Genomic DNA, 62322 nt, shown 5'->3' with positions numbered 1-62322 from the left:
CAGGTGGTACAGCAAAACAGCCCCCTCGGCACCTGTGTAAATAGTTAACTTTGAGAGGTGAGGAATCGTGGGGATGTAGATTTTGGTTTTATTTTATTTTTTTAAATCCCAACCTTTCCGTATTTCCCCTCGTCCATTCAGTCAGGGCGGGGGAACAGGGACTGCTCTTTTTTGTGCCAGTTGTTTTTTTTTTTCCCCCTCAGCACTTTATTTTTACAGCAACAGAGAAACCTCAGCTCAGGTTGGAGAGCGTGGAGCTGCCTCCTCACACTGGCCTTGTGGGGAGGGCAGGCAGAGCCCGAGGTACGGAGCATCCCGGGGCCCCCCAGCTCTCCCACGGTGGGATCCCCAGACGGGGTCATCGGCTCCTGCCGTGCTCCGGCTCTGTTTCCAGCTGCTTCAGGGGCTGGAGCTGGGCCCTGGGCACGGCACCCCCCTGGCCTGGGAGGGTTTGCTGAACCCTGGCCCACGCTTTCAGTAGTGACACTTCTTTTCCCCCATCTGGCGCACACGCCGAACGCGTGGCTTTTGGAAGCGTTAGAGAACCGAGGCGTGGGGAGAGCAAATAGCTCTGCCGTGACGAGGGTCTGAGCTGGTCCCCTCCGGCTGGGAGCCCGCTCCCTCTGTGGGATGGGGTGTCCCCAGGGATCACCGTGTGCTGCCCGCATGCCCCAAGAGTACATCGCCTTGTTTACAGTGCCCGAGCTGGCCCCGGCACGCCCCGGCTGCATCTGCCGGCCGATACTGAATGTCAAATCACACGCAAACCCCCTATGATTTTATTTTATTTTATTTTTTTTAACCCTTTCTCTCCTGGTCCCACTCCGTCTGCATCCTCTGCCTCTGCCCCAGCTCCTGTCCCCTGGTAGGATGCAGCTCTCTGGCACTTCTCTCCGTGCTCCTGTTGCTTCTTGCGTTGTGGCTGGTGCGTGCCTGGGGGGACGGTCCTTGCAAAGCTGCTGCTTTCTTTCCTCTCAGTGAGCCCAGCTTCCTTTCCTCGAGAGTTTCCTTGCCTTTCTGCTGGTTTTCTTTTTTTTTTAAGACAAGAGAGCAAATGCATCCTCCGTGGGATGTCTTTTCCTAGTGGTGCGAAACGGTTTTGGCGGAGTCACCCCTCTGCTGTCCCACGTCTGGGCCAAACTCCTCCCGGCTAACGCAGCATCTCCCGAACACCGGCAGCGCGGTGGCTTCCTGCCTTCATCCCCACAGCCCGCCGCAGCCGTGTCTCCCTGGGGGTGGGCAAAGGCTGCTGGCGGTGGTGGGAAAGGAGTGTGAATATAGCACTGGCGGGCTGCGTTCCCATCTTCGATGGAGGATGAGTGAGGCTTGGGGTTAGTTTTGGTGTTTGACCCGCTTCTGGGAGGAGAAGGCTGCGCAGAGCAGTGTCCCTGCAGCCTGCCGCCCCTGTGTGTGGTGTTTCGGTGTCTTGCCCTGTGTCCCCTTTGCTGGCTCTGCTTTGGGTGCCCATGCTGGTACGTGGACCCACGGCCAGGTGCGGGGTAGGTCTGTGCCACGTCGCTGCTCCTTTCCAGCCCCTCACCTGCTTGCTGTGTCTCTCGGGGCTCACCTCGTCTCCTCCAAATCTGTGGTGGTGAAGGTTTTGGCATGCTCTGGCATTGCTTGGTCATGAGCAGAGCAAAGCTTTGACTCAAATCCTCCATCTGGAGGAGACTGTGAAGATAGAGAGCAAACACCCAGGTCTGGGAGGGGGCTCCAGGGTGTGCTGCAGGTGGGAAAAGTGCAATATTCACATCCATCGCTGTGTACTGACTCCAGTGTGGCCCTTGGGGTTTGTGTCTGAGTGCAGAAATTGTCACCCTTGGCAGAGGAGGGCATGCTGTGAGGAGCAGGGGACATCTGATGCTTGCCCCCAGCTCTGTCAGTGCCCTGTGAAAAGGCTGGCCACATTTTGGGGGACAGCTGTGTGCCAGGGCATGTCCCCAGCCCGGCACTGGGCATCAGTGGGTTTGCTGGCAGGGCTCCTAGCACACAAACTCACTTTGCAATCAGTGATGAAGACCTCATTTCCAAAGAGACTGGGATATCACAGCAGCATTAAATGTTTTTTTGCAGTTCTTCACTTTTATTGGGGTGAGCAGGGGGTAGGTGTGCCAATGGGGCATGTGGCGTGAGGGGCTCTACCGAGCCAGGAGGACGTGACATAGGACCTAATGGACATGAAAACTTGACACTTGTGTATTGTAGGCTGCTCTGTAACCGAGGAAATTGTGTAAATATAGAAATGGTTAATGTACATGTGTCGTGCCTATGGATATTGTCAGCGTACAGCGTGTGTAGCTGCCCAGTGGGAGAGCTGGTGCTGCACCTGAATCATGTATCTTACTTTAATCAATAAATATGATCTATTTTTTACGTGAAAAGCCTCTGGGGTGTGAGGTGGGGGTTTCTCTTCCACGAGGCATGTTTATAACTACCTGGCAGGGCCGGGGCCAGGCAGGGGGTCTCCAAGGGGGACTCCGCTGTGCGGGGCTTGATGGGGCAGTGGTGCAGCATTAATGCCAGTGAATGTGCTACAACTTTTGGGACTCATCTGTTTGGTTTTTTTTTTTTTCTTCTCTTTTTTTTTCTTTTTGCAAATACCACCCAAGTCCAAGGGCCTGGGGAGGAGGGGGCGTCCATAGGAGAGCAGGAGACTGTGAGCCCAGCAAGCAGCTAGGGTCAGACCCTGTGCTTTTCCCACCCCCACAGCAGCAGACAAGAGTTACCCTTCTGCTGAGGGATTCAAATAAAAGTGTTTCATCTTTGCTGCTCTGAAGATTATGATTTTTCTTCTGAATGCATTTGTGTAAGTTGTGGGCAGAGCCTTTAAGGACTTGCTGGCCTTGGCTCTTCTCTCTGCCCCACCAAAGCTGTGCCTTGGTTTCTTGGCTGTGTCCTGGGACCCAGCAGCCTGGTTTATGCCAAAAGTGGGTCTCTAGCTGAAAAAAGAGCCTGGTGTGTGCTGATGGCAGCAGCGTGGTGGATGCCAAGCTGCTGCTGATCTGCCCGAGAGATCAAAGCAGCAAAAGCCAGCCCACGCTTGGAGACAGACGGGCGCCATGCCAGCATCGCTGCAGCTTGGCTTATCCTCATGCTGCTGAATAATTCATGCCGTTGTGGTGTGTCATTAGCCAGGCTTTTTGGGAAATCAGGGCTAAAAGAAGTTAATCTGCTGAAGCTGTGGCAGAAAAGTCCCCTTAAAGTATGCAGACTGATGGGGAGTGTGGTCCCCGAAGGGGGATCCAAGGCCACCTGGACCCCAGAGCAGGAGGAGTGGCTGAGCACAGGCAGCTCCTGGTGGTTGGGGTATTTCTGATGGGGGACAGTCAGCATGGCTAGATCCACCACCATCCTTTCTTCCAAGGGCTGGGTGCTGCAGGGCTGTACTCCTCCCGTGAAGTGGATTTGCTGAGGCTGTCCCTTCCCAGGTGTCACTTAGCAAAACATCATCTCTGTGGCCCTTTGCCTTCCCCTGTGCTGCAGCTGCCAGCCAAGGTGACCCCAGGGAGTTAGAAGTTAAAGAGTCTAAAGGAAAATATCATCACTGTTATTTGCGCTGCTTCTGGTGCTGGGAAGAATAAGCTGGGTTCACCTTACGGGAAAAAACGGTGCATGTTGCTGAGAAAATGTGGCACTCTTGGAGCAAGGCTGGGAGGCTGGCAGGGTGACAGCCTGGCCGCCCCACAGAGACCTGCCCAGACCCTGAGCCAGCAGCAGCAGTGGGTGCCTGCTGTGATATCACTTGTGTCAGAGAGCTAAGGCACAAACTGGGCTTTATGAGCACAAAACAGGGGCAGAGCAGGTGAACCCCATCTTTTCCTTTGGCCACAAGAAAATGCTGCTCCCCCAGCAAGCCTGTGGATGGCAACGTACTCTTCACAACATCCTGGCAGCGCACAGAGGGACGAGCCTGTTCTGGGGACATGTCTACGTTTAGTTTTGTTAAAAATAGCCACAGGGAACTGCAAAGCTCGCAAGCCCATCCTGGCAGAGGAAAGCTGAGATGGGGACCTGCACAAGTGCAGCCAAGTGCTCCCTCCCCAGTCTTTAATTTGGGATTAACTGCAGCTGGGGTGGGAGGTCTGGCCGTGCTGGGTGATGCTGGTCCTGCAGCCGGCAGTTCAGGCAGGAGGGAGGTTTGTCCTGTGGTTGCCTTCTCAGCCTCTTTGTGTGATGAGCCCCCTTCAAGCCAGCAGGTAGGCTGATGTGGTACCCCTGAGGTACCACAAAATTGTCAAAGTGCGCGACAGCTTTGAGAGGTAAAACCTGCAGCGCTTTGGGGGCGGTGGGGGTGGCTGGTGGGCGCTGGAGGGGAGTGGTGAGTAGCCCTGATGCCCAGGGGATACTCAGGCAGGGGAGTGGGGCTGCGGGCAGGGTGTGCTGGGGCTGGCTGCTGTGTCCCACAGAGCGTCTGCTGGGCGTTTTGGGGACCTCCCTGCAGACATGCTTGGGTCAGGTGTGTTTTCCAGGTTAACCAGGTGATAGTAATCTGCTTAAGGGCTGTGGCTTTAGTTTGAGAAATGAGATGAATTTCTGTTTTGCCAAGTGTGTTTGGTCGGGGATGGGAATCAAGGCAGGGCTTGGAATTGGGTCCTTCCAACCCCTTTGCTCCTGAGCTAACAGATACAGGAGGCTCATGCCTTCCCGAAGTGAGGTGGGTTACTGTGGGTCTGCCTCCTTCCTCTGGCCCTTGTAGGATCCTCAAAGATGTGTTGATTTTGCTGTCTTGGTATTTCTCTGAAGGCTCAAGAGGCTGCGGGTGCTAGTGTCCAAAAGCTGTTATTCCCTGGGCTGCCCTTGGCTGGTGCTAGGCAGAGATGTCCTATTTACAAGGGAATCCCTGAGTTACCAAATAAAGTCATAATAGTAAAAAAATCCAAACTCTTTTAATACTTTCCAAAAATCAACAACAAAAAAGTTACATCAAACAACCAATCAAAGAAAATCTCTCACAAAGGAACGATACATTTCCAAGCACAAGGACACACAGGCAAACCCACGCTCAATGGCCTTGGTGTACCACCTCGAGTAGGAGATGCCACACGGTGCTGGCCAGTCTTTCTGGGATACACCAGGGAGCCCCAGCTGGGTGGCAGGACCATGTACCGCTGTGTTCAGCCCAGGACCAGGACAGCCACGGGGATATGTCTGCGCTCACGTCCCCAGGGTAGGGTATCCCTTACTCCCATGAGTGCAGCCTGACTGGGCAGGGTCTTGCTTTGTTGCTGCTGGTTTGAGTCTGTGGGTGGTTTCTGGTGTGATGGAGCTTGTTGCTTGGTTTTTGTACAGAAATGGACTTTTTTTTTTTTTTCCTTGGACTTCTGTTGGCCAAGTTAGGGACGTACTGATGGGACCAGCTGCATTCCCTCATCTCTCTCCTTGCATCAGAGAGCAGACATGGAAGAGGGTTTGTACCAGCTGATCCATTTCACTGGGCAAACTCTTGGCTTGATGCAAGCCCTCGGAGCCAGAGCTGGGGGCAGGGAGCCTCTGCTATCCCACCTGGGGCACTCCCAGGCTGTGCATCGCTAGTCCTTTCACACCTTCTCCACCATGACTGCTGCCATGCCTGCACAGTGCTTGCCTTCCTCCTCCTCATCATCCCTGTGACCAGGGAGCCTGGGGTGGGAGGAGGTGGCATGCTGCGGTCCTGCGAGATGTCGGAGGAAGTCCCCTTGGCAAGGAGGCAGGTTAGTCATTGGCATCCCAGGAGCATCCTCCATGTCCTGGCAGTGCCTGGAGCATTTCCCCTCCGTTTGCAGCAGGAGCACCGTGGAGGGCGGCGGGGGGAAAGATCCAGCCAAATTACAACCCGGCTGTGCAGGAGGAGATGCTGCAAGCTGCGGGGGGGACACATAAGCCTCCCTTCCGTGGCACGTGCCAGCCCCCTGCACACTGTTCTGCGTGGAGATGTGCTTCTCTTCCCATCTCGAGAACAAGCCCCCAGTTAAAACATCACCTCCTCGCAGCTCCCGTAGTCACTCTCCACCATGTCAGAGCCCTCGTAGTTGGGGGGTGGAAGGGGCTGGGCCCGGATGCTGGGCTGGTGGCCCACCTCGCAGTCCGCGTAGGAGGGCTGGGCCACGCTCAGGCGCATGCTCACCCGCTTGTAGCCGGGGTCGGGCTGGTACGGGACACCCTCGCCCTGCACTAGCTGGGCTGGGTAGTAGCTGATGGCCGTGTATTCGTTCTGGCACTGGGAGGCTCCCACGTCCACGGGGCCAAGTGGCAAGAAGTCCTCCAGGTTCTGGTTGCTGTAGCGGGGGGGGATGGGGGCCCGCTTGTTGCTCTGGTCCAGCGGGAAGGGAAAGCCCCCGTAAAGAGCAACCGGCTCCGCTTCTGCTGGTGGAGGGGGTGGTGGCGGGAGAGGAGGGTGGGAGGAGGATGCAGGGGGGCCTTGAATGATCTCGTAGTGGGAATATTCCTGGACATCTGATGACAGGTACCGGGGAGGCCAGTAGGTTGTTTCTGCTGGGTAGACTGGAATAAAACAGAGATGTGTTAGCTGCATAGCTGCAGTTCAAGCTGTTGTTTTCCCTCTCTTGCCCTCCCTTCTGTAGTCTGTGAGCGTGCAGGAGATGGGGCAGACCAGGGAAGAGAGGAGATGTGGGGACAGGGGAGTTATAGTTGCTACTTTGGGAATTGAGGGGACCTGAGGGCACCCCTGGCTGTGCCAAAGCAGTGTTCCCACTAGCCTTCAGACATCCACTCCTCCAGCACCCAAAACACACACTTTATTGTGCCATTTGGATGCAAGAATCTTGCACGATGAAGGGATGGAGGCAGAGCAAGTGACCCACTGGATCTGTCCCTTTCCCTGTAGTTACTCTTATGAGCGCTCTCTTCTAACACTGTATGTGGGTGAGAAAGCAGTAACCAGCTCTCTGGAGCCATGCAAGGTGTTTCCCTGAGGGTGTGATCCGCCTGCCTAGGAGCGTTGATGCAAACACCTCCACTAAAACTCACACTGACTTTTAGGATCTTGATTTTTCCCCCCTAGCTCCATTATTCTCTTTTATAGGGTCTTATGACCCAGGGTGCGTGGGAATCCAGGCTATGCACTAATTGTTTCCCTGCTGATGGTGTACCAGACTGAGCAGGTTAAAGGTGAAAACTGGGATGTACTGGTGAGCAAGGAGGGAAGACCCAATCAAGGATCTATAGCAGGGCTTGGTCAGTATTTGCCTGTACTTTGCTTAGCTTTAACCCACACTGTTGGTTCCTCATGTTTGCAAACCTTTGGTCCACTTCACAAGGGGAAGAGGGACGTGTTAGAGCAAGAAACAGCTGCGGCTACTGACCCATCTCCTCCCTGGCCCATGTGCACTTGATGAAGGACTCGTTGTCGGAGTTGGAGGGGGGTGCAGCGGGGGGCAGGTTGGGTGCCACACTGCACACGATGGTGCCCCGGTGCTTTGGGGCGTTGGCCGAGTTGAAGGTGACGAATTCAGGGGTGCCGGTGGGTTTGCGCTGCTCCGGCGTAGCCCGGTCGAGGTTGTTGTGTGCCGTGTCGCTGAGGATGTTGAGCTCGATGGGTGGCACAGCTTGGGTGCCCACACCCACGCTCTTGGAGAACTCGCTCTTGGAGAGCAGGTCGGGGTCCTCCCGGGCCACGGGCTTGTGTGCCTTGGCCCGGTGACGGTAGCGCTTGCGGATAAGCACGAAGGCCACGGCCAGGATGGCCACCCCCAGCACGCCGGCTACGATCTCCGCGATCTCCTCGGGGCCCACCGCCCACTGCGTGGGCACAATGGCAGGGGTGATGATGGGCTGCGTGCAGTAGTGCCCCTGGTAATCCGATGGGCAGATGCAGCGGATGGAGCCCTGGTTGCTCACGCAGCGCCCGGCGTTTCGGCATGGGTTGTCTTGGCACTCCTCGGCCAGCTTCTCACACCTGTGGGGAAGAAAGGATGGGGACAACCACTGTCAGCCTGGGGATGCAGCTAAAACTGCATCATTCTCTTCAGGGCTCTGACTTACACCAGCCAAGGACGCTCCATCCTGGTCTGCTCTCCCTCCCTTGCTAGACTCATGCTACCTGCCTCTTCTGGCAGAGGACCATGATCCTTGAGCACACAATGATGCTTTTCAGGAGACGAAGTTTTACAGGATGGTCCTATTTTTCAGTCATATGCAACAAATTAAAATGGGGGGCTTCCTGCCTCAGAGGAATATTTAGAGTTTCTAGAGCTAACACTGCATAGAGAAATGCTCCCATCCTGTTAAGTTAGGGAGCCCAGGGTCACTCTGAGATGTGTTAACCTCTTGTGGAGTCTCATATGCTCTCCAGGCTCTGTGGGGTCTTGGAGTGATTTGTGGATGTCTGCAGGTTGCAGCAAACATTTAGGAAAAATCTAGCCTGAGAAGTGGTGAATGGGCATCCTTGTTGGAGAAGTTTTTGGCATTTTATGGAGCATCTGCAGAATGGAGGACAAATTTCTGATTCTTTATCCTGCTCCACCCCACACAACCTAAACATTGCCCAACAGTAGAGGGAGACCTTTTCTTCCAACGGTAATGATCTCCCCATGCTAGGGTGTTAACTACAAAAATCAAGCGCTATCACTACTAGAAGCAGTTGCTGTCTGGAAAAACCTGCTGTTGGTTTCAGAAAGTGCAGTTACTTAGAAAAGACTTAAGTAAAAAGTAAAATCACTGAACAGAATTAGTTCTGTTTTAGCTCAAACCAGGACAGGGGAATATGCAATGTTTTGTTGGCTTTGCTTTTTTTTTTTTTTTTTTCTTGTTACTGAATAAACTCTCTGAGGTTTGGGCTCCTCTTGTTTCTTAGTCAGTGTTTTAGGATGTGTGAGCTGGTGTGTGCAGCATGCACCCCCCGGCTCTGGCTGGCTGATTAGTGATTTCAGATATTGCACTGCCACCTAATGCTCAGCTGCATACTTTTACTCCAAGAGCTGCACAAATAATTTCTGCCTTTGCATTGATGGTCAAAGGACCAATGTTCATGCTGGCTAAACGGCAAAGGCAGAAGGATGAACTGGACGTGATGCTGTTTGAGCCTGCGCTGGGCACCTCTCATCAGGCTGGGCCAGAGGCAGGGCAGGGGGCTTGGAGGGGATGCGTGACTGCGATGGGTAATGCTGAGCTGCAGAGAAGCCTCTGGGCCTGGGTTAATTCTCAGGCAAGTATGCACTGACATTTCATGTATGGGAAATGTACCCAAGCTGTAACGCTGGTGGTGAGAACTTCAAAGTGATACAAACCACAGGGTTCAGGGCCAAAGCTGAACACTCTGGCACCTCATGACAATGGGGATCCACATGCTATCTGACAGGAGAGGGGGAATAGCACCCTGCACCTGCTTTTCAGCATGGCCCACTTATCCTGAGCTGAGCTTTGAATTAGATGAATCATGGCTGCGACCTGGGACAGAAATTCCCCTTGGGTGAGCCCTGCAGAGCTGGTCCTGGACAGAAACAGCCCGTTTAGCACCCAGGGTGGGTGTCCCAGCTACTGAAAGAGAGGGCAGCTCACAACCATGCTAGCCAGCCTGCCCGCAGCCAAAGGGCATCCTCCTGCCACCCAGCGCAGTGCCTGCCCACACCCTGCTGCCAGGGTGTCCCCATCACAGCCAAGCTCAGCTCACAGCGTGGGGATTGTCCCCTTGCAAGGAGGGACGTTGAACCCGCACCAAGCGTAGCATCTGCAGGCACTCAAAGCATCTGTGAGGACAGGAGATTTTTCTTTTTTTCCCCTCCTGCTCAGAGGAGACGGGCACAGAGGGACAATGACCACACGATGGCAGAGCTGTTTATGTCCTGATCTGCTCAGGTCTGCCTCCGGACGCTTCCCTGCTGCAGTGGTTATGTACATGGCGATTTGCAATTAATCCCGGGGTGTCTGGATCTGCTGAGCTCCAGAAACGTGCAGTGCTTGTTGGTAGAGATCATGTTTTTAGCCCACCATGGGAGATCACCTGTCCTGAAGCCTTCCCGGACCTTACCTTTCACCCATGTACCAGTCAGGGCAGTGGCAGGAGTAGCCAGTGGCGGAGAGGGTGCAGGTTCCTCCGTGCAGGCAGGGCTTGGACTCGCAGGGACTGTCCCCTAGCTCACAGCGCTCACCAGAAAACAGCCCGGGACAGATGCAGGTGTAACCTGGAGAGGGTGAGAGAGTGCCATACAGAGACTGGGTCCGTATGGAAGAACTAGCAAGAACAGGGAGGAGCAGTGCCTGGTGCTGGTGGCACCCACAAAGGGCTCAATCTGGCTGCCTAAGCATAGGTACTTGCTGCTGCAGCAGGTGCTGTGGAGCACCCAAGCCATCCACAGAGGGCTGGTGGGTACGTTACAGGACCTGGAGCAGTGGCTGAAGGCTGGGTGGTCACTCTGGGGCAGTGCAATGGCACTAGAGAGCTATCTAAGCAACAACTCAAGCCTGTCCTCTCCTGACACAGACCCTCTCCTGCCGGGGATGCATGCAGGGCACGGCTTTATTGCGTGGAGAAGCTGGGGGACAAATTCAGGTCAAAGGAAGGGGAGCCTGGCTGGCTGATTCATAGTTTCTGACTCTGCTAGGTGCAATCCTCTGTAACTTATTGTTCTCTGAAGCCTTTGGTCCTGCGAGTTCTTGTGGTATGAAGTGCCTGTCTCAACACGTCAGGTTTCTCTTGCCTATAGGAGGTGTCTTCTCGCAGCCAGAGTGAAACACAGCATAGCTGGGGACTCGGAGGGGGCTGCTGCTCTTTGTGTTTTTGGCTGCTGTTTAGTGCAGCCCTAAGCATGGGAATGTTCCTGGCTGTGCTGAGCTGCTGCTAGTCACACAGCTGGTGGTGCCATGCAGGAAGTTCAGAGTTTCCACCTTGCAGCGTGCTTGAGAAGTCTTTACTCTGCATCCACAAGCTAAACATCCCTGTTTTAGAGCACAGGGTGAACCAATGTAGACCTGTTTCCACATGTGTGTTAGTGGTTGTACGACAGGGACGTGCCGACGCTTGCGCAGCAGGTGCTGGACACTGCCTGTAGGGCTGCGTGTGCCCAAACACACGTGTTCCTGGATGCGGGGGTTCTCCTGTGTTTGCACCTGTGGTCCTGAGCGCTGTGGTTGATGTGGTGGCTGCTCTGGCTTTGACCCTTTCCGCACAGATGCGTTCTCATGCAGCCACGTGGCTTACCCAGGCTGTCTTGCACAGGCGTGTCTTTGCCTGTCCATGTAATCCCACGCCTGAGATCCCCAGGCAGAGCTTTGCATAAACTCGTGCTGCATACCCATGGTCTCCAGGACTGAGCCCAAAATGCTCAAGGAAGCCAAGCACCCAGGATAACCTCACCAATTAAATATCCCTTGAGCAACTCCTTCCGTGCAGCAGTGTCCTGCGTGTTTCTGCCCACGGCAGTGTCCCATAGGCTCTTTCCTGGGCAGCTGGACTGTTTACAGGAGAAGTTGATCACCTTGGAAGGAAACTATGGGAAGGGCACTGGGTGATTATTAGTGAGGGAGTGATTTTCCTCCTCCCCCCTCCCAACATACTCTCTCTACAAAGGAAGCAGGTGATGCCTTGACTTTGAACAGAGATGGGTTTTTGCCTCAGGGGCTCTCAGCCCCTTCCAGCCCAGGTCTCAAGGGTAAGGCTGAGGTGCAAATGCCAGCCAGGCTAACTGTTTGGTACAGATGCACCTCATGTCAAACAAGTTTACCTGAACCAGGCAGCTGCTGAGTTGACAGGGCTGAGAATCTTGTTCCCAGAGGCTGCAGGCAGAGCAGGAGGAGGAGGAGGAGGTGTGCTCCCTCCTCCATGCTTGCTTGCTTGCTGGGCAGGGTGTGGGTTTTGGCAATGGCCTCAGAGAGCACAGAGGTGCAGAAGGAGCTTCTGCCCCCGCAGCAGCCTGGGAAGCACCCCTCTGCCCCAAGGAAGGGCCAAAGTGCAGACGATAGCTATCTCAATAGACGGGTGTTACGGGGTGCAACCCTGCTGTGCTGGAAGCTGGGACATGGGTGTAGGGAAGTGACACAATGGTGGACATCACTGGGAGAAGTTCTTCCCTTCGAGGCTACCGCAAATTAGCCTTGTCCCTGTGATACAGTTCGCTGGGGGGACACCCTCTGATGGGAGGAATGGGGTAGTGGTGAGACTATCTTGCATAGAGGCCGATATCAAACCTCTGTTGAGCATGCACATCCCATGTTAGCCTGAGACTCTTGGAATTGAACTTATGGTTTTCCCATATCCCTTCCCATAGCCCTGAGGGGTCAGTGGGAATAGACCAAGATCTTGGCTTGTTTCTGCCCAGATACCATCGCTGCATGATCCCATCTTGCCTGATTCCAGTCTCTCTAATGGCTCCTTAAGCAAAGAGGATGCAGAGGGTAGATGGAATTCCTATTTGCATTTGAGTTTTTGGCAATGTTGAGCTCTCCTACCTCATACACACTCCTTAGAAACACCTTCCTGCTCTCTGGGCAATGGTCTGCTGGTGAAAGCTAGTAGGATGATCTCATACCCTCCAGCTGCTGCTGCACTGAGTCAGCTATCAATTGCTTCAGGTCCTGTGGGACAGGGGACCTCTGATTTTCCTCTGCAGTAGCCCCTTGCATAGGGATGAATGAAGAGGTTGCGTCTTCCCCTCCCCTCACTGCTTATTGCTCTGCGTGGGATGTTCACATACCTCCTCCATGAGTTTCAGAGCACATCCCGTTGTTGAGGCATGGGTTGCTGCTGCAGGCGCCAGTGGGGGAGCAACACTGCTTTATCCCCACTGCTTCCATGACTTCCTTGGCTTGCCCTTTCCCGGGCAGGAGAACCACTTCTCTGCCATTGATGGCAACCACGTCCAGGCAGCCCCTGAAGCCCCACGTGACTCTCTGAGACTGGAGCGGCTGCCGGAAGCCCCCAAAAAGCAGATCTCGTCTGCCCTGGGAGATACTACAGGTCCCCGGCAGCTGGAGAGAGGCGTTTCCCAGGCCATCGATGAGCAGGCGGACAGATGTATTCTTCACCTCCAGGAAGACTGAGTGCCACTCACCATCACTCACAAAACGTGAGGAGGAGAGGTTCCCGGTGTAGTTCCCCCGGCAGCTGTACCCAAGTTGAGGCACTCCGTTAACCATCTGCAAAACACGTCCCAGAAGTCACAGTTAGCTGTGATACAGGTGCCTGCTGTTCATGGAGGCTTTCAACATTTCTCTTGCTGCTTGTTCCCCTCTCTCCCTGCCTAAATGTTGAGAGTCAAGATGAATCCCAACTTTCAGGCTAGGCAAATGCAGCTCCTTTCACCCATATTAAGCTATGCATGGATCAATGAAAGCCTGTTTAAGTGACTGCAACCTCCTTTATTTTCCAAAATCTCCTGGCACAACTTCACCTGTGGTCCTTCCCTGCAACCTTTGACCAGTATGCAGGGAGGGAGGCTCATCTTTCCATGTAACAGGGTACAGAGCCATGTGATCATGCTCCTGCAGCTGCTCACCCCTTTTGCCCCCTTTCTGAGCCTAATCAGAGCCCTGGTATTCAGACTATCCGTAATGCCATCACCAGTCACAGATGGACTCTTATTCTGGGCCAAGTGGCCTTTATTCTGTTCCCACTGTCTCGTTAGTGGTGGGGAAGGTGCTGGAGCAGTTGCCCCTTTGGCATGGGTGAGGGTGCTGAAAGGACTTTGTCAAGGAGGAGCACTGGCAGCTTTCTCTGGAGGAGGCAAGGAGGAGTAGGGAGACAGAGAAAGGAATTACTGTAGTACCAAGCTCCTAACCAGCGTGCTGGAAAGCCAGGCCAAAGCTGCCAGTAGGTGCTGCAATTCGGTCCTTTATCAGCAGATGGGAGGGAGATGAAATATTGAGCTGCTAGAAGTGAACCACACAGTGTCTTCTGCATTAAACTGGGACATCAAAAATTCCTATTTGCGGCCCAAGATTAATCTTTAAAACCCGTATGGAGGCAGGAGAAAGGAAAGGTTAGCTGTGTTGTTTCAGGGTGAGGTCAGGGGTAACCCCCACTTTCACCTTTTTCTCCCCAGCGCTTTGTTGATAAAACCTCGCTGATAGAAGCCAAGAGCCTATGGAGAAGGAGAAAAGAGATGGAAATGGAAATATTCATGGAAAACCTGCGGAGCTTGCTATGTAACATCAAGCAATTAATCCCAGGCAAAACAGATCTCCACGGGGGGCATTAGAGACAGCGAGGAGGGTGATGCTTGGAAAAGGCTAGAAGAGGAGTGATTATGGGCTATGCTGAACTCTAGAGGAGCCTACATATGATAGGATGGGACTACTCTGGAGGGGTCAAAGTAGAGAAGAACAACAGTTAACTCTCAGAGAAGCCCATGGTATAAGTAAATGCCAGTGGGAGGAGAGAGTAACTGCTGACAGAAGGCAGACCTAGACGCAGCTGGCACACGCCACTGGGAGGGCCTCAGGGCAACATGTGTGTAAATCTCTTTGCACAACTGGCAAGTGCATCAGAGAACTCTGTCACTTCACTTTATCTGGAGGAACATGATTTCACTTCAGATGGGTCTGTAGATTGGGCTTATCAATTTCTGAGGCTGGGAGACAGCTGAGAACTCGATTCCCTGGAGCAAGAACTGACAGACTGCCAAGTCTTTCCCAGCTTGCCTGGTTTGCCATCCTCTTGCTGCAACTTATTTCTGAACATCAGGGGAGCTTAGTGATTGGAAGGGTGATGATATGCATGCCCTTGGGAGAACTCATCCTCCACCAAATCTACAAACCATCAGTTATGATTCTTTCAAAGCCTTGGCTCCTAGCTAGAGTACTGCTGTCTAAAAAGCTTAAAATCTTGAGGGATTCCTTCAGTTGTTTCAGGCCAGATGATCTAGAAAAGGTTTGATCCCTGGTTAATAAAGTGAATCAGGGAAGAAATGATTCACAGGCAACTTTATGGTGGAGGCTTTATGAATGTTTCCTATTGAAAAAATTGTGGAGACACCCGAGTACAGGAGATCATGGGCACACCGTACTTCATCAATAATGAGTCTTTTCTCCCTTGATTCCGTGTGTTAGGCCTGGCTCAGTAGAGCTTCCTGCCATCTCATCCTTTCTGAGCACCATCTGGAGTGCTGAACTACTCGGTGACTCTCCTTTCCAGAGATGGGGCAGAAAGCTAGAGACCCTTCCTCAGAAGCCAAGTTTTTCTCACCAGCCCTTTGCAATGCAGCTTAAAGTCACTCTTGGAGATGGGTACAGGACATACGGATGATGTTTCTCTGCTCTTGCTCTTAAGGAGCAATGGCTGTGGCAGCAGGATCTTGCAATATGTACTTTGGGCAGGTCCCTTGGGCGTTGGCTGCTGTGCAGCTCTCTGTGTAGGTCGTTTATAACAGCGGAAAGAAAAGTATTTCAAAATAGGAAGATGAGGTTGTGAAACCATGAGAAGGGATGAGGGAATTCAGGGACAAGATGAGCGCTTCCAGGCAGGTTACAGTGTGTAGATCTCAACGTGATTATTCTTAGGGACAATCTCTGTAAGCTGATAAGTATATCCTATGATCTTGGTCTCCTATTAGTCTGAATTTAATTGATGAAGAATATGCAAAAACGCCTATTCTTTGGTCATCTGCTGCTTTCCTTCTGTTGCCAAAGTGGAAGAGTGAGATAATCTTTGAATGCTGGGTAGATTCAGTGTGCAGTCACGGGGAGAGCAATCAGACTGAAATGTTCCTGGCTCTGCAGGTATCTTAAACAGTGAAACCACCTGAAGAAAGTGGTTGAAAAGAGTGGGGGTGTGTGCTGAGAAATAGCATTTGAGACTGTTTTTTCTGTTCTGTCCATTACTGTAAAGGACCTTTAATTTGAGGTGCATTTGATTAGACACAGGACCTGACTGGCACACGCTCTGATGCAGGTAAAGGCTGGTCATATCATTCCCAATCTCAGAGCTCACTTGTGCCCTCCTTGTCTCTACCCTATTACCCCAAACCTCTAGCCTGATGCATCTGCCTCCTCTGTGCTGGATTAAGCCATAATGTGGTCTGGCAAATGGTTTGTGTGTTCAGTGGCAGTCTGACTCCACTCCTGAAGTCTGGGGACAAGATTTCCCTTTGCTACAGTGGGGAAAATTCCACCTGGTAAATTCTTTGCTCTGAGAGGCGAGATATAAGAGAGGGATGGAGAAGCAAGCTGTAAGGAAAGACGACGATGTAGATCTAGCATATGGGTGTATGCTGCCTTCAAACCAGAGACTAGTGTGTGCATTCACAGATGTAAAAGATGATTCACTAGCTGTGGTTGCAGGAATTGCCAAACCGTGCTTGGCTCTCACTTGGTCTTCTCAAGTCTTATTTAGCTAGACGAATTACTAAGGTTACATATTATTGCATCGTCTTTCTGTGATTCCCTTCTCTGAAAGAGTAAGGATTTTTTAACATTGGAAAGAAATCCCCATGCATTGCAATACATACCTCCAAAGTGGCATGGTCAGTCCCGTTAGCATGGAACACGACAGCGTGCAGCTGGTGAGTCTTCAGGCGAAAGTGCATGTGCCAGGAGCCGATCTGTGAGTGCTGGTACCAAATGTAGCTGTGGCCCCCAAACCTCACAGCTGTTCCTGGAAGGATAATGAGTGAAAGATCTCATCTTTGTCACGCTTTGAGACTGTAGACTGTATCAGGCCTTGTCTCTTTTTTCCAGCCTGACACCATAACTCTCCAGGAACAGTTGCATCCACAGCAACCGATGTACAGCTGCACTGCATCTCCCACAGCTCCCATTTGGAGCTCCCAGTATTTCTTCTATGTATTCAACTGTAAAACAATCCTGTAACAGCAACCTGGCTATTTCTGTCCTATAGCACCTTCAAGGTGCCCTCAGTGTGTTCTACAACACCCTTGAATTTCCTCCTCCTTAATAAATCTTTATATTATGCTATGGTATCCACCTACCATTCTTGCCCAAATGATGCTAACCTCTATCCCTGCTCCCTCCATTTATTCTAGAGTGGGTATAACAAATATGTTTTATTTGGCTTTCCTCAAATTTATCAGTTAGTCTGCGCTTTGCTGAGTCTAGGATCAACACAGGAGCTCAAGATTGAAATTCTGATCACTGAGCTTCATTCCCTGCTAGGCATAAGTGACTCTTCCCAATGAGATAGATAGATGTTGCTGCTATTAAACGCTACAGGAGATTTAAAAAAAAAAAAACAACCAAAAACCTACGTGAAACTTTCAAGCTCTAATATCTAGATTTGTCTTTGAAATTGCGGTCAGAGTTGTTGATCATTGGGCAACTTAATTCCATGGAAAGTCCAGGTGTTTTACAGTGTACTTGGACTGGGCAGTGCTAGGTTGACAGTTGGACTTGATGATCTCAAAGGTCTTTTCCAACCTAAATGATTCTCTGATTCTACTGAAGGAAAACATGATATGCCCAGGTTTATAGGGTGGGACACTACCAGGAAGGATTGCTTACCATTGCAAGAACAGATTTGCTCTAAGCTGTGCCGTGGGGTGAGGACGCTGAGTCGGGCAGTGCTGTAAGTAGACATCATGCCTGGATCGAGCTGAATGGTTTCCTTGCAGACACGGTGGGCACAATCTGACCCATGACACGGCACATGAATTGCTTTCTTCATCCGGAGACCAACGAGTTGGTCCATCTCCCCAGCTGACACAGTGATCTTATTTGCGAGGACCCGAGGCTCAAACAGGGAGCCATGTGGCTCTCCAACAGCCAAGAGAAGGTCCACTCCGTCGGAGGTAGTTGCAGGCTGTAAGCTGGCCATGTGGATGTTTTGGCGCCGGGTGACAAGGATATTTCCCAGAAATCTCTGCAAGTTGCGCCAATGGTCCCCCACAAACTCCTCAGGGGAGAGGTGACGGAAGTGCAGCACCACTGCTTTGTCCAAGGCCTCCTGCGTGAAGCACCACACATGGACGTTGACGCTGGTGGTGGCTGTGAATGTACCATCGCTGACTGTCACGTTCAGAAGATAGTGGCCATGGGGAAGCTTGTTCCCAGCAATGATCTTCCCATCTGCAGCCCCAACAGAGAAAAGCCCTTCCTGGGGCACTTCTGCCACCAAAGTGTACACCAGTGTGTCATGGGGGTCTCGGTCCGTGGCGTGGATCTTGCCCAGAACGCCACCTCGGAAGGCTTCCTCATTGGTGGTGATGAATATTTCCAGGGGAAGGGCTGAGGGGGCGTACTGGCTCTGCTCAGTCACTTGGATATTTATAAAAGCAGATGAGGACAGGGGAGGGATACCACTGTCAGAGACCTGTCAAGGAAAACAGAAGGATCCATTATAGCCACATGCTGACTTACTGTAGCCTCACCTGACTGGACAGGCTGATAAGGTCTTGCGAAGAAGAGTGCCTTGCAGGGAGCAATGGGTGGAAGCTGTGAGGCAGCGTGTTGGGAATGAAGAAGGAATGGGAAAAATCGGCAGCAGTGTTGGACCTCTGCCTGAAGATGTTCCCAGGGAAATGACAGCATGCCTTCCAGCATGGAGACTAATCGGGACCTTCTGCTAGCAGTGGGGTCACGCTCATTTCTGTGTGTGCTTATCAGCAGCTGAGGCACACCTGAGTGGCTCTGATTTCCTGAGTATTAATCAGCTGTAGAGATGTTGCCAATCTTTGGGGTTCCATGCATAACTGAGTGTACAAAGATATAAAGCAGTTACACATGTCAACACCTTTGTTCCTGGAGTATTTAAGCCTGTGCCCCACCTCTGACTGTGTCTGTCTAGCATGAGTCAAGGAACCTCAAAATAAAAAATTTTGAATAATCAAATTATAGCATAAATTTCTCCCTAATTTTAGGCAGTTAGTGGTTGAGGTTTATAATATAGTTGTATCTAACTTTTAGGACAGCTACCATTACTGAAGAAGTATGTACTTTACATGTTATTATCCTTTTGTTTGTAATGGACTACCCTTACTGATAACACTGAATATTAATTAATTAACTTTGCAACAACAGAAATCCTCTCTGAAGAGACATTTATACTTCTTCTTAAATGACAGGGATACTTGGAGAAAGTTTGTAGGACCAGATCCAGGTATCACTTTAAACTGGAAGCCACTAGAATGATGCTAGGGAAAGCATCTGTCTAAGGAAACTGCTGGCAGAATATTTCTCATGATCATATTATCTGGTTTTTATCACTGCAGAAGCTGTCCCCATGTTCTTATGGGCAGACTGTGTGGAGAAAGGAGCCCTGGAGCTGGCTCCAAGCTACACAGTTTGTGCCTGGATTGGATTTCTCCAAAGCCGGAGATATTTCCATCCAGCTGTGCCATCCTAATCTCATTTTGTTGCTACTTAATCTGGCTGGGGAATTCAGATACCAGGACAGCAAGGCAGGCTCTACCTGGACTTGTAGTAGGTATTGTTCTTTCGTTCTTCTGTTCAGGACGGATGATGTCACCAGCAGACCATTTTGGGTGACATCAAAAGCCTTCCCATCATTGCCCTGCGTGATCTGGAATGAATACGGTGGTCCATTTTCTGGGGAGTCTCTGTCACTCATAATCAGCTCCAGGACGCTTGTACCCACAGGAGCATTCTCCTGAAAAGAGGAAAGGTGCTAGTGGAGAGAGGCGAGCAAAAAGACAAGACCCATGGGAATCCACAGTACCCCTAGAGCTGCTGGACAAGGAACAGGGAAACAAATCCCACACCCCGTGTACATGCAGACTGAGAGTCTTGCCAGCAACAGCAGAGAGAGACCCAGCGGTGGCAAGGGAGTCCCTTTCATGGCATTACATATGTGGCAGCTAAGTGTATACAGCTGAGCTGATGCCCTGGCTTTCCCCTTGAGTCAGATCAGCACAAGAGCAGATGAAAGCGTGTTCTGTGTACGTTTCTTTCTGAGTACGCATTGGTGTTTTGAGTCCAAGCAACAACGGGGCTGCAGACAGGATGATGTTTGACCGTGTGCTTGGGTCTGCTCTTTACACTGTGGTGTAGACATGGATGATCACAATGGGGAAAGGGGCTGCTGGTCAGGTGTGAAAAGTGTGAAAAGCTCTGTGCTCTCTGTACTGAAAGGGCAGGAGGTGCCTGAAGCTATTGAAAAGAGAAAATGTCATCTGTTGGGAGAATATCTGCCCCTGCAGATGTTACCAGTTCTTTGTGGCAATAAGCACAAAGCAACAGTGTGCTTCATCAGTGTCTCACCCCTCTGCTTCAACACCAGCCCATGCACTCTGAGACAGACTGGGAGAACAAACCGCCTCCTGGCTTACCTGTACCACCACGCTGTAGTTGAGCTGGAAGAACCGAGGAGGGTTGTCATTGACATCAGACACGTGGACATGTACAGAGACATCACTGAACTGAGCAGGGTGTCCATTGTCCGTGGCTCGAACTGTCAGGGAATAACTGGGGATCTGGAGGATTTGTAGTGCATGATTACTTGGAGAAATGGAGGACTGGTAGCTTTTTCACAATGATGTTTTACCCTGCTGCAGCTTGTTGAAATGCTTGAGGCCATGCATTGCACCATAACAATAGCTTTGCCCTTGGCTATGGCTCTCCATCCATAAATCTCAAAGCACACTGCTAAAGAAAATCATCTTCACAGTAGTTGCAGAGAAGGGAAACAACTTGCCAAAGACGGATGAGACCAAGCTGGGCAAACATCTGTCAAAAGTGGTTTGAACTGCTACTGGTTTATGAATGAGAGATTGCCCAGATGACCTTTCCATCTCCTCCCCACACCTGTTTTCTCTACTGCTCTGATGCAGGGAAGCAGAAACCAACCATGTTGTTTTCCAGTTTGGGGCTGAATCTCACATAGCCAGCTTGAAGCACTAGTGGAGCAAACCAAAGCCCAGAGTTGTGACTGCTGAAGGCTATATTGCCTTCCCTAAAGCCCAGCCTTCCTACAGCAGTATCTATGTGTCTAGAAAATGAATGAATGAAAGAATGCCTTCTGCTTACAGTATTACGAGTAGATCATTCAGAAAACAGGAGACAGTTGGGTATACTGTGCTCCCTCTGTCTTTTGGGGCACATCTGTTTAAGCCTTCCTGTTCCTGTTTTCTTGAACTCACCTCTTCCCTGTCCAGATGCTTGGCGATGCTGATTTGCCCATTTTTGGGTTGAATGGCAAAGTGTTCCAGCGGGTTCCCTCCCACGATTGAATATGTAATCTGATTGTTCATTGCTCCGTCTAAGTCATCGGCTGACACCTGCAAGGAGAAAAAAAAGCTAGGACCCCTCTTCCAAAAAGGCCATGGAGGAATGGGGGCAGGACCTTTGCCAGGACAAAGGTTGGACTTGCTAGGACAAAGGTTGGACTCGATGATCTTAAAGGTCTCTTCCAACTGAAACTGTTCTATGATTTTATGATTCTATGACCTGCCTATCATTTAAGGGTATTGGTTTGAGCTTGCCCCAAATGAGGAGGAGGAAGGAAGGTGGTTTGCATAAGTGTCATTCACTATTTTTTTCAAGACAAAACTCAACACGGCTACAACAATGACTTTCTCCTTGTCCCTTTCCTAACTTTACCACCCTTGTGATGGTAACAGTCTGGGCAGGGAACTCCACATGGAAATACCTTGGGCTCCACTGTTCTGCCCAGGGAAGCCTCTGCCTTCCCCAGGTCACAAGGATATTTGCCTTCTGCAGGCATTTTAGTTCTCTTGGGAGGTCCTCAAAGCTCCTGAGCCCGCCCCTTAGGTATCTCAACCTTTCACTTAAAGATGTCTTATAAGGCAAAGTGTTCTCCCTGTCTATGGAGTTTCAGGAATTCTGGCAATTATCCTTTTTTAAAGTCATGCTTAAATCTTAGGTGTTGAATGTCACAAACATACTGAGGTGGCTGTGTCCAAGGAAAGGTAAAGTGCAAAGGAAGAGTAAATAATGCATAGCACAAGTAAAAGAACAGCTAAAATCAGCTGGCCTGATTCATAATCATACCGTGAGGATGATTTCTCCAACTGCAGCATCCTCCCTGATATCAGCGAAGTAAGAGTCTTGGATGAACTCTGGTGCGTGGTCATTGATGTCGGTTATGTTGATCACCACCATGGTCACATCGCTGAGAGAAGCTGAGCCCTTCCTTGTGCCCTCAATGGATAAGTAATACTCGTGACTTGCTTCAAAGTCCAAGCTCCCATTGATGTATAAGGCACCTGCATTGGTAGATGGATAGAAAAGGACAGAAGATACTTTGAATGAATGGCACGTGAGGTTTCTTGAAATACTGGAGATATACTGACACGATTGCCAAACTGCCAGCTGAAAAGGTGCTGTTGACCTGACTTTGAGCTCCTCTGGTTAAAGAGGATACTGAAGGTCATGGCATCACATAAAACAAACTCTAATTGAACTGATTCCGTCATAACCTGCCTCACTCTGGTATCAAGTGTTTGAAGAGGTGAAATAAACTTTCATTCTGGAAGGTCTCCAGGAATCTTGATTGGAGAAGATCTGGGACAAAACAGGATGAGACTCCAGCAGTGCTATTGAAAGCTGTGACCAGTGCAGTGGTAGAGCATCACTGAACTGTGCCATAGGCAGGATGAAAAGGTGTGAGATGTAGATGCAGAGTTCTACAGGAGAAAAAGGTGTGTGACAAGATGCTGTGATTTGTAAGTGAGGCTTGGGATATGACATAAAAGGAGAAGGCTGTTAATCTCAAAAAATGAGTGAGGAATATGGACTGAAGACATAAAGTGAAAGTGAAAAAGAAAAAAAGGAGGGGGATGGACATGACACAGCAGAATGTGCCTGTGCGCTTCAATCCTTTCCTGGATTCAACACTGCAACTATTACAAAATTATTCCCTGGAAATGACACTGTTGTGTGTCTTTTAAGATGTATAAACTAATAGGAAGATTGGTGTGGAAAAAAATTAGCAAGACCCTTGGAGACAGAGAAGCTGAAGAAGGCACTGTGGATGAGGATGTAACAGCCAAGGGCAGAAGGCCATTGATGACACAGCCAAGGGCTTGTTTCAGGGAGTTAACATTGGCCTTCAGATAACGGCTCTTATCAGATCCTTGTGCAAACAGAGCAGTGCTTTATTTGGCTAGTAAACCTGGCTCAACACTTGCTCATGGTTAACAGATTGGTATTATCCACATTTATTGAGTGCCACCTAATAAAGCTGCCTGTTAGCCTAAGCGGCAGGTCCCTTGTGGGATCAGGATGGAGTTTTTAAATGAAACCATGTTTTCCTGCATTTTGAAGTGGAAAAATTTCCCCATCACCATCCATGCTCTCCATGTATTCCTCATTCCCTTGGACCTGTCTCAGGTCTCAGACATATATCAAGAATCTCTCCATTAATTTCAGTAAGATTTGGATCACCCCTTAAGTGACTTGGCTGGAAAAATTTAGGGTAGAAGAGAAGAGACTGTATGCCCTACCCTTGTTCTAGCTAAAGACAGAGGGCAGCAGAAGTGCAAGCCAAATGGAGAAGAACCAGAGAAGACGCATACGAGGGCAGCCTTTAATGTTGGGTCAACTTGGACCTGCTTGGGCATGAGATCATCCTACCTGTGTTTGAGTTGAGCTGAAATTTCCCGTGGTCGTTACCATTCACAATTTCATACTTGATCTCTGTGGTTTCTGCATTGTCCCTTGTCAAGGCTGACAAGTTGAGGACTTCTGTGCCCACAGCCACATCTTCTTTTACCATGGCCACGTATTCAGGGGCCAGGAAAACAGGCAGATACTCGTTTAGATCCACAACGGAGACAGTGACGGTACCAAGAGCAGAGAGAGGTGCTGGGGTGCCCCGGTCGGTAGCACAGACTGTCAGCTCAAATGCTGAATGCTGCGAATCCTTCAGAGGCTTTTCCAGACGGATCACACCTGTGGTTTCCTCAATGGAAAAGTGTCCGTTGGCAGAGTCAGACAGAGAATAGACCACCTCAGCGTTGAGACCTGGGAGGACAAGGGACAGGCTGCATTAATTCAGGGTAGGAATGCTGCTTGGTTTACTTTTTTTTTTTTTTTAATCCATTAGGACTATGTGTACTTAATGACCTTAAATTCCTAGGGAAAATGGAGGCTGCATGAACATTGCGTGTGCCCCTGTCTATCTGTAGATTCAAACATCTAGCCATCCTCACCATCATCCATCAGTATCACCTGTCTGTACTTATTGGTGCTTCTGATTTTTAATTCCCTTGTTTTTAAATGTAATTTCCCTTCATATCTGCTTCCAAAGCAGATAAATATGATCTTGTTTCCCTGTCATTGTAAATTCAATCTCTGCTGGAGAGGTTTATTCAAAGCTCCTTTCTTAGGAGCCTTACCTATGCTTCTGAGAATCTTCATGTCTTCAGAAGGACATCTCTATCCATATCATCTACCCTATCTGGATCTAAAGCTCCTTTTTTCCTTATTGTGCTCATTCTTGACCTTCATCTTTGCAGAGTTTCTGTCCAGTTTGGATCCCAGACAAACCGTGTGTCACAGTTTGCACTGTGCATCACGGTTACAGTTATTGAGTGTGTCCTCAAAGTTTGTCTTTGAATGTTTCTACAGATACTGCACTTCCTACAGGGTCACAAAAATGCTGATGACAACCTGCTAGTCAATAATGTATCAGCAATGAGATCCAGGCACATCTTCGCCAAGATTCAATCATCTATGCCCATTGCTGGAGCCCTTCCCTAGGTTTCAAAGGTTTCTATTGAGGGTGAAAGATGAACTCTACTAAAAAGTAAATCTCATTCTGAGTCACCTTCATCAAGGTCCCTGGCAGCAACCACAGCGATGGGTGTCTTTGTTGTGGTGTTGTCAAAAACGGCCACAGCGCAGTGACTGGGAAAGAATCTCGGTGCGTTGTCATTCGTGTCCTCCACAATCAGCGTTATATCTGCCTGGCAGGAACGGCCTCCACCATCAGTCGCTTTGGCAACAAGATGGTACATAGGCTTCTGTTCGCGGTCGAGAGGTGCAGATGTGGTCAGTTCCCCTGTTAGAAAGAACAGGACATGGTCTTGTCTCCTGCAGCTGCAGCCTAGAAGAGCTCAGAGAGGTTCAAGCATGCTGCCTTCCTGGATGAACCATGGGAGACAACAGGTCTGGTTTGAACACCATTTGTAATCCAGCTAATAGCAGTGATGCGTCCACACCACATTGCTCAGGGCTATTCTCAGATCACTGCCAGCCAGTGCCCTGGAAGAGCTTGGCACAGGGTGTCCTGCAAGCCGGGCTGAACTTCATGCAAGTGATGCCGTCATGGGATAAAAGTGCTCGTAAATAAATTATGCTTTTAAACACCTTTATAAACCCTGCTGTATTAAGCTTTCTGCAATGTAATGAACCCCAGGTGATCTCTAGAATGATCATCATGTCTGTTTGGGCAAATATAATGCACAAGACTGAACAAGATTTTTTTTAGAGTTTAGAACTTGGGTCTTTGGCTCAAGCCAAATATTTGCTGTTCTCCCCCCCTTGAGTCGTGGCTGTTAGCAATAGTGTCTGCCCTTCATCTTAACAATGTTAGTGCCAACATTTGTAAAGAAAGCTAGCAGGAAGACGCAGAGCTCACTCTCCTCTATACTGTATTTCAATAAAACTGCCTGTTTGCCATTCCCTCATAGCTTGGGAGAGCTGGAATGAACAGTCCTTTTGTTTGTTCAAGAGGAGGTAAGTGTTGAGCCACACCAGGAGCTGGCATTACTTAGGAGTGGGTGAGGAAGAGGACAAAAGCATCCCATTGCCCAGCTCTCACCTGTGTGTGGGCCCAGCCGGAACTCCTCTGCACCAGGGCCGTGGAGGCTGTACGTTATCTGGGCATTGCTGCCAACGTCAGGGTCGGTTGCTGATATTTTCAAAATGAAAAGACCAGGCAGAGCGTCTTCAGGAACTCTCCCAGTGTAGAATATCTGGCAAGGACAGAAGGTGTCATTGGCATCTCAGCTGTCTCCAGAATACCTTCATCCCATATGGGGAGGAACAGACTAGCAGAAGCTTTGTAGAGAAGGATAAACCATATGGTTTATAGGGGAACACGATGTGCCTCGCATTGCCGGCTGCTGGGGTGTGGACGGGGACCAGTGAGCTCATTTCATACAAGCCTTTGAATCTCCTTTGGGAAGCAACCACCTCTGTTCTTTCTCACCATGGGTAACATCCATACCAACGATCAGCTCTCTACAGTAACAACCCTCCTGATGGGAATCTCTCAGCTTAGCAGGATATAAAACTCAGTAATTTACATGCCCCTACCCAGGAGGCTTCCTGGCATCGTTTATCTCCAAAAATTATCCTTCATAATGCTTAGGTGCTCACTTACTGCTGGCAAACATGCTTGGAGGCTAGATTTAATGTTCTTGCTTGACATGCAGCTTAATTAAAATTGCTAAGCATAATGAAAGCAACAGGATTGTGTGAGAAGAATTATGACAGGTCAAACCCTCTTCACATGCTCTTTCTGTTCTTTCTTCCTTGCTGTCATGTTCTTTCCTTCCCAGCTGCTCCCCTTGTGCCCCTAATGTCCCAGGACAAACATCTTACCTGGCCACACTCAGGGCTATTGTCATTGATATCCAGAACAAAAACTTCCACTTCAGTGGTAGCCTGAAATTTCCCATCGGAGGCCATAACCTTGAGAAGATATTTCTCTGTATCTTCTCTGTCCAGAGGCTTCTTGGAAGAAATTGTCCATTCACCCTCGATTTGGTTGACTGTGAACTGTCCCAATACGTCTCCTTCTAGAAGGGGGCAGGAGGCAAGGAAAAAAGGCATTTACTGAGTGCTGAAAATCAGAAGTGATAAGGAAAGGGGTTATAGGTGTGTCCATTGTTGGTCCCTTAGGAGAGCTGAAAGACTTGCAGTGGTGACACAGAGAGCGCATTGGTGTCATATCAGGCAGGTGAGGAGCATTTGGTCTACCTCACCTCACAGCTGAGCAATACCCTGCCTGTTTCTGTTATTTGCTGTCTGCATATTACACTGGAAGGAGGAAACAACTCCTGATTGCAAAAATATCTCGGTAACATTCTGCAGACGTGCATATTTATTGCCTCAAAACCACATTGTCTCACCTTCCTAAAGCATGTCAGTCTTGGTGCATGTTCCTAAAGGGATCTGAGAGTTGCAAATACCCTGCAGACATCGGTTGGATCTTATTGTTACAGTACCATGTGTAGTTGTACTTCCTTTTAACCTACAGATGTCTTTAATATATAGCTGCACTTTCTAGGGCTACTTTTTGATTCTACAAGAGCCAAATTATGACAGACAGGTAAATCCAAACTGGGCAGGCTCTCCAGTCCACCAGATTCATGCTGCTCCTGCTGGTGTTACACAGATTAGACTTTAAATAGGGTGGATGCTGCCCCTCGAGAATCCTTCTTTTTGGCAAGGAGCTGGTGTCCTCTGCTGAACCCACGCCATTGGGCAGAAGGAGGGAGCACATTACTTAATGGGAGGCAATGAAGAGAGCTGGCTGCAGGGCTTGTTTGTGTTACGCTCTGAAGGGCTTTACACAGCCGGGTAAATTAAATTCACTCTCTTTCTGCTTTCATTTGCGCTGCGGCGATGAGGCTGTGAATCTGGAGGCACAATGAGACCTCTGCTAGCCCTTCTGACACTGGGAGACTCCGGCCCATGATCAGATTTAGTTTCCTTTGTGTTTGAAATCAATGTGCATGTGAGCAAGGGGAAGCCAGGCTCTGTGTTCACCTCCTCCTTTCTTTTGCTGCAGCGCTATACTACAGTTGTGTTTCTGTGTTTATGGGTAGAGTTTGACCTATGCTTCTAAGTACATAGCAGAGAGAGCATATTGTATTCACCACTGCCATAAATGTGCATTCTCTCAGGTTTAAATTAGTTAGAAGTTATTACTATCTTTAAGGTGGCAGAAATGCGAATACATAAATGGATTGAATCTTTCCTCCCAAAGGCTTGCAAACACCTAGGCATGCCACGAACCATTTGGAAGTTCCAGCATTCCTCCTCTGTTTTGGATGGTTACAATAATAGATAACAGGCTGTAGCATGATCTGACTGACCCTGAAGGGTCCTCCTTTGTTTGAGTTTGAACAAACATTTTAATTTGAAGTATCTGTTCTGGGTCTGAGAAAGACCCTTTGGGGGTCAAAAAGTACTGTAAAAATCAAGCTTTTACTTGTGCAGATGCACAACAAATACTCCGGTATAACTTTTTTGTTGTTTTACAGCAGTGGTTAATTTTAGTTGGCACAACTGATGTTTCAGAGATGCAAGAGTCATCTTTAGTATTTCTTGTTAGCCAAAACCTTCACTAAGATTGGTATGAGAGTCTCAAATATCCACCAGAGTGGTTAACTGCAGTCTTGTGAGGTCTATTTGTTTGTTAAGTCAAAGTGGCTTCATAGGAAACACATTTAATACCAGAAATTTATATACATCCTATGTGCATATATGTAGTTATTAAAAAACACAACCAGGCTACACATATGTGTGATGTGTAAACTGACTGCACCGTTTGCACGAGAAAAAGCTGGGTCAAAGAACTTAAATACAGGTCACAGTATGTATGTGAGGAAAAAACTTCCCTCCTGCTCTACCACTGCTTCTGTCCTTCCAATAAGTATTACAATTACACTGTCTTAATTATTCCTCTGTTAAGAAACTGTAAATAAATATATCTACAGTGCTATGTAATTTTTTTTTTTTCCCAAATAAATGGGATGATTCAGTGGTGAGATAGTTATTACAGTGATAATTCCACCTACTGCAGTTAGTTACTAAAGGGTTTTGGATACTCCAGACTCATTTAACTGAAGAGTCCAGCTCATGACAGAGCTTGGGCTTCATCTGCTTTTGATAGGACTGTCAGCATAACACTATTTCTGTATTAATATTCTGTAGGACAAAGTACCAAATCCTCACTTTGAGATGATACTTTATTCTTGCTAACTGGAGATTTAAAGTCAGAAAAAACTCACCAGTTATGTAGCACGTGACCCGCCGATTCTGCTCAGAGATGTCTGCATCGATGGTACTCAGTGTGACAACAACCTGCCCTGGCTCCGCATTCTCGATTACCGATCCTTTATAGAAATCTGAGGTGAACTGTGGAGCATTATCATTTTCATCAGAGACAGTGACCTCCACCAAGGTTTGGGAAGAGAGCTGAACTTTCCTGCCATGGTCAGTGGCCACCACATAAAGCTGATAGATCTCCTGATCTTCACAGTCCAACTCTTTCAATGTGGTGATCCAACCACTCTCACTGTCAATGGTGAAGAGTCGTTGGAGGTTGCCAGATTCTGCTTCCAGACTGTAGGTCACCTGCCCATCACTTCCCATGTCCTGGTCATTTGCTGTCACTTGAATGACTGTGGTTCCTGATGGCATGTTCTCCATGACAAAAGCTTTGTAGGGATCTGCCTCAAAAACAGGTCTGTTGTCATTGACGTCCTGCACTTGGATGTTCACAGAGACCAGAGAGACCAGCTCAGTCTCCTGATGTGAGCAGTGAGCCATAACATCAATCTGGTACCACTTGGTGGTCTCATGATCCATGGCCTTTTTGATTTTCAAAACCCCTGTTCGCTCATCCAGTGTGAACACCTCATCCTTGTTACTTTCTGTAGTGGTTCCCTTCACCAGGCTGTATATGATGGGATCCTCTGCAAAAGCTTTGACTGACCCTATTTCTGATCCCTCTGGAAGATCCTCAGATGCAGAAAATGTATAAAGGGGCTCAGAAAACCTTGGCAATGTCACCTCCCTGGGGACAATCTGAAGATTCACTGGGACAAGGGAGTTCCAGTGAGGGGGTCTACCATCTTCAGCTTTCACCTTGAAGTTAAAGGCTCTGTTTTCTAAACCAATGAGGCTCTCCTTGACCTTAACGACCCCAGTGGCAGCATTGATCTCCACAAGGTCTTCTGCCACATCTTCCACGGAGTCAACAGAGTAAATGACATCTGCATTTGCACCTTCATCAGCATCGTAAGCCAGTACCTGGATGACGGGGGAGCCTTTGCTTACATTGGACTGGATGGAGAGTGTGTATTCAGAGGCTTTGAACTGAGGTGGGTTGTCATTCTCATCTGTAAGGATTATTTTGACAGTGCAGAAGGCCACCTTCCCACCCCCATCCTTTGCCATGACTTTAATGGCAATGACTCTCTCTGTTGAATTTTCCCTGTCCAGTTTTTGCAGTGTAGAAATATGGCCTTTATTGTCTATGGAGAACTTCTCATGGGCGAGTTTATTTATGATGGTATAGTCTATGGTGCCATATGGGCCACCGTCTGGGTCAATAGCCAACAGCTCAATCACTTTGGTACCTATCTCAGCATTTTCTGCCAGCTCTGCCTCGTACACGTTCTGCCTAAAAGAGGGGCTGTATCTGTTGGCGTTTGTGGTATTGATGTACACAGGCACAGTGCTCTTGAAAACTCCATCTGAAGCAGAAACTCTGAGATTGTAAGATGACTCCAAGTCCTTTTTGCAGCGGTTGAACATGGATATTATTCCAGAAGTGCTGTTGATAGTGAAGTGCCTATTGTCGTTGCCAGAGAGTATCACATATTCCAGTCGGGTGGTGTCTCCACTATCGGGATCCAGGGCCTGGACTTTTATCACGATGTGCCCACATGTAGCCATTTCACTTACCTTGGCTTCATACTGAAGCTGGCTGAACTCAGGGGGATTGTCATTGATGTCTGTCACATCTACGATTACCAGGGCATCACTGCTAAGTGGAGGTATCCCATGATCTGTAGCTCTCACTTTCATGCGAAACTGTTGATTTTTTTCATAATCAAGTGCTTGAGCTGTTGTTATTTGCCCTGTGGTGGCATCAATATTAAAGAACTTGGTAGCCTCTGAACCATCATCCAAGATTTGATAGGAGACCACTTTGTTTCTGCCTGAATCCTTATCAGAAGCAGAGAGCTGGACAACAGGGGTCTGTGCTGGCAAACTCTCTGAGACAGATGCTGTGTAGATGATCTGAGAAAATATGGGGGGATTGTCATTAACGTCCTCTACCTCCACCTCTACTCTGGCTTCTGAAAATGATCCTAGCGCTGTGTCTGTGGCTCTAATGGTGAACGTGTGTTTTGTCTCTAGCTCGTAGTCCAGCTGACCTGTGACAGTAAGGACACCAGTTTTGAAGTCGGTGCTGAACAGCTTCAGGGAGTCTTCTTCCACGATGTTGTAGATGAGGCGTAAGCCTTCAGGGCTGCGAGCCTGTATGTGGAGGATAGATGTGTACAGGGGGATGTTTTCTGGCACCTTCACTCGGTAGTACAAACTTTGGAACAGAGGGTTAGATTTGTTCCTCACACTGATCACAACCTCCTCTTCAGCACTGAGGGGAGGCTCGCCCTTGTCCTTAGCAATGACTCGGAGGTTGTATTTATTTAAAGCCTGATAATCAAGAGGCTTCTTAAGCGAGATGTCTCCTAGGTAGGGATCAATCCAAAAGTATTTGTAGTCCTCTGTAAATGAGTAGGTAATGGCTCCATTATCGCCTACGTCTTTGTCTGTTGCTGACACCTGAAAAAGTACGTCACCTGGCTCTGTGCCGTCCTGCACTGAGGTGTAATATGGCACATTCTCGAACTGCGGTGGATTGTCATTGACATCCTCTACATAGACCCTGACTGTGGCTTGGGACACTCTTGGTGGGTTCCTATTGTCTTTCACTTCCACAGCTACCTCGTGCATGTCCTGTATTTCGCGGTCAAATTTCACACCCTTGGTCTGGAGTACTCCTGATGCCTGGATCATCTTGAATCTTTCCTTTCCGTTCAAAAGTGAATAGAAAAGTGGTTCATTTAACTGGTATCCCCTGACCCCAAGAACAGTGAGAGTCTTCTCATCTGTAGAATTCTCCATCACAGTTGCTGTATATACATCTTGATCAAATTTTAAGCCAGTACCTTGTGCTTGTGTTAAATTTAACTTAACCAGAACGGTACTCTTATATAAGCCATCACCAGCTCTGACTAGGAGTTCACGATGGCTTCCCAGGCCAGTAGCATTAAGAATGGAGATGAGACCTGTGAGTGGATGAATATAGAAGGCATTATCAAGGTTCCCTTCCACGATGCTGTAGGTCACCTCTGAATCTGCATCTTTTGCCTGCACTGACAAAAGCTCCATCCCTGGGTGGGCAGGCAGCAAGACAGAAAGCTCATAAGTGTCTTCGAAAAAGACTGGAGGTGAATCATTCACATCTTTAACATGGATTGTGACCTTGGCTGGCTTGGATGCAAATAAGCTAGGACTTCCACTGTCACGCACATGTACACTGAAGTGGAAAACTGGGGTGAGCTCATAGTCTATATCAGCACGACAGGTCAGTGTCCCTGTGCTGGGATCTACTGTGAAATATTTCAGCGCCTCCGGTTCCAAAATCTCATAGACCAGCAGAGCATTGGAGTCTTGATCAGCATCTGTTGCATAGGTCACAAGGGGAGCATTGCTTTCATCCAGAACCATGCTTTGTGATGGAGCATTCTCCATGATCCAGCCAACGAAGGAAGGCTTGGCGAAGATGGGCACATTGTCATTCTCATCTATGACATAGATAAGTACCGTTGTGTCCACAAATGCTCCAGCCATGTTGGTGCAACGAACTTTCAACTGGTAAAAAGATACCTGCTCAAAATCTAAGCTCTTCTGAGTGGAAATAAGGCCTGACTGGTAGTTCATGGAGAACACTCCATCTCCATTTCCATCTTTTATTTCATAGCTGACTGGTGACAAACTTGTGGCTGAAACCTGGATCAGAGGAGAGCCAACAGCGGTGGATTCACTGATATCTGTGATATATTCGGCCTCTGGAAATTTTGGAGGTGTTCGATCAGAGGGTCTAATGCGGACATGTACTGTAGCAGAATCTTTAAGCTGCGGGAATCCCTGGTCTTCTGCCTTTACAATAAGAGTAAATCGCTCCTGCCTGGATGGGTCCAGTTTCTGGGCAACAGTAATAATTCCAGAACATGGGTCGATGCTAAAGAAACCTTCCCCATTACCTGCAAGAAGAGAAATTACAAAGTGAAGAATGCAGACACCCTGTTAGTTTTGGTTTTGTGAACCTCTTTTCCATAGATGCTCCTGATTTCAGACCTAATTAACATCTGTTTCTTTCACTGGGAGACAGCAATCTTCATTAATTTCTAAATAATTTTCAATCTAAGAACAATGAACCCATTGAGATCTATGAGCTAAGTTTTAAATCAATCAAAAGGTAAATTAGAGGTAAATACCCTTCTAATTTGAGCATATTTAGTGGTGGCAGAGCATGTGCTTGAAGCTTTTGCCTCGTGTGCAGAACACGGTAGCAAAGACTCTACTAGTTCCTTCAAGCCCTGTCATGCTATAATTACCAATATTTCAGGAGCAATTAAATTCCTCAGTCCTTGATCTAAATTGCAGCGAGAAAGATGGAGCAAAGGATGGCTTGTCTCCTGCAAAGAATTTACCTGCTAAACAGGCAGTGTGACACAGACACAAATATTTAGGTTTTTACCTTTAGAATAAATGATAAAATACTTGCCTGCTGAGCTTGTATGACCCAAACCCACCATCAACCAACACTGAGAGGGTGCTCACTTCTCCTCAAGGATTTGTTTCTTGGTAGAAATGGTGGAAGTGATTTTGACTGTTGTGGGAATCTGAGTACTTTTGCCTAACAACTGAAGAGGGATCCCTCCCTCAGTTCCCATGGATGAGAAGAGCGGATTTTAAGTTGTTCTAGCTCGTTCAATCACATATTTTCTTAGACCAGTGACTCAACATTGAGCTGTCTTCTTAAGGAAGGATGCTAATATTTCATAATACGGAAATTACCTGCTTACTCTTTATTTTCTCTGGATAGGAAGGAAATAAAATTTTAGATACACAGCCATTTACTGTTCTTTGGAACAACTGGAGAGAGCTGGTCAACTGTCTGGCCACCAGCTAGAGCACAGAAGTGCAGGCATGTTCATAGCCTAAACTGTCTTGTTGCATGGTGCTCACCTGCCTGAAGGGAGTAGTGGATTTCAGCATTGGGTCCTTGATCCTGATCAAGGGCTCTGACTTGTGTAACCTCTGTGCCCACCACTGCTGCGTCAAGCACTTCTGCTTCGTAATGGATGCTGCTGAACTGTGGGGGGTGAAGGTTGCAGTTCTCCACATGAATGATGACTCGAACAAAGTTCCTTTTGATAGGGACCTCCTGGTCTCGTACCTGAATGACAGAGGAAGAGCAGGTAGGGTTACACTCAGGGAGTAGGCAGCCTCGCCTGCACCAGGCTTCCAAGTAGCTCATCAGGTCTCTTACAGAAGGTGGCATTTTTCAGTGGTACAACCCCTTGGGTGGGAACGAGCCTGTAACTTTCAGCACCAAAGTTCAGCCTTGACCTTGAAATCAAACATTAACAATTATTCACTGTGCTTTGTTGTATGAGAATCCAATGACCCTCCAGCGAAATTTGCAGGTGATGGGCTCAGCACACGGTTAGAGGAAAGCAGAGTGTTACCTAGATTTATCCAGGATGGTTAAATAGTAAAGGTTAACACCCTGCTTTCCTCTTCCCTGTTGTTCTAGACAAATCCTCCCTCAAAGACTAGAACCAGTTCTAATTTCTCCGGTGACCCTTGTATCCTGGCCAAGCTGATGGACTCAGCAGGGTTTGGCTAAGACTCACCATCACTGTTAGGGTGTGCTGAGGCATGGGCTGGGAACTGAAGCCTTCTGCTGTAGTGAGGACTCCGCTGCTTGGATCCAACTGGAAAAGTCTTGTGCTTTTGGGGTCCATGCTGCCATGGATGGTGTAGATGAGCCCTTTGCCTTTGTCCTTGTCTGTTGCACTGACTTGAAGGATTTCCCTCCCTGAAGTGGTATCTTCAGGAATCCTCACCTCGTAATGGCTCTCCAGGAACTGGGGACGGTGCTGGTTGATGTGAATCACATGGATAAATGCCTGTCGGGGAGACGGCACAGTGAGGGCAGCAGAGACATGGGAGCAACCTGACTTATGCAGCCATGTAAAATCTCAGCTACCAATCCCTCTTGGGTGTAGCCGTGCTCTGAGCCTTGTAACCTCACGTCTTTCCAACTCTTGGGGCTTTGCCATCCATGGTGACTGCGAGCCCTTTTGTCCTTCTCCCCAGGGGGCTCCTGCTGTGTCTTTCCTTACTGATTTTCAGTTTGTTTCCTCTCATTTTTTTTTAATCTCTCCAATCTGGCAAACCATGCAGAGGAAGGTGCCTGCCCTTGGCACACGGGAAAACCGTTGCAGCCTGCTATGAAAAGTAGCAGCTGCTCAGCCATGGTACCAGCTTTGCTGGCTGGTGCCTCCACACCAGCCCTCATTTATTACACACCAGAAAGCTGTCAGAGGTGGGATGTTTGGTAAAGGAAGGGAGGGGCTGGCCTATCTTAAGAGCAGCATGTGTGTGGAGAAGGCTTGCAGAAGCAAAGTTTGTTGTCTACACTTTTTAGCCAAATCTTCCCCTCTGCATTTAACAGCAAACCCCTGTGAATGGTCTGCCTGAATCCTGCCTGCAAAGTCACATAGTTTCTTCTATTTGGTCTCCTACAGCAACTGTCTTCAGCCCCGTACTGATGTGTTCACTGCATCTTAGGAAGTCCCAACCAAGTGTAATAATTAGCTTCCTTTAGCAAACCTGAGCATGCCATGGGTGTTTTGCACAAGCAGGTTTTCTGACATCTGCTAGTGGCCTTGAGTGCCAAAATAAACGTAAGGATGAGATGTAAGGTGGCAGGGAATGCACACCAGGCAAGGTGGGGCTTTGTTTGTTTATTTGGAACAGTACTTGAAGATAGTTGACATTACGTTTCACAGGAATGGTAGTGTTCCTCACTCATCATCCCCCGCCAACCTCCGCAGTGAATTTCCCATGATAAACGTCACTGACGGGTGACTCACATTCTAGGTCTTCCTGTGCAGTGAAGGCTGGATTTTTGGCTGCTTCTGATGTGTGGAGAAAATGGTTGGTGAAAGATCAAGCCTGAATACCCCTCCTGAGGGTAGGTAAAGATGGGCAAATCTCAGCAGTCATTTTAACTGCGGCTTGGGCACATGCCTGAGGGTAAAGTGCCTCCTTTCACCAGCACTTGCTATTCACGTGGCCACTGAGATCACCAGCACTTGCTATTCACGTGGCCACTGAGAGGACACAGCACCTCTGCAGTTGCCCCACTTGCCCCCTGGACCTCTGTGCTGATGTGTTATCAATGCTCCACACACTTGGTGCAGCACAGGGCAGGGCCTGACCTCACCTCTTGCAGATGTGTCTGTGTTGGCTTTACATAGGCTAGCAAAGTCCCAGGTACTAAGTCCCAGTGACATGGTACCATGCACCCAAACCTGATCTAATTGTGTATGCATGTCCCTTGTGTCTTAGTGTGTTGTCCTGGCCATGTTGTAGTTCAGCCTGAGCAGCTGAGAGCAAGTTGAGGTCTGAGAGTATGAAATTCCACCCCAGCTTGGCTGGTAGTGTAGATGCATCCTTGCATGCTGGCTGTGATCAACAGGAAAGGCCCAGGCTTTCCTAGACCACTTGTGTTTCCAAGGTCATAAAAAAATCTCAGCTTGGTACTTAGGAAAGGCTTGGGTCACTGTGTAATGTAAGATCACAGTGTAAGGAGATTCTTGTGTCTGGCACCTGATCCAGAGCTCAGCAGAGTCAGAAGAGATTCCCTTTGGCATATATATGCTCTAGATGGGGTGTCTACTAAAGAAAAAACATTACCTGGGTTTTGATGGTAGTGGACCCGTCAGTGACTTCTACTGTCAGGTTATAGCTTGACTTCTTCCTTGCATCAAGGGCTCTTGCAATGACCATGCTGCCTGTACTCTTTTCAATGTCAAAATCCATGTCATCGTCACCACCTGGGATAGGGGAGAGATGAGAAAAGGAAATGAGGGGCAGTTACAGTTAGATTTCTGTCCAGAGCAAGCTGCAGGTGCTGGCAGCTTCTTCATGGGAAGGGATTCTAGGAGTTGCCTGGAGATCCAAAGGATGAGGATCACTCCTCCAGACACCATAACAAACCACACAAGGAGCTCATGCCCAGCCACATATATGTGGCATGCCAGGTGACATACCTTGAATGGGGATGGGTAGGCGTTCACTCTAGCTGTACCTCTTTGGCCACAGCTAGACTGGAGATAGTGTCCCCCAAATCTAGAAACTCAGTACAAAATGTCATAGAAGGACACAGGAGACAGGGAGGACATGCAGGAGCTGGACAAAGAGGTAGTCACAGATGGTGCAAAGGAGTATGAAAGGGAAGGTGAGGGGAATTAGAGAAAATGGGGGGGAGGAGAGAAGGGGAAGGGATGCACATATGCATACGATGTCCTGGCTAGGTTGCAACAGGCACATTTGGGCATTGATTTATTTGCACAAGGTCTCCAGCTATGCAGCATCACAGCCTTAGCATGGATCAGGGACCTGCAGGGCTGAACAACACTCTTGTTGGCTTCCGATTCAAGGTCACACTGTGGGCATATCAGCGATGGTCTTCATTGCCACGGTTGGGAGCCTGTGAGCTACCTGAAGAAGCCCAACATTTGAACAGTTGGGGAGGCAGACGGTGCTTCCAGGGTGAGCAGAGCCTGTTGTCTCCAACCCAGATGGCTGCGTAGTGCAGGGAACCACAGGCCTGAGCAGCTCAGCAGCAGAAGGCTGTCCCTCATGCTATTGCTGTTCGGCACCGGTGTGCCTTGCTTTCTCATGCCTCGCTTGCTGGTGGCCTGTTAATTCTGTATTGCACATGAAACACTGCTACACTGTTCTGAGATACAGGGAGGCAGAAGCAGTTTTCTGTGATTTATCCCAGGTCTCAACTTCTCCCTTCCTGTCTACTGGATGCTCTGGATTCCACTCTATTCTCTTAGCAGCTGGGAAAATCTTGGGTGGTTGTTAAATTACACATCTTCCCTTGTGGGAGAAATGCAGTGGTTGCCAGCCATCTGGACCACTACTTTCCTGCTGGGAAGGAGACAGAAAGAAGCAGAAACAGAGGAAAAGAGAGACCCTTGGATGCCTTTCCCTGAGAAAAAAAGAGAAGGGCTCCCTTTGCATGGTGCTGATGCAAAAGAGGAAACCCAGGAAAGGAAAGAGATGAAGAAAGATGCTGCTTTGTCAGAGTTTTTGCAACGATAGAGCCTTTGTGGGCTGGAAAAGACAAGTTTTTGAATGAGATATGAAAAGGCTCCTAGATCTCTGCATCACCCTCTTGGTTGCCAGCTACAATGATGCTTTTCTTCCCTAGCAGGGAAAACGAAATCCTGTCCTCTTCCACCAGCATAGACACCAAGAGAACCCTGAGTAGCACTTCATGCACTGGGAACTGGCAAAGATGAGATCGAGCATACAGGCAAGCACTCATCAGGGAAATGATGGGATAACATTCAGAGGAATATATCATTAATTCTGCAAACCATAGCAGACACTTCTAATGCCAGATAAACCTTGCACTGATATTGTCTACTCCTTGTAGCCTTGTATCTCCTGTTGCTTAATTGTGTTTATACACTATTATCCCTGCCCTAACACAGTAACAGGGAAAAACTATTCACTCACCCAGTTAAGACTTTGTTTGACAAGGGCAAGCCCTGCAGGCAGTGTCAGGGAAAGGCTGTGTGAGGCAGTTTGGGGCACCACTTCAAAACACCAAATTACATGAGCACAATTGGCCCTCACTGGTAGGACCAGTTCTGCACACGCACTGCCTGATGAGGCGCCTGGTGTGACAGACCATGTCCCCTCTGCCCTAGCATTGTGTGTCTTAGAGGAGGCCCTAGAGCTTCTTCATGTTTCATGTCAAAGTCACCCCTAGGATGCTGTGAGGTGAAAGGGAGAGCCTCACCAGTTAGGTCAGACCAGCTCTTTGAGGAATTCTTCCCTCTTGGCTCGCTGTTGAGACTGTGGGCTCAGCAGGGATGGAGAGATGGCGGGGGGGGGTGTGTGTGTGTGTGTGTGTCAGAAAGACCCAGCCAGACACCTGGATCTTCATAGGCTGTTTTACCACAACCAAAAGTGTCATTTGATTCCCTGGAGGAGCTGGGGCTGGCATGCCCTGCCTTTCACGCGACATCGGAGAACACCTCAAACATGGGCAAGTCCCAGAATGTCATTAAAAAAGTGCGTTAGATAATTGCACTTGGCACAGGAGCCCTTGGACAGGCAGCTTTGTCTACGGCTCTTCAAACCTTTTGGTGTCTGTGAGAAAGCTTTCCCTGTAGCTCACCTACACCTAAAGCAAACAACTTCATTAGTTCAGGCATGTGAGTGCTGAAAGCCAAGGGAACTGGGGCAAATGCTCCCAGACACTGCTGCCCTGGTTTAATTTCTGCGTCTCACCTGTGATATTAAACCACACTTGGCTGGGGCCCATTTCAATGCTGATCACTCCCACCATATGGTTTACAGGGTCTGTTTCCATCACGGCAAAATTAAAATGGGGTTCATCAAAAGCTAGTGGCTCCGAGGAAGGGCCGGGCCGGGCGACCCAGCTGATGTGAAGCCGCACGTGGGAGGAAAGTGGTGGGCTGCCACCGTCTGTTGCCTTGACCTGCCGGGAAATGCACATGCAGTCAAGGAGAAGGCTCATTTAGCCCATGGAAGCCCCATGGGAAGCTGCTTCTCCCACCCACCAGGAGCTTCACATGCGAGTGCGCCCAGAATCCCACAAAACAAATATTGACACAGTGGCACGTGCTCTTGCTGCTTCCAAGGTAGAGCTGTGCAACCCAAATTCCTCTTGACAATCAAGCAAATCTGCCAAGCTCAGTCCACAGCAGAAACCTGGATCGTGAGCCTTGTTGCAAAGACCCACAGAGTGTGGGAGAGCTTTGAACTTATATCCAAGCCCCATGGCCTGATCAGACTGCCAAATGGAGGCACTGCTGAAACCCAAACAGTGTTCAGGTTCGGGTCCACATCCTTACGGGATCATGGATCACTGTGTTCATCTCTGAGAGCGGGTTGGACAGTTATTTTTAAATTTATCCTCCATTTTTAATAGCTTCTTACCATCTGCATTTCCTGTCATTCCCTCCCAGTTTCTCTCCCTGTAACCCAAGTTTGTCTCATTCCATCCCACTGCTGTATTTTCTCCATCTCTTTCCTTCTTTTATGTTTTCTTTTTCTTCAGCGTTTCCTCTCTTTCCCTTTCCACCCATCTCTTCCCATTGAGTCTCTCTGTTTTTCTCGCCTCTTACCGTGAGTATGTTGTATTCAGAGGCAGGAAAAGCTTTCCTGGAGAACACCATGCCAGTTGTGGGGTTGATGGTGAATATCCCTTCCTCCTCCTCCTCAATGGTGTAGGTGATCTGGCTGTTCTGGCCCTGGTCACGGTCCGAAGCAATCAGCCTGTAGACTGGCAGCGGTGTCTCCGAGGCATCTCTCTCAGGGAGCTGCACCATGAAAAGTTTGTGGGGGAAACTGGGAGGACTGTCATTGGCATCCAGGACTTGTATCACGACTCTGCTGGTGGACTTCAGGGCTGGCTCTCCATTGTCGGAAACAGCCACCTGCCAGCAAGCAAAAGGATTAGGTGACAGAGCTCTTGTCATGACCTAAGACATGAGCAACCAGCCTTCATCTTGATGGGCAATGACTAAACTAGGGGATTTGTGTGCATCTGCATTTGCATCTCAACATTTTCAGAGGCATTGCTCCTCTCTGCAAGGGTAAAATCTGGTGTGCAAGGCTTGTGCTTCCGCAGGGAGAGGCGTCTGCAGGGCTCCTGCTTGGTGCTGCTCTGGGCCGCGGGTCAGATCGGTCATTAGGAGTCACACAACTGAAAATGTTTATATTGCAATGGCTTGGCAAGTTATCACCCATCCTCACTTCACTGTGCCTGTGCACGCTCCCAGCATGTTGCATTGCAGAGAGAAATGTATTACCCTCAGTCACCCTGACAGACTGAAACACCTCAAGATCCCTCTAATGTAAATACGCGTAGCTCGGAGCAGCTAAGGATGGGAGCCAGTAACACACAGCTACACAGTAATGTCTGATACAATGCGATAAATGAGAGCGGATTTCTCTGGCTTGCTCTTTCCCCCATAACTTATTATCCATCCTGCTAGAGGACAATTCCAATCCTCTTCCTGCATTCCCACAGCTTCCAGAACAGGCCTTTTGCTGCAGTCTTCAGTGAGGAAATAATAAACCCTGCAGTACTGCTGCAGCTGTCTCTTAGGGCAACACACAGCATTTAATTAAGTTTCCCAGCAGTTGGGAGCTGATGGGATGAGATTCTTTCTCTGTGCTCCAACTTGCAAGGAAAGCTCTTTGAGGACTTAATACACTTGTAGGTAAATAAAGCTAATTACAATCATCATTACCCACCTCTAGGATATGTTCAGCCTTGTATTCTCGATCCAGCTGCCGTGAAGTTGTAGAAATCAGACCTGCCAAGAAAGAAACCCTTTGAGTTCCAAGACTCAGCGTCTGAAGAAAGCCAGGGCTGATCAAATCCCTGCGTGCCTCACCTCAGCCTGCCCACCCGTCCTGTTCCAGGTTCCCTTTGTGATCAGAGGAGAAAGACAGATAACCCCAGAGGGCAAGCTGTCCACTTCCCATGTGGATGCCTGTGTGGAGGCACTGCTCTCGCTCCTCTGATTGCAGAGGCTGCAGAGAAGGGGGAACATCTACCAGATGCCTACATCAGTTGAGGGCTCTCAAGGCATTTGGTGAGAAAGTCTTCAGGACCATGAAAACAAAACTTTTCTTACGCCTCTAAGTAAAAAACATTCTGCATGCGCTGGCACAAGTTTGGCCTCCTAACAAGTCTTAACTCCTATTTTCGCTGTGCTGAACCTTGCTCCTTGTTATTTACAGTGTTTTGGCACAAGTTTGTCTTCTGTCTTGGGAAATACCCTCTATTCTATCACTAGAACAAATGCATTCAGGCTAAAAATAAGGTACGCAGTTAACAATGTTGGTATATTATTTAAGCCTTGCTGAGAGACAGGACGAATCATCTAAGAATTGCAAGATTTGAGGGATTTCTAAAAAATACACACTACTTTAACTGCAGGGCACAGGTTGGATGCAGGAGGGAGGAACTGTGGTTATAGTAAACTAGAGTTTAAACAAAATCATCCTAATTGACTCTTTTTGGCCTGTCAGTGACTAAGCTGAGTAGATGCAAGTGTAGAAAGGATGGAGGATTGTGTTTCCACATCTGGTTTGATAATAGCCCTTATCCAGTGCCTTGGCTCTTCACCTTTGGGGAAAACCAGCTCTAGATCATTTTCACAACTGCTTTACAGATAATGGAAATTGTAAATATAATGCACAATTTTCTGACAGTCATCAAGTTCAATGCCTGTGAGTGTTTTTATCCATTCCCAGCATGTCCTGCTCCTGGTGTTTATTCCTCATGAAGTCCTGCTTCCTCACACAAATGAAAGGCAGGGTGAATTTTCCTGACCAAACCAAGCAGCGACACACACTCATGCTACTCTGGGAGATGCTTTGCAGGGGAGGCAGTGTGCATTTGTGCATCCTGAAAGACTTGTAATCAGAGTTGTGTGAACCCATCTCAACTCTCATTTCTGGTTTGAGGCCAAAAATTTTTAATTACTAGTACTGTTTCCAGTTTTATCATACCATGGTGTATTGCTGTCTGAGCATGATAGGCAGGAGAAAATTTGAAATGGCTGCAGGAAACACCAGGCAGCTGAAGGAGGGAGCGAGGAGCAGCTGCTTGGAACAAGACTATTGTTAACCGTTTCCACTTGTTCTCTGGGATTATTCATATTTGGCACCAGCCGCTGCACTAAACATTTATTTGATGCCTTTACAACCATAAATCAACGCTCCTTAATGTGTTATGACAAGATGATTTGAAAGACGCTGTTTGTATGTATGTCATGGATTTTTTTTCTTCTCCCTAATCTTCCTTTTGACATCTCGGCAGGTGAAGAGGACTCAGCAGTGGCCTGCGAGCACACTGGCTGAGGCGCTTTCGAACCTCTCCCAGGCTCATGGGGGGCTGTAGGGCTGCAACAGCAAAACTCTTGATATGCATGGAAATGTTCTCTTAATGGGGGCCTAAAGAACTGCAGCAGCCATTCACTGAGATCTCTGATGCTCCTGTCCACATTGCCAGTAGGTTGGCTAGGACAGGGGAGCAAAGCCTAAAACTCCAGCTACCACAGGGATGGTTCATAATTTTGGCCTAACAAGCCCATAGGACATATAGCTAGATACTGACGACGGAGCCACCCGATACCTGTGTGCACACTGGGGATTTTTCTAGTCTACTGGATTGCAAAATTCAGTTGCAACAGACTAATACCTTGTTTGCCCTTGGTTACTGCATGCCAGCTGATGGAAGGTGACTTAAACCACTCTGAAGTGATTACTTGGATTTGCCTGGCCACACCCTGAAATTGTTTCATGGCCTAATGATGAAAATGAAAGAAAACAGGACCATAGCCGAACTTTCTAGAGCTGGAGAAGGGCTGTAGTGAAGGCAGATGAACTGTAACTTCATGACTATCTTGAATGTCTGTACCACTGGAGATGCTCAGATCTCTTGAGGAGTAAGAGCTGACCAAACTCTGTATCACAGACCTGTACTGTATCCCAGCTGGGAGTCTTACCAGATGGCACTTTTGGGTTTAACTTTGTGTCTGTTGGGCCACAAGTCGAAGGGCTGGCTTCTCCTCCTGACCCCAGGCAAAATCCCTGTGTCCCCATACCCTGTGCCAAATCGCAGCTCCTAGTTTCCCTCTCCAGAGCCAGTTACCACTCTGCCTTGAGATCAGAAAGCTCTTGTGGTTAACGGTTAATCACTCTAATTCCCTTACGGAGCCAGGGTGCTGTGTGGCTGCCAAGATGCACAAACTGCCAGCCATGTTCACACGGCAGCTGAGCACCCAGAGACGAGAAGACAGGGATTGGACGTGGTGTTTGAGACAAACCAGCTGGAATTAATGCATATTTTTATTTGTTGCTACTTGGTTATACACTCTGTGAAGCCAGAGGGCTAAAATGGAACTGGAAACTGTTATTAAAGGGGAACTGCTGTCAGCTTTCATGGCCTGGGGAAACAGTTCCTTGGTTCTTTCTGCTTCCTCCTACAAGGACCTGGGAAGTGCATGTTTAGTTTGTAACGGTGTTTTGTGTGTGCGTGCACATGTGTGTGAGTTATCGGTGCAGTCCCTGCCTCTGGAAAACACCAGCCAGCCTGTCCCATGGGACTTGTGATCAAGTGGGTGTCCTTTATTTTTAGTCCTGAAGGTTTCTGCTGAGTCCTACAGAGACTGAACAAAGCTGTCAAAGGTCTTAATTGCATTTAGCCTATTAGCTAAGCTCTGTGTTCACCTGAAGGTCCAGAAACAATACTTTCTGTTGCTTGCATACAGGCAGGCACAAGCTCTGCTGTTACGGGCTATCTACACACAGCAATGGGAAAGGATTGTCTGCAATTCTCCTGCTTGCTGCCTGGAAAAGAGAGAGAGGAAAGCTGGTCGTGTTGGAACAGGAGCAGCAAAATTAACAGTGCATTGTTGTCAGGGAACAAAAAATAATAATAACTTCTGCTGGCAGGAGCAGGGCTGGGGTGGATGTTGCTGGCCCCCTGCCCTTGCTGCAGGGAGGAAAATCTAAGATAGTTAAAATAGCCAGAATCAGGTTTACAGGCATTGGGTCTTTCACAAGAGCCTGAGAAGGGAAGAGGCTCTTCTCCTGAAATCCTCTCTGTTGTCTCACTGTTGCTTCCATTTCACCTTTCTCCTCTCCTCTCCTCTCCTCTCCTCTCCTCTCCTCTCCTCTCCTCTCCTCTCCTCTCCTCTCCTCTCCTCTCCTCTCCTCTCCTCTCCTCTCCTCTCCTCTCCTCTCCTCTCCTCTCCTCTCCTCTCCTCTCCTCTCCTCTCCTCTCCTCTCCTCTCCTCTCCTCTCCTCTCCTCTCCTCTCCTCTCCTCTCCTCTCCTCTCCTCTCCTCTCCTCTCCTCTCCTCTCCTCTCCTCTCCTCTCCTCTCCTCTCCTCTCCTCTCCTCTCCTCTCCTCTCCTCTCCTCTCCTCTCCTCTCCTCTCCTCTCCTCTCCCTCCCCTCCCCTCTCCTCTCCCTCCCCTCCCCTCTCCTCCTCTAGCACCTCCCCTCTTGTTCTGACCCTGCTGAGCACTACTCAGTGCTCAGCTGGAGCCTGTGGTACGTTGGCCCAGGGAACAGCAGCGCAACCATCCCTCAGATTCAAAGAGTGGGCTGTGTCTGGGTAGCCTTTCATGCAGCAGGGAACCACAGGCATTCTGGGGAAGCCCGTAGACACTGACACAGCAGGAGAAGCACCAGAAGAACAAGCACTAGACAGGAGCTCTAGATGAATAGTCCAAGGTAAAAGGATTCTCCAAACAGCCTTTCAGCGGGGTGAATGGCTTAGTCTTAACTCTTCCTGCCACAGCCTCCCAATTCCTTCCAGTCCTGTCTGGACTGGAAGCCCCTTCACATCAGGGACTGCAAACCCTGCAAAAAACAAGCTGAAAACCTTTCCATCAAAAGAATACCCCAAACCCTGCTATCTCGCCATCTCTCCATGTATCTATCTATCTATCTATCTATCTATCTATCTATCTATCTATCTATCTCTCTGTCTCCCACAAACACTGCTTTGCACCAGCTGCCAGGCAGGGCTGGAGAGATTCCATTGCTGATGGCAGAAAGCTTTCATCTCACAACGCAGTTTTATTCCCTCTTCTCATTAGCCTTTCATTTTATTTTCCCTCTTTTCTCCACCCTCTTTAGGGAACTGAGAACTGGAAGAGCTTAGAGCCCCTCTGTAGTAGCTCGGGGATGCTGGAGGAGACAAGCCCTGCCAAGGAACTGTTATCATGGCCGTTTCTGTCTCCCTGCAAAGCCTCAGGAGGAGAAGTCAAGGGTCCTTGCTGGTTATTTCTCCACTGGCCAATCCACCCCCATGTCAAGATACTGGATCAAATGCAGAACAAGCCAACTCCAGGAGCAGAAATAGGTTACTTGCAATAGTGTGGCACTGTGCCCTGAATAATTATCTGGGGCTATTCCGCAGGGTTATTTTGGGTGTAGACGTGCCTGTTGTAACAGTAAATCAGGATCTTAATTCCTATTAGCGCACATGATGAGAACAAACTTCCTCCTCTTCTCCTCCTGCCAAGGGACTCCTGCCAGGAGTGCCCTGCCTAGGAGAGACCCAGACTGACCTCTGGCCCTGTTGTGCTCTGACTCATTTCAGTGCCAACGTGACTATTTTATTCTTTGATGACAGTGTGGGATAGAAGAGAAGAGGTCTTGATCAGTCTTCTCTGCATGTAGGAGCCTCCCTTCTCATCCGAGTGCTGGAGGAACTCCTGATACATGCAGGTTATGCTGTGCTTTGCTCAAATCGTGTGACTAAGAGCAGCAACCTCTATGGTTCCTTCTTGAGACTTCCATGTTTATCATTGAATAATGTGACAGAGATTTAGCTTCCTCACAGGTGAGCAGCTCCGCCTACTCAAACTCTTTCGCTGTCATAGGATTTGGGATTGACCACAGAAGGAGTATTGGCAATCTGGATCATATAGATCTCTGGCATTTCAAGAGCTGAGATGTTTCTGGGTCTTTTTGTGATCATTTCCCCTAGGTAGTGGAAGAAGAGATGCATTTATTGCATTTGAAAAACAAAGGATATGTCCTAACTAAAAATCCAGAATAAACATCAGTGATCTAGTAGCACTATAGTGCTCCGATACCTGCAGTGCTTTCTCTCTTCCAATGTTCAAATATAAGTAATTTGATTTGCACTGCACTGGGATAACCCTTTTTTTTTTATACAACCCTGCACTGATGTGAATGACCAGGACCTGAAAGACCAGCAGTTCATCTTCCAATGCTGCACTACCAGACTGAGACCAAAGATTATACATTCCTGCTGCTTAATGGAGCAACTAGCATGCCCTTGTCTGCAGAATTAAAGTGTCACCAGGTTTGCAGTAAGATGCCTACAGCCCTGAAATTTAGACAAGCTGTGATATTCTTTCTGGCAGTAGTAGCAGATAACTTCTCTTTAGATACTGTAAGCATGAGGATACAAACTGCTCAATTTATGTCAATGTTTGGGTGACATGCAAGTGAAACAATGGATAACTGAATCCTCATCCAGCTTGGAAGCAGGTCTTTAAACAACCTCCAAGCTCAGAGTTTAAAGAAGAGACCTCCAGCAACTGTCCAAGAGATAACATCAGCTCATGAATTTCTTGCAGGACTGACAAACTTATCACCCTCCACATGCAAATTACCTGACTGTAGAGAGAGATGGATAGGAGATGACTCATAGCTGAAAGAGCTTTTTTTTGTCTAAGATGGGGAGTAAAGGGCTGGCTTATGCCTGAGGTGTCTCTTTAGAAAATACTCAGATTTTGCCGGTGTCATTTGTTTTACATAAAACAGGACAGCCTTGGAGCATGGCTTTGCAGGGCTGCACTCGCACTGGGGTGAAAGTTTTACCTGCAGCATAGAGAAGGCTGAATTTCCTGCAGGGTGCATGGGTGCAAGCTGGAGCTTAGCAGAGGAGGGGAGCTAGCCTGGTGTCCTGATAGATGTTTCGGGTTCACATCCCATCAAAAAGGCAGTGGTCTTCTTAAATGGAGCCTCTGAAGGCACCTCTTCATGGGACACACCATTTGTGCAAGCTGGGGCTGAGTCATGCATACTTGTTTAGACTATGTGGGAAAGCTGGATGCAGAGCAATGCCCTGACCTGGCTTAAAAGCTTCTGACAGTGGAGATAGCTACAACTGGGGATAGCAGTGGTCAGTTTGCTGACATCTCCAAGTGTATCTACACGATGCCAAGTAGAGACACTATGAATCTCTTGAAACCAGAAGGATTTCAGTGTTCCAGTGTAACAATTCCATTCTAAACACACCCCCTCCTAGCCAGCTGTAGAGGACTGCCAGAGAGCCATTACACCACAGGTAACAAGTAATTGAGAGCTGTGCTAGCCTTTTTCAATACATCCAGCTCCTTTTTCATCTGAGAGCAGGCTTCTATCCTGCTGCAGTAGGTGAGCTGCTTTTATCATCCGCAGGAGATCAAAGTCATGCAATTAATCCTCTCCCATGCTCAGGCTCTGTGCCCTCCCTTCCTTCTCCCAGGAGCTGATGGAGTGAAGGGCTCAGCACAGCTTTCCTTGCCAGACTGGCCCAGTGTCAGCTCTGCTGGGATAGTTTGAGGAAGCTGTTTACACAAAACATCAGCGGGTTTTTGATGGCTCTGAAAGATCTGGTAATTAATCCTCAGATGAAAGATACAGTCTAGGAAGATGGCAGAAGAGGCTTACTACACTTACTACATTAATAGCGTTGGAGAATGGGTGGAGCCTTTAAATGCAGTAGGATTAATTTTTGTTAATCCTGCCTTGGTCTGTCTCAAGAACAGATAGTCACCTCCAGAAGGGTGTTTCCTGGCTCAGGCTGTGCAATAGGGCAGTTGTTTATAAAGGGAAAGGTTAAAAGCAATGGCTTGGTTCTGTTTGAAAGTAGAACATTTGTGTCATTCTAAGAGCCATCTGGATGCAAATAGCAGCCCTCAGGTTGAGGGTTTCAATCCTTAGCCTCCCCACACAGTGTATTTGGAGACTGGGACTTTTGCTGCAGAAGGAAGCTGTGACAAAGGCAGCTGTGTGGGCAGTTTACGTTGAGTATGTAACATCCTCTGGGCACTTGGAAGCCTCAAAACCAGATGCTGAGTTGGGTCAGTCTTACCTGTAATGACATTAATGGTGAAGAGTCCTTGAGGATTTCCAGTTAGGATGTGAAAAGTCAGTTTTCCCTCTGAGCTAGAGTCTGGATCTAAGGCATCAAGCTGAAGGACAGATGTGTTTGGTGGGGAATTCTCCATCACAGAGGCATAGAAGACAGGTCTGGACATCTGAGGTGGGTTGTCATTGGTGTCAGTGACTTCAATATAAATTTCTGTCACAGAAGACAGAGGAATTGTTCCCAGGTCAAGAGCTAGCACTGTCAGCCAGTAGTGAGATGTTCCTTCTCGGTCAAGTGTTCCTATGGTCCGGATGGTGCCTAGAAGAATGACAAAAAGTGCTCGTGAGGGATTTAAGGAACTCAGACCACTTTGTCCTTAATGCTAGACCAGTCTGTGTCTTTAGTCTGCTTCCTGGTCTTTGCTGCAGATATAAACTCTGGCATGAACCTTGTATGGCTGTGAGGTTGTGTGGAAGGTGAGGGCTTGATTGTGCTGAGGATAATTTAGTACACAAGTGAAAGGGAAGACCTTGGTATTTTGGGGGAGGACAGACATTTCTTTTCCGTTATTTTAAGAAGACAAACCCTGCTTGCTCCTCCCCAGTTACAGGAATGCACTTTGTACATCCCTGCACAAGCAAGAAAGATTTGAATGCTTGGAACTTTGTAAATAGAGAGAAATGTCCTATTGGGTCAAAAAGTCAGGCCAAACACAGCATATAGTTTAAGACTTTAAGGTACACCATTAAACTGTCATTACCTGTGTCCTTTTCAATGCGGAAGACAGACAAGCCAGTGCCCTCTCGGAGGAAATATTGAACCTCTCCATCTTTCCCCTTATCAATATCTTTTGCTGTGACCATCATCACTGATGTGCCCTCAGGGCTGTTCTCCTGCACCCAGCCTTTGAAGACAAAGGAGGCAAAGCGTGGTGGGTGCAAGTTCTCGTTGACATCAAGGATGTTCACTTCCAGGTGGCAGAGGGAAGAGCGAGAGAAGGGCTTCCCACCATCACTGACCTGCACGGTTAGATTGTAAGAGTCCTTCTTCTCATAGTCCAGCTCCTTCTCCAACCGGAGTGCCCCGGTCAGCTTATCCACATGAAACATCATCTCCTCGTCATTAATGAGACTGTACCTCACCTCACCCCCAGAGCCAGCATCTGGGTCAAAAGCCTCCAGAAACAGGAGAATGGTTCCCACAGGCAGGTCCTCTGGGACCTTCACATTGTTGAGGGCTGGGAGGCATTGTGGGGTGTTGTCATTTACATCCTCCAGAGTCACAACAAGATCCATAACGGAGAACAGCTGGTAGCCTGTTTTGGGTTGGTCCCTAGCTTCTATTTTCAGCACATAACAAGGCCACAATTCTCTATCCAGGGCACCTGTAACTGTCACTTCTCCAGTGACACTGTTAATGGCAAACTTGTCAGTCGGGGTTAGGAGAGAATATTTTACTCTCCCATTGTCGTCTGTATCAGCATCTTCTGCTTTCAGTTGAGCTATTGTTGTCCCTGTTGCTACATGTTCTGGTATTGCCACCCAGTAGGCACCTTGTGGGAATTTAGGAGTGTTGTCATTGGTATCCAACACATTCACAGCCAAGAGTTTCCAAGATGACTTTTGTGGTGTGCCAAGGTCATACACAGTAATGTTAAGAATGTAGAAGCTGGTTCGTTCATGATCTAGAGGAGAAAGGACTTGAAGGAGACCCAGTTCCAAGTCAATGGTAAAGCAACTGTCATCATTTCCATCTGAGATCACATAGACCAATTTTCCATTAAAACCAGTATCAGGATCAATAGCTGAAAGGTCGGCAATAGTTGAGTTGATGGGAACAGTCTCTACGATATCAATAGATCGTGGAAAGCTGTCATCGAACTTTGGAGCGTTATGGTTTATAAGGTGCAAGTTCAGAGATGTTTCATCATCCTGCCCGTGGCCTTGAGACTGAGACTCAATGGAGTGTATGATAGTTTCTGTCAGCTGTTTCAAGACTCCGGTTTCCTCACACTGCATTTTGACAGGGAGACCTTGGCTGACCACAGTGATATTTACAGATGTTGGCAAAGCATAGTTCTCTCCATCTGTTGCAGTTATTTTCAAAGAGTAGAAAAGTGGCTGTTCAGGAGGAAGATCTCGCAGAGATATTCTAAGGGATATTACTCCAGAGATGGGATTCAGTTCAAAATGCCGTAACTCATTGCCAGACTTGATTTCATATTTGATATGCTGCAGCTCATCACTGTCGATTGCAGAGACCGTGGCCACAGGGTTCCCAACAGGAAAGTCTCGTGGAATGGTGCCACTGCAACTTGCCTTCTCAAACACGGGAGCATTGTCATTGATGTTGCTCAGCATGAGGGAGACGTACACCTCCGTTTCATGGCGGAAGGGTGAGCCCCAATCTGATGCCCACACTCGCAGATGATACCGTCTCTGCATCAACTCATAGTCCATTGACTTGGAGGTGGAAATGATGCCAGAATAGGGGTCAATGACAAAGGGAACTGATTTCTGATTGGCTATGGAGTAGGTGACAAAGCCATTGTCTCCTTCATCTTCATCTGTAGCCCTTACTGTTAAGACACTGGTACCAGGAGGAATATTTTCATCAAAGGCCCCGCGGTATGAAGACTGACTAAAACTTGGAGCGTGATTGTTGCAGTCAGTGATGTCAATGGCAACAGTCGTGGATGTCTGACTGTTAACAGTTGTAACTTCAAGCTCAAAATGAGACTGCTCATGGAAGTCCATTGCTTTGACTGTAGTTATCAGTCCAGTGTGAGGATTGATTTTAAAGCTTGTGCTGTCAGGAGTAGGTCTCAAAATATATTTAAGATTTGGGAAGGTTGGTGTGATCTTCACCATAGCAACTTGGCTTCCAACTGGGGAAAATTCACTGAGCTGGACCCGGTACACTTCTTTCTCAAACCTGGCAGAGACATATTTGGAGGGAGGTACATGGATAACTCTAACAGGAGAGAACAATGGTGGTTTGCTCTTGTCCTTGGCTTGCAGACTAAGGTTGAAACCAAATGGGTAAAGTAGCCAGTTGATCTCTTTGGTTGACACGATCATGAACTCAGTGCTCCCAAAGTAGGATTTGATGGCTTTGAAATGTCTTCCCGGATCTCCATCCACAAACTCAACTGAATCTATCCCTGCTTCTGAGTCACCACCTTCTACAGATAGAGTTGCATAGAGAAAGTCTTCGGCTGAGTCAGGTGATGTCACCTTCACTGAGGAGATAGAGGGGGCTTTCCTGGCAGATGGCTCCACTTGGATCATGAGACTAGCCAAGTTCCCAAAGCCATTCCCCTCCGTGATCTTTCTCATTCTGTCCACAGCCAAAACCTGCAGGTGGTGCCTGCCTCGATGGGTGCTGTTCAGCCTGCCTGTGGTCATAACTGCTCCCGTGGTGGGGTGGATGGTGAATAGGTCAGACTTGGTGTTGAGGGCATAGTAGAACTCAGCATTCTGGCCGGCATCAGCGTCAGTGGCACTGAGCGTGCTGACCACTGTTTTTAGAGGAGTGTCTTCTCTGATAGACACTTTGTAGGAGGGGGGTGAAAAGAGAGGTTTCAAGTCATTCCTGTCCAGAATGTGGATCAAGACTTTGGCCCAGGCTTCGTATGCAAAGGTGCTTTCTGTGGCCTTGATTATTAACATATAACTGTCTTTGACCTCCCGGTTTAAAAGTGCTGTGTTGCTGCTCCTGGTTCTTATTCTCAAGAAGCAGAAATCCCCAATCACATGCTCCTCTGTTTTAAAGACACCAGTGTTATCTCCAGAGGCTATTCTGTATCTGATGTCCCACTCAGGGTCTGTCTTGTAAATACCCATTTTGACATAGCTCTCCACATAGGTCTTGGGTGCTGAATTCTCATAGATGGTGGCATTGTAGAAGAAGTGGGTGAAGTGCAGAGGGGAAGTGTTGCCCTTCTCACAGCTTGCCTTGTGGACCACACAGTGCATCAGGAAAACAGCAAAACTCAGGAAGTGCCTCCTGATAGTGACTTCCATGTTGTGGTGTCTCCTTGGGTCCTGCAGGTGTCAAAAGCAGAACATTGGTAATTTTTATTAAGGCCGGTATGTTAGAGAAAACATCCCCATGGGCTCAGCCTCACCTCCCTGCTCTCTCTACCCCGACCTTTGCTGATGCAGTTGTCAGCTCAGCTCTTCTTCCCTCTGCCCCAGTGAGAGACTTGTCCTCCCACATCCTCATGCTGACTCAGATCCATTCACTTTCTCTCCTTCAGTTTTTTCCCTTGTAGAGGGCAAAATGTGAAAAGTCATGCAAAATGCTCTTATCAGGCTGACTTCCTATTCTGTGAATGATCTCTCCCTCTTGAAGATTCTGCCTTCTCCCTAGTCAAACAGCACGTTTGAACTCTCCACCCTCAATCCAAACCTCGCTTCTGTTTTGTTTTTCCATCCTCCTCCATCTTAATTTCTCTCTCTACACAAGTTCTTGCAAAGTATTTTCAAGAGTCAATATACGAACTATGGTTTGATGTCTCTTCTCATGGCTTGTCTTCCCTTTCCTCTCCCCCTGCTATAGCAGTCTGTTCTTGTTCCCCAGCAGAGATGCCCTGCTGTGTTGTGCAAATTCCTTCTCCCAGCTCTACCTGGCCTTTTTGACAGCTTTAGCTCAGGCCCTAGTTGAGTTGTATCTCAGTTACTGCAAAATTCTAATTAGCAGGTCTAACCTTGGCTGCTTCCTCTGTGTTGCTTGAAAGAGAAGGTTTCTAGCAAGACACTATGCCCATGTCACCTTCAGCCCTTGAGTAGTCTCTCTGCTTCCTCCCTTCTCATGACAAAGCCCCAGGGTCAGGATTCCTGTGGAGGTTCTGCCATCCATGACCACCCACCATCAACTTCCTTCTCTAACAACTCCTGAACCTCTGCGGCTCCATGATTTATCTCTGTGAACAAGGTGTATCAAAGAAGGAACTGGGGAGCACATATGTGATTAACAAGGATGTAACTTTATTAGGGAGCTTTGCAGAGCTTGTTAAAGGATCAAGGCCTGTTCTTTCAAAAAACTAAGTGCGTGCTCCTGTGTGTGCATTTAGGGGTTGAAACCAGGGATAAGCTAAATATAGGTGCATATATTTCCCCTAGATATCCCAGGAGATCTTTATCTAGAACTGTTTCTTCCTCTTTTAAATTTAAATTATATATTAAGTACCTGCCAGTCATTTGGCACATTCCTAATTTAAACAGGGAAGACTTGTTTTTCCAGACACTTTTTCAAGACTCATCTCTTTAAAAGCCAGAACTAGTTCAATTTATAAGTCAAGTTGAATGTTAGAAACAAATTATCAGAGTCTAACTAACAATATGTGTCATACTCTCTCACTGAGATATCTAATTACTGTTAAATACAAAACTTTAAATTTCATAGTTCCTTCAGATCCCTTTTTCCTTGGTAAATAGATGCCAACCATCCAGCAATCTCCCTACTGTGGTCATTCCTTTTTGAAACAAGTGGTCTGAAGCTGAAGTGAAACTACCAGAATTTGTAGAGAATTCAACACAATTTGGATTTGACAAAATTTTGATGCATTTTTTTAATGACATCGTTTCACTTCTAGGAAGTGCAACATACTCGCAAGTGCACAGCAAATGAAACAAAATCTTGGAGGACAGGGCTAGGTGATCCAGAAAAGCGTGTGGTTCCTTCTGAGAAGTTGAAAACCATGTTCTTAAAAGCTCTGCTTGTTACTTAACAACACTTAAGAGTTTTGCAGCGTGTAGTGACTTGCCTAGAGCTGCTCCCTTCCAACATTTTCAACTGCTAAACCTGGAAAGAAGATGTATGCATGCTGCATGCGCGTGTGTCTATTAGGACTGTGGAGGAGGAAAAGTCACATACAATTCAGAGTAGAATAAGACAGCAGAATAAACCAGCAACAAAACCCAGTGGAGTTCCATGAACAGCAGAATTAATGAAGGTGATCGCTTTGTATCTGGGGTAATTGACTTTTTAATTGAGTTGTACTGAAATGGCAATGTGAACTCATCTCTTATAAGACATCAGAGAACCCACAAGGCAGAGACGTTATGAACTCCACAACCACAAGAAAAGCTGGAGCTAGAGCATATGCTTTCTTGGGCACCAGCAATTCAATATGGGAGGTTAACCTTGAGCAAGGAGTGGATTTTCTGGCATTTAACAAGATGCAAACTTTCTTCTGAATCTCTCCTGGAATGTCCTTAACCTCCCTCTCGCCTGTAGATTTCCTGACATCTAAGAAGGGCTTCACTTACATTGCTGCTTTTTACCTCTGTGGGGGCATTAGCAGGGTTTAACTCCTCTGTCCAGCTAATTATTTTGCAAAACCTGTCATGACCTCATATTTCTGAGAGCTTTGCTCTCAATTACAAGCAGGGCTGAAAGCAGTCAATGGCTTCAGCAGTTATTATGAGGGGTGGAGAGGAACTATGCACATGGGGCACGAGGCAGAAGCCCCATTTCCTCTGGAAATGATCTGAAACTTTGAAAGGCACAGATAAAACTTAGGGATAGTTTTCTAGGGGGCATCATTGTCAGCTTTTGAAATCTAATAGTTTCTCTTTGTGGCAGAACCCGTGCCCAAAGCCCTAACAGCACAGAGAGCCCATTGAGTCTCCTGACAGCAATTGCCTGTGCTCTGAGATCTGCTATTTCATCATCTTTAAGTAATAAAGGTGCATCTGCTTGGACAATTTCTGTACCAATATTGCTGGGAAATCCTATCACTGTTTGAACAGTTCCACACAAGTCCATGTTTGTGCTTTCTTATTTTATCTTTTAGTAAAAGAATGAGATAGAGAGGGTTGGTGACACTAGTGTCCTTCAAGATTTGGCCTGTTCCTGGTTGAGTGTCCTGAGGGTTCCAGGAGAACTCGCAGCTTCCCACCCTGGGGCTGGAAACCACCACCTACTACTTGTAGCCTGGAGTTTCTTCTTTAGTAGGTTGCATTGGGAAAAAATGATGCGCTGGATGTCTTGTTTCTCTTTCTCCAGCATGATTTCAGTGTAATTTGAAGAGCTCTCCCAGCAGATAACTGTGCAGCCTCTGCTCTGTCTCCTGATTCTGAGATCGTTCACACCACATTCACAATGCAAAACCATCCAGAAGTCGGACTGGGACATTTCCAAAGGCCAGGGTGAAGCTCAACAGAAAAATGGGGCACAGCGCTCTGAACAGAGGGCAAATCTGGTTAACTACTGTCTTGGATCAGCTCCAGGGAAAGCTCCGTTGGAACTGCCCCTGGAAGGTGTCAGTAAGGAACTAGCAGAAACGTGATGGGTTTCTATGACTCTTGTACTGTGTGTGGGAAAGCTGTGTATAACTTGAAAATGGCATAAAACCAATTTACTGGCCCTTAAATTCCCAGAAGTAGGTAGCTGCCAAGGAGGGGCAGCGCTGCCAAGCTCAAGGGTCCTTATAACGGAGTTCAAGGATCTCCACGTTGAAACTAGGTGAAATCAACTGCACCTGTGACAGATTTTTCATGTGAATTAGGAGAAATATTTTTCCTGTTTTTCTGAACTGTGCTACGCCATGTCCTTGTGCTGACAGTCATTAGTGCATGATTCATGGGACCTGTGGCAAGGGCCATACCTACTTCAGGGCTGTCAGATCAACTGCAAGCATTAAACATTTAAAGACCATCACCTGCCTCTGGTCCCTCACCTCATGGGATCATTTCTACTCCTGAAAGCTCTCTCCTTCTCTCGCGGCTCCCCTGGGCACAGATGCCCTTCTGGAGCTGGTTGCACATGGGGAGGTGGATGTGTTTGAGAAAGCCCATCAGTGGAATGGAGTGAGGAAGGTAAGGCATGCTTCCGACTGAGGGAAATACCAGGGCATCGTTATGTGGTGATTCAGCCTCCTCTCCTAATCACTGCGCTAAGATCAGAGAGCCTTGAGGGGCTTCACCCTCAGCCCTGTAGATGCAAACTCCCCACAGAGCGAGTAAACACTCTGTGTATCTCTAATCAGAGCCTAAGCGTGCATCTAAATTTAACATCCAAATTGTGATCCTCTGTCAAAGACATGCCCAAATCTGTTGGTTTGAAATGAAGGAACAAACACAGCACTGAGGTTCAAAGTGTGTGCGTGGGGAGGCCATGGAGATGGGTGATTTGGGGGGATCGGTGCAGGGCATGGCTACTCAGGCTGGCTGGGGTAAGCGGCTGGGGCATGGCCTGGGGGGTTCCTCTGTGGGGTGCTCCCAGGGCTTAACTGCTATGCGAGGGCTGCTGTGTTTGTCGGCCGTATGGCAGAAAAGTGCTGCAGCCTGCCAGGAAGCAGGTGTGGCCCCAGCCCCACCTTTTAATTCCCTCCAAGAGGAGCATTTGAAAGCAACAAAAACCCAAAACACAAAACAAGGCTAATGCTGAGTGCACCAAGAGCAGCATTCCCCTCGCTAGCTGTGGTGGGAGCTTGGCCCAAAGTTTTGAGGTCAGAAGATTAGAGAAAAATTATAATTTTCATGGGAAAATAAGGACAACTCTTCCCTTATAGCTCTTTTGCCAGCACACATCCCAAATTCTTTCTTCCTCTTTCTTTCTCTCTCGCTGTCTTTCCCCACTCCCTCCCCTTTCTCTCTCCCTTTTTTTCTTCACTACAAGAAAGTCTTCCTGCCAGGACAGGTACTGATCAAAACCATCCCCAAGCACATCAGTGTCTTTGTTGGAGGCTACAAGCACTAGGAGCTGGGGGGCAGAAGTGACGTGTGCTTGGTTGTTTGAATAATCGATGATGGGGCAGTTTAACGGTGGATCTGAATTTCTGTGGTCATTGGGGAATAGAGACAGAGAGCAAAGGAAGTAAATCCTGTAAGATGGTGTGTACAAGGATTTGGGAAAGTGAATAGGAGTTGGGACTCTGTTTTCTCCTGGCTTGGGTGGTAGCTGAACAGAAGGGGTTCAGCTACAGTTAGGGCAATATCCTTACAGCCACCTGCCAAATAGGCTGGGTTTTTAAAGTTGGAAAGTCGCAGATTAAAAGTATGCCTCTTGTACAGGTGTTGAGCCATGTCTGTGAGATGTTTTACTTCCCAGCGCTGAAATAACCCGTGTAACATGCTGTATGGGGGCTGGGCTGCTTGGTTAATATTTGCCCTCTCCTCTGCCACAGTAATGCTGATGGGAATTAGATACTTTTCCATTTGGTGCCTTGTTCATTTTGTTGAGTTCCCCGCCAGTCGCTCACAAAGCCAGCCCTGTGGGATTTGAATTCTGCGGGGAGACAGGTATTTTTTGAACTGTTTTCTTCGACTTTGAAAAACAAACAAACCCATCCCTTTCCAAGCCATGGCACGGAGCTGTTCCCATGATATCGACAGCTTTTCTCTAAACGGGATGCTGAATCCAGGCTAGCGGCTGGCACTGTCCTTAGAGATCCTCCTCCTGCATTCGGTTGTGCCAGTCTCTGCTCGGTTTTGCAGCAAAGCAGAAGAAACACATCCTGGAGGTACTACACAAAGCCAGAAAACTAATGAAAAGAGCCCCTGAAGTTATGGTGTTTCCTTCCTCAGTGTTTCTCGGGGTTTTCCAGTGCCTGTAGAAGGTTTTCTTAGGGCTGATAATTGCAGAACTGTGTTTTGCACCAGCCTGCTCGGAGGCTGTGTTTGTGTGGGTACAGCTTTTTGCTGGATTTGCAGATTCCACCAGGGCACAGTTGTTCTGTTCTTTTCCCATCTTGACTTTCCAATCTCCAGATGACTTGGATAGACCTTTGGAAATTGTTTCCAGGTAGCTAGACAGCCTGGAGCAAGGCTGCTGATCGTTTAAAACCCGGTGCACGTGCCTTTTACAACTGAGGTCTGCCCTTGCTCGGAGTGACCTGTGAAACGCTGATCCTGTTGTGCGGTGAGTGGCCTGTGAGCAGTGCCCAGACCCTGTGCCATAGCAGTTTAGTGGTTCAACTCAGTTCCTGGTGGTAAGGTGGCTGCGTGCTGATGGGGTGGGCTGTACTGGGGGCTGCGCAGCCATGGGAATAATGAGTGTCATGCTGGTGTGTAGAGCAGTGACTCTTGCTTGGACTGCTCAGCATGGCAGGGGTCACACACAGGGCCCTGAGCAGAACAGATGCAGTTCCAGGAGCACCATGGAGATGCTCCTTCCATCATCGGTCAGCTGGGCCAGGCAGGCACTTTAACTCTGGGGTGTTTGGGTACCCTGGGGAGCTTGGACCGACAGCCTCTAAGGGGTGTTAGAAGAACAGAGACTCTCTTGAAGGAGTTTGGGGGAAGCCTGTGATTCATTGACTCATGTGGGACAATCTAGGCCCCAGGTTGGTAGACCTCATGTGGTGCTAGGACACACTTTTTCTCTAGTCAGGCTGCATTGCTGCAGGGGTTGGTAAAAAATGCTTCGTTCTGAGACAGCATTCCCTGGATCTAGTCTGCTGCAGCCACTGGGCCTGCAAGGGGTCCTGCTAGGACCACCGTTCAGGGCTGACAGTAGGAGCATGGTGGGACACTATCTGAAGCTGTGAAGGCAGATGTGCAAGACATGGGTTAGTTGCACAGGAAAGGAGAGAGCAGGGTGGCCTTCCACATGGGAAGGGTGGCTGGGAGGTGTGCAGTTACTCTGACGTTCAACTCCTCCTTCCTCCATACAGCTGAATGCTTTTGCCACCTTTGTCACTGTGTGCCAGTTCACAAGCTGGATGCTCAAATCCAGACTGATTCTAAAGGCTCCTTCCTCCATGATATCTTACTGCAGCCTCCCCCAGACAGCTGCTTACCCCCTTCTCCCTCAGACATTGCCCCATCCTTGTGGCTTTGACTGTGCCCTGCTGCTCTACCTGCTGCCCTGGTTTGCTCCTCCACCAGAGCAAGGAGGCACTACGTGTCTTTGCCTCCAAGCCATCCTCTGTCCATGAGCAAGGCATCACCTTGTAAATAAAGCTGAAGGCTTTCTCTTGTCACCTTTCTACCTGCAACGTGCATTTCTAATGCTCTGTGAGGAACCCAGAGAACTCCTGATTTTGTACTGCTGCCAACACCTAAGCCTGGCTCAGATATGTCACATAGCTGAGGTTTCTCTGTCATTGTTGTAAGCCTCCAGGAGCTTGTCTGTTAGGCACAGGGGAACTTGAACAGGCTTGAACTCCCCGTGAAGTTTTAAGGGTCAGTGATCTTTATCTGTCTTGGCATTGCAACACCATTCCAGAGCAAGAGTTAATTACACAGCTCCAGAGCTGTGGAGCCCTCAGTATGGGTCTGGGGTCGCTGGAGGAGGCCTGGGGAGTGGGGGAACCTTGCAGTGCCAACTACTAACAGCCTTGCTGCTGGCTTCTGTCCCAGAGAAAGCATGACATCAGGGAGGCTGACTTGCTTGTGTCAAGGTCAGGGAGAAGCATCTTTGTGCATTATTCCTAATCCCCTTCCTCTGCTCTCCCCTGAAAAGATCAGCTGCTTTTTTTTCACCGATTTCTTCCTTCCCTCCCTAGTTGTTTGCAGCATGGGGATAAATTCTGCCTGTAGTCAAGAAGCTGCCGTTGCACATATAACCGGAGAGGTATTGGGGGGTAGTGACTATCTCCTTGGCCAAGGACAGCAGCTAGGACAGCCAGAGGACAGGGGGGAAGCAGCAGACCCCACTGGTGGCTCTGATGTGGACAGAGTACCTGTTGCCTGTGAAAAGAAACAACTCTGGGGGCTGGAGATGGGCAGTGCCAATGGAAAGGAGGGTGGAAAGGGGGCTTGGTGGGAACTGCTCACCAGGCTGGGTGTGAGGGACCCAGGGGCTGGGCACTGCCGTGCAGCAGCTCAAACATGTTGGCACAAGAGCCAGCTGCAGCATGCCAGGTACTCACGTGAGCATGCCCCAACGCTGCTTCTGCTGGGATGGTGCACCTCTCTCTCCGGGATTCAGCTCCCATGGAGGCTGTTAGTGCCAAGGGCCACATACCTCGGTCACTGCAAACTAGCTGGCCCAGCAGTTGTGCCATGACCATCAGCACAGGCTGCAAGAGCCCACAAGGGACCCTGGGCTCTTTCTTAATTGCGTTCTCCTGCCAAAAGTCATACTGCGCCTTTCGCATTTTCCTCATGCTTGGGATGTAAATTATCTTGCACTGATAATCATTCCCCTGTCTGCAGACTGCTGAAGGAAGCTGGTGTGTGGGACCACATTGTCGCTCCTCCCTGCTACCTTTTGGATCCACTGGCCAGTTTCAGCCAAATTTAACCAGATAGGTAAAGACTTGAAAGAAGCTAGGTGTGCACGAGCTTGTGAAAAGCAGCAGGCGAGAGGAGAGAAATCCAAATTAGGACTCCCAGCTGGAAGAAAAGGCTCTAATGTGAGCCCAACCCGATTATTAGACATCAGAGAATCCACACAAGAGAGAGTGCCCCAGGCAATCAAGCTTCATGAATTCTGCTGCTCGCAAAACAGCTGTTTATTTAGGTGCTGCAAAGCCTATGAGATCCTTTCTGGGATCCCAGCTCACACCCCCCATCTGACCCACCAGAGCTGTGAATCCAGAGAGGAGCAGCTCTGCCCAGTGTTTGAAGGGGCTCTAATCCTGAGCTGTTTGACCCCTGTGAGTCCTCATCTGCACCTTACTCCACCTGGATGTTTGCAATGAGGACACTGGCTACATCACCTGAGTGCTGGTAGTCCTCTGATGCCCTTTCCGTGATTCCCTGTGGGGAACATACATGTTATCCTACAATTGGTAAAATTTGTTGGGAAGAAGTCCAAGAGCATCCTGGCATGAATTGCTGGGTGAGGGACAGTGTGCCCTGCTGGATGCAGGTGAGGAGCCCCGGAGCTCAGCAGGACATGGATTGCTCGACTTCTCTCTGCCCTGCAGCACAGCACTGCCTCCCATGCTTCCTCCCTCAACCTTTTCTCTCCTACCAGGCAATTCTCATTCACCAGCAGACCCGTCCCTGCACTGATCCGAAGATCTTCTCACTCCCCTGCCCAGCACCCTGCTGGTCTTTCCCTTCTGGTGCCTGAAGGTGAGCACTGAGGGCAGCTTTCTGCTCTGTCTGCAGCCTCTTTCACTCTGTTGCCATCTGTCTGCCTTGTGCTGCTCCTTCCCGTCCCTCTCCTGTGTTTGGAGGCAGCGTAGGGACACAGAAGACAGAGAATGAACGAGATGATCAGGGCATGATCCTCCCTCGTAAAAGGATGGCTGACCAGGATGCCAGTAGCTGTGCCACAAAAATTCCCTGCAGCAGACATTTATTGAATGCAGAGAGATACTTGCAAGCAGGCAGAAAACCTTCAGCTCCCAGATCTGTTTGCCTTTGGGAAACCTGCCTACAGCAGCCCAGGTCCTCTGCTACGTCCACAGTGCCACACAACCTGATTCAAAGCCAGCCCCTGGTCTGGGTTGCTCAGGGTTTCACTGGAGAAAAGATTAACCCTTGAGACAGGCATGTTTGCCCAGGCTGGTCTCATTGCCACAGTGTGCCCTTGTCAGCTCTCATTATGCTCCCAGCACAAGGTCCTACCTCACACTCCAGACTGTCTGCTGGAAACTCATTTCTGAAAGCTCTTGCCATTGCAACACCTCTGCGGAGCAGGCGGCTGTACGTGAACACTGCTTGCAGCACCTGCGACAACCAGATACCAGGCTGGGGACACTGCGCCTGACAACCTGAGCCATACGGTATTCATGGCATAACCAGCTGATCCTGGGCTGCCTGAGTCACAGCATCTATCCAAGTTACACCCTGGTCAGTCCAAAAGAGTCCCA

At 48.5% G+C, this 62322-nt stretch overlaps 1 protein-coding gene across 1 annotated transcript; it reads right to left on the bottom strand.

The window, feature by feature from the left end:
• Positions 1-5947: 5947 nt before the first annotated feature.
• On the bottom strand, positions 5948-52627 carry FAT2 (FAT atypical cadherin 2). The gene is made up of 23 exons (XM_086470841.1): positions 49363-52627; positions 48606-48920; positions 41224-41285; positions 40089-40400; positions 39229-39439; positions 36610-36749; positions 34539-34814; positions 33868-34078; positions 28827-32879; positions 26410-26606; positions 25625-25778; positions 24629-24862; positions 23434-23823; positions 21850-22064; positions 20979-21116; positions 20169-20312; positions 19292-19489; positions 17386-18193; positions 16377-16522; positions 12627-13068; positions 9965-10118; positions 7302-7894; positions 5948-6480 (listed from the first exon to the last, which is right to left on the bottom strand). Exons 1-23 carry the CDS (start codon positions 52625-52627, stop codon positions 5948-5950), a joined length of 13191 nt encoding a protein of 4396 aa, XP_086326967.1.
• Positions 52628-62322: the final 9695 nt, after the last annotated feature.

The sequence above is a fragment of the Leptosomus discolor genome, chromosome 10 (genome assembly GCF_034619465.1).
Source record: "Leptosomus discolor isolate bLepDis1 chromosome 10, bLepDis1.hap2, whole genome shotgun sequence".
Classification (NCBI taxonomy): domain Eukaryota; kingdom Metazoa; phylum Chordata; class Aves; order Leptosomiformes; family Leptosomidae; genus Leptosomus; species Leptosomus discolor.
This window is presented reverse-complemented; position numbering and strand designations above follow the sequence as displayed.

What these genes read in the sequence shown, in the direction of transcription:
- FAT2 (XM_086470841.1), bottom strand. Translation starts at nt 52,627, where the DNA reads ATGGAAGTCACTATCAGGAGGCACTTCCTGAGTTTTGCTGTTTTCCTG. An exon ending in AGTGTGGTTTAATATCACAG is followed by an intron (nt 36,750 to 39,228) that starts GTGAGACGCAGA and finishes CCCCTATCCCAG; the next exon opens with GTGGTGACGATGACATGGAT. An exon ending in GGTCACGTGCTACATAACTG is followed by an intron (nt 26,607 to 28,826) that starts GTGAGTTTTTTC and finishes GCCCCCTTCTAG; the next exon opens with AAGGAGACGTATTGGGACAG.